The sequence below is a fragment of the Phyllobates terribilis genome, unplaced genomic scaffold, assembly GCF_046119375.1.
Source record: "Phyllobates terribilis strain yellow unplaced genomic scaffold, ASM4611937v1 Scaffold_9__5_contigs__length_417890890, whole genome shotgun sequence".
NCBI classification, from domain to species: Eukaryota; Metazoa; Chordata; class Amphibia; order Anura; family Dendrobatidae; genus Phyllobates; species Phyllobates terribilis.
The window spans coordinates 382,547,750-382,619,838 of NW_027362769.1; the positions used below are offsets into that span (position 1 = coordinate 382,547,750).

General features: G+C 47.0%; 1 protein-coding gene across 2 annotated transcripts; it reads left to right on the forward strand.

Annotated features, from left to right (window-relative positions):
• The first annotated feature begins 13,533 nt into the window (after nt 1-13,533).
• On the forward strand, nt 13,534-47,370 carry LOC141162423 (NXPE family member 4-like). 2 transcript variants are annotated; one of them, XM_073648532.1, is made up of 6 exons: nt 13,534-13,691; nt 15,777-15,909; nt 16,029-16,759; nt 39,798-39,856; nt 41,835-42,053; nt 43,892-47,370. In XM_073648532.1, the coding sequence occupies exons 2-6, from the start codon at nt 15,832-15,834 to the stop codon at nt 44,434-44,436; spliced, it is 1,632 nt and encodes a 543-aa protein (XP_073504633.1). In that variant the 5' UTR covers nt 13,534-13,691; nt 15,777-15,831; the 3' UTR covers nt 44,437-47,370. The 2 variants fall into 2 exon arrangements, with proteins under 2 accessions (XP_073504633.1, XP_073504634.1); XM_073648533.1 differs by having other exon boundaries at nt 13,684-13,712.
• Nucleotides 47,371-72,089: the final 24,719 nt, after the last annotated feature.

Sequence of the window (72,089 nt, forward strand, 5' to 3'; positions counted from 1 at the left end):
AGAGCAAGGGGGAGGTTCTCTGGTTACAGGAACATTAGCATGCAATGCCTCCTGTCTCAGGCCAGTAGGGGGAGCTGGCTGCCCCTATAAAAGCTGGTACTGGGGACAGGGTTAGGGAGAACTGGATTGCCTGTCTCAGCTCTGAGACGTGTCCCAGAGTGGAGCAGGGACAGAAAGTTGATTGCACCTAAGAGGAAGTGTGGCAGAAGGAGAGCCACAGAGAGCCTGTCTTGGCAGAGAAAAGACTTAACTTTACCAGACTTTGGTGTCTGAGGCTGGAAGGATTCTACATCCCCCAGCAGAGAACCAGTCCGCAAGGGACTATACATTCCTTGGCTTAAGAAGCCTGGAGGCCCTGCCACAACCGAAGGGACCAGTAAAGCCGTATAAGGCTGGGAGCAAAAAGGAACCCACGTCGCAGGCCATACAGGCGAGAAAGCACGGAAAGCTCGGAAACGTGGGCTGTTATCCTATCAGGAGGAGATAGCCAGAAGGAGCGCAGAAAGCACGGTAGGCCTACACCCTCACCCTGACCAGGGCCAATTTCCCCGTTGCTCTCAGACATCCAGGTCCCCTCCTAGCTGGGACTGTTTGTGGGTCAGTTTACCTGTTCAAGTAAAGACCCTGGACTGCAACCTGTTGTCTGTGTGCTCCTTGCTCCTCCAGCACTATCATCACTGGGACTCTCACTACCATCACTCCCACCATCTACTATACTGCCCTGGGGCCGCACTCTTCCCGTGGGGAGTCACACTACCATAGCTGCACACCTCATCAGCCCCAGCGGTCTGCATGCAGCGGCGGTTCCTAATAACCGCAATCCACGGGTGGCGTAGTCGGACATAATCAATATAACGAACTACCATTAGCCTGACCACCCTGAGCCGCGGGACCGGGCCGCCACTACTACCCCCAACGTCTCCCTATCGCCCGGACCCGCGTGCCCCACGGCCCAGGGGGCGAGTCACTATCATGCGCTGCAGACGGTAGTACCTGTACAAGTGTCATACTGTCAGTTCAGCGTGGGTGGCCTGAGGAAAGGGGAGGAGGAGGAGGAGGAGGAGGAGGAGAGCATGGTCAGTCGTCATCTTGGGGAGGACACGGAAATCTTGCCCGTTACCAGTCTGGCACGCATGGCTGACTTTATGTTACGCTGCCTTAACCGTGACCCTCGTGTTGTCAAAATGTTGGGTAACAGTCATTACTGGTTGGTGACACTTTTAGACCCCCACTACAAGGAGAACTTTCACTCTCTTATTCCTGAGGTGGAGAGGTCTACAAAAATGGGGCAGTACCAGAAGGCCCTTGCTGCAGAACTCTGAAAAAAATTCCCATCTGAACACGCTAGCGGCAGAGGTCACAGTTCGTTGCCCAACCAAGGCGTACAGGCGAGAGAGATGCAACTCCAATCCAGCAGAGGCAGGGGAACACTGTCAACGTTCTGGGACAGATTTCTGACACCCGCCCAGCTTACAGGCCCTGAGGCGCGGGGTACTCTCACAAGGAGTGGAAAGTTTCAAAAGATGGTGAGGGAGTACCTTGCCGACCGTACCAGCGTCCTCCGTGATTCCTCTGTGCCTTTTAATTATTGGGTATCCAAGCTGGACACTTGGAATGAACTCGCTCTGTACGCCTTGGAGGTCCTGGCCTGCCCCGCCGCTAGCGTGTTATCGGAGCGTGTTTTTAGTGCCGCTGGGGGAATTATAACTGATAAGCGCACTCGCCTGTCAACTGACAATGCTGACAAGCTGACCCTTATCAAAATGAACAAGGGCTGGATTGGGCCAGACTTCTCATCACTACCAAATGACAGCAGAGTAACATAAAGTCAAATCCACTGTGTTATTTCGGGAGGTGTATTCCCATGCACCGCTTCACACCCACACATGGGTATACACTTCCTCATTTCGGCTGTTTTATGTTCTTCTCCTTATCCTCAGCCTCCACCACCACTATACCACCAGGGTGCCAGCATTGCAAGTTCCTCCGTCCTTATTTTTGTCAGCTTTTGCTTGGAAGGCATAAGCAAATCCTATGGCAGACCCACTCCGCAATAATGGGACTTATGTTTGTAATATGCTGTACTGCATGGCTCTTGTAAGGGGCATTGCAAGTTGCTCCGTCCTAATTTTTGGAAGCTTTTGCTTGGAAGGCATAAGCAAATCCTATGGGAGACCCACTCCGCAATAATGGGACTTATGTTTGTAATATGCTGTACTGCATGGCTCTTGTAAGGGATATTGCAGTTCCTCATAATTTTTGGAAAGCCTTCCATTCACTGCTTAGGCCAACAGTGCACAGGAGACCCAGTTGCTATAAATGGAAAAAAAGGTTTAGTTAAGGCCCTCTGACCTCCATGTCATTTCCAAGGGGCATTGAAGTGCCTCGAAATTTTTGGTAGGCATTGCACTCACTGTATGCCCTATAACTGTGTAGCCGAACCGCTCCTTTTGTTACAGAAACATATCCTACAAGACATATCTGGTTGACTGGCCTGATATTGATGTGAATGGTCCCTGTTCCTCCTGCTCTTTCTCCTTTGCCACTACCTCATCCATCATTTATCACCTGAAGCTTTGTTTTAACGGGAGTCATAGAACTTGGATAGTAGCAGGAAAACATCCAGCAATCCTCGGAGGAGGTAGAATATGCGCCAAAATGCTGACCACCTCAGGCCTAGCCGCTACTACATACATGTGCTTGCATTCCAACAAAACAAAGCAGATGCTAACTTCTATCATCCTCATCATGCTCCTCACCTTGGCACTCTCAACTCCCCTGATGGAGAAGCCAGGGCCCACCGGAGGAGTCTGGTTGTCTGGTGGGCTCGGCCAATGCTGCCCTAAAGCAGGCCAGGCTAAGAAAAGTGTGGGAAAGGTTACCGGGACAAATAGGGGTGGCTGGGGACCGAGTATGGACACCCGGCCGCCCCCTGGAGCCTGGGAAGCAAGCGGGGACATCCGGCCACCGGGCGGCTGGGGACCGAGTATGGATACCAGGCCGCCGACGCAGCCATGGCGTGGTGGCCAGATTCCACCTCCACATGCCTAAAAGGCCCAATTTAAAGTGCAAGCAAGCAAGCAGTATGGTTTTGCAGCCTGGGGGTGGGTGGGTGGCAGGCTGCATACTTGCGCTTGCATTGCAAGAATGGGAGAGGTACAATTGAACACTGCCCTGGGACAAGGACTTGCACGGGGATAGTTGCAAGTCTGCGTCTTCTGATGTGGCAAGGATCACTTATGATGGGCACACTTTTAGACAGTGACCTGGGTGTCAGAGATGCTTCCAGGGGTCTTCCCCATGCTGTTCCCATGTCTTTTCAGCACTTTATGCATGTGTCACACAGCACATGGCCAGATAAGGTTGTAAAATGTTAAAATGACATTTCCCGGTGAATGCATTTGTCACAGTTGAAAGCAATACAAAAGTGCAAAAACACATAAAAAATGCTACATGTGAACATAGCCCAAGGTGTGAAGGAGTATTTTTGTTTTTGGTTATTTATTTTACCTTATACACAAGTCTTTACCCTGGAAAAGAAATTCTTTAACATATTTCACAGGAAAAAAGTTTCAGTTTTGTTTTTGAACGTTTTATTGTGAGCCCGTAAAAGTGGCTTAATACCTCTGACCACGTTGTTGACAGCAGTGACCTGGGGGTCAGAAATGCTTCCTGGGGCGATCCCCATGCTGTCCCCATGTCATTTGAGCACTGTCACTATCGTTTTGGGCACTTGTTAGGCTTTTAAAAGACTGCCGTGGGTGCCACCGCAAAAATGCTCCGGTCTCCCATAGACTAACATTGGGCTCATTGCTCGGGTCGAGCACCCGAGTATCAATGCGAGCTCGGCCCGAGCTTCGAGCACCCGAGCATTTTAGTGCTCGATCAACACTAGTCAGGACCCTTCCTTTACATCCAACACCACACTTCTCCCACCAGAGGTTGCTAGTATGCACTAGGTGCTGCCCTCCTGGTTACAGGAAGACTGGGGAACCAAGAGTTAGGGGAACCGTTTAGTGGGTGAGGGTGGAGGACTCACATTTTAGTGACACTGTAAAATTCATATTTAATAAAAAGCCATCTTAGTTCATGGTCTTTTGGCGATCCTTGTGGTTTTAGTTCTTTGACGGTCCTGGTTAGTCAACTTGCCTGGCTGACATGTACTGTGATCTCCTACCCTGAAAGTGGATCCTGTGTGGACCTGTAGCGGATGGGGACACAGCCCTCATACCCCGGCCTTGGGACGAGGGGCAGGTTGCAGACAAGGAATGTCTCAACCTGGCCAAGGACCACGACCAAGAAGGCCCGGAGCTTAGGAGTGTAGCTCCACAGCAAATGGATCCCAGGGAGGATGCAGACTGAGCGGTGTACGCCACCTGTCCTCGCCAACCTGATATATTCAGAGGGAGTCCGGCTGCAAGAGGGGTACCGGCCCCTGACACCCGACCTTGCTACTCCATGTCCTGGTCGGGAAAGCCCGGTAGGCCCTGAGGATCCCACCGGGTATCGGAAGGAGCGGAGCTGCCACCCGTGTCCTTTTTCTGAGAGGAGTTCAGAGGGAGACCCGGCCTATCTACACACACAGACAGGAAAGGATACGGTCTGTAGTTCAGGAACACTCTGGTGCGGGGTCCTGATTGAATGCTGGACTTGCTCGGAGGTAGTCAGACCCCCGTCCCTGGTGACCACAGGACTCCGCGGGGAGCAGGGTGTCGCCTTCCTTCTGCCATCTCTAATGTGAGTAAAGCCTTGGAAGTTCACCCCTATGGCCTCCGGACTGTTTATTCTGCGCTACACCGCATGATGCGGCACCCGTACTCCTCTACCACTACCCCTGTCATCCTGTCTCTCTGCCCTGAGGCCTTGCTCCGCCTGCGGGGAGTAGTAACAACGATGGCCGCTATACCACCATGCCTCAGCGGACTCCAGCGGCACTGGTGGCCTTCACCAGGTGCTTCAGGTGGCGTAGTCGGAATCAGCCACTCAACCCGGATAAGCCCACACCATCCCTGAGCACGGGTTGGGTCCGGGCCACGGCTGCACCCCATCTCTCCATCATAGGACCCGACTCCGAGTCCCCCATCTCCCAGGGTAAAGAAAAGGGCTTTCGAGTAGAGGCGTCACAGCTGCAGCATTACAGAGGCTGAAGGGCATCACACGGTATTCATAGTGGCCATCCCTTGTATTGAATGCCGTCTTCCACTCGTCTCCTTGGCGGATCCGGACCAAGTTATACGCCCCACGAAGATCGAGCTTGGTGAAGATCTTTGCGCCTTTAAGGCGGTCGAACAGCTCTGAGATGAGTGGCAGGAGGTAATTATTTTTGATAGTAATCTGGTTAAGTCCCCTATAATTGTACGAAGAACAATCCAGCTTCAGCCGTGGAGGTAGATTTCTGGATGAATCCCCTAGCCAGATTTTCTTCGATGTACTCCGACATGACCCGGGGTTCGGCCAGCGACAAGGGGTAGATACGCCCACGGGGTGGAGTGGCACTGGGTACCAGGTCGATACGGAAATCATATGGCCTATGAGGTGGCAGTGTCTCTGTCTCCTTCTTGTCGAAGACATCTGCATAGGACCAGTAAAGTGCCGGTAGACAAGGTAAATTAGCCGGAGTAGACGGAGGTTGAACCGGGCAAACCGGAACCAGGTAGGTCTCATTGCAATCCTGCCCCCATTGGAGCACCTCACCGGATCGCCAATTCAGAACGGGTTCATGTCTCTGTAGCCAGGGTAGACCTAGTAAAAGGGAGTGAGTGAGTCCGGATAGCACATGGAAGAAGATCCTCTCCGAGTGCAATATTTCCATCTGAAGGGTTACAGGCTCTGTGACGAGCAAGATGGTCACCGGAAGGAGTCTTCCATCCACGGAAGCGACTGACAATGGTTCAGCCAGAGGTTTGGTGGGAATCTGATACTTCTCTACAAGGGACTGAGAAATGAGATTCCCAGCGGTTCCGGAATCCAGGTGGACGGTGTCAAAGAAGTGGTTCTCTCCACAGGAAATAGAAACGGATAGAGTCAAGAACGGAGAGGATTTACTCTTGCCTAGGACGACCTCTCCGAGTGGTCCTAGACACTGGAGTTTCCCGGCTTCTCCGGGCAGGAACGGATCAGATGCTCCTTACTACCACATTAGAAACAGCTCCCCTCGGCACTGCGTGTTTCTTGGCGAGACTTGACCATCTTGGTCTGGTCGATCTGCATGGGTTCGGGCGAGCGTGCCTGGGGAGTTGCAGGTTGGGAGGCAGGTTTCTGGAATACAGGAGCAAGACGAGGAAATCTTCTTCCCGGGAAGTCTCCTTAGCACGTTCTAGGAAACGGATGTCAATCCGGCTGGCTAGTGACACCAGGTCAACCAGGGTGGTAGGAATGTCCTGGCCGGCTAGCTCGTCCTTGATCCGTACAGAAAGACCCTCCCAGAAGGTGAACACCAGGGCCTCGTTGTTCCAGGCAAGCTCAGAAGCGAGGGTACGGAACTGTATGGCATACTGGCCCACGGTGAGACTCCCTTGGCGGAGTCGGAGCAATGAGGAGGTTGTAGAAGTCTTACGTCCGGGCTCATTGAAGACCTTCCGGAAGGCAGTGAGGAAAGCCGGAAGATTGGACACCAGGGTATCCCCTCTCTCCCGTAGAGGATTTAGCCATGCCAATGCTTCCCCGGTGAGGTGAGACATGATGAACGCCACCTTGGCCCGGTCGGAGGGAAACTGATGTGCCAGTAGTTCAAAGTGCAGCGTGCACTGGTTCAGAAAACCCCGACATAAGACGGGGTCACCCCCAAAATGAGGAGGTAGGCACTGGTAGGCAGAGGCGTCGCCGAGTGGGTGTCGCTCGGCTCGAGGCAGACACTGGTGGGACGGACAGCGTGTCCAGGCGAGAGTTCACAGACCGCTGGTAGGTCAGGGTGGTTTCCTGTTGGGATCTCTGATAAGAAACCTCCTGGTACAGGTCAGCAAGCAAAGGAGCCTGGGGGCCACCGGGTCCCATGGCCCGTGCAAACTGTTACGTATCTGGGTGATGCAACCTCTGTGCTGCGGTGCAAGGAGGGACCAGAGTGGCGTAACTAGGTATCAACTCGGACTGACCAAGGTCGCACGGCGGCTCAATCGACTCCGTGAACCAGGGAAGGACCGAGCAGAGGGACCAGGTGCTACTCTGGACCAGTCCTTGTATGAGAGCAAGTGACTCCCACGGGTCAGAAGGCAGGTACTGACCGATACAGCAGATGAGGGTGATCCGGGAAGACGGACTGGGAGACACCACGGGTAACTGGCAGGAGCCTCCAGCTAGGCTTGCTGGTAGGCACGGCAGGTAACTGGTACGTTCTCTGGGTAGGCAGGCAAGCCTGGCCCATAGACAGACTGGTGGGTTAGGACTGTAGGCAGACCGTCGGGCTGGAGAGTGTACTTGGCTGGCGGACACAGGTAGACAGGCAGGCGGACTGGACTGGTAGTCAGGCTGGTGGATTGGACTGGTAGTCAGGCTGGCGGACCGGACTGGTAGTCAGGCTGGCGGACTGGACTGGTAGTCAGGCTGGCGGACTGGACTGGGTAGTCAGGCTGGTGAACTGGACTAGTAGTCAGGCTGACGGACTGGACTGGTAGTCAGACTAGCACCGGGACCTGAGGGCTGAAGCAGAGTTTAGAACACAGAGCTACAACCTTGCACGGGCACCTCCATTTTGGAGGAGGTGCCTTTTATATGAGAGGTCCTCCGGCCATTGACCGGGGACTCCTTAGGACGGCGCATGGCCCCTTTAAGAGGGAGGGAGCACGCGCCCTAAGCACAGTGTTCGGGAAGCTGCGTGCGCCGGCAGCAGCAGCAGGAGGACCGGAAGACGCCGGGCCAGAAGCGCGGCGGTAAGGGGGACGGCGTCTCTGCCTGTCAGGGGGCAGAGACACCGATGCTACACAATGTATGTTGCATTTCAAATTCTATGGTCACTATTTTCCCACTGATCGGGTTAAAGTAGCATTTATGATGTCCTACTTAGTGGGTGATGCCTTGAATTGGATCACCCCCCTATGGGAAGCATGGGATCCTATCGTCTCTGACCTGCCGGCCTTCCTGGTGGCCTTTCTAATGGTCTTCGATGACCCTAACCCTGAGGCTTCTGCTAAAGCTTCCCTTCCCAATATCCTGGAGCAGTCCAGATGGTGATGCATGTAGGTAGCCCACCAGCTCTCCAGCCTGAAGAGACTGCTGCCCACACAGAATCCACACAGGATGACAATGCTCCACAGAATACTTCTCTTCCCAACCTCAAGAGGCAGTCCAGACGTGCAAGGCATAGAGGTAAACCGTGACGCCAGGTTCTGTCCTCCGAAAGACCTCCTGTTCCCCAGCCTGTAGCGGAAGCTACCCGCACAGAATCCATGAAGGATGACCATGTTCGTCAGGCAAAGCAGAGGCCAGAACTCAGTCACAAAATCGGATTGCGGTCTCGCTGCGGTTGTTTAGGTCACCCTGACGGTCTCTGTCCAGCGAAGGTTGGAGAATCCCAAGACATTAGGCCTGTAGGAGATGCTGTCCTTGGCGTTAGTGTTTCCTCTCCACAGATGACCGTGACTGTCTCCGTGGCAAGTGAAGGCCTCGGATTAACTGGAAGTTTCGGGCGTATAGACTTGAAGAGTCAGTGTCTGATTCCCGTCCGACAACTCCAGATACCGGTTTGGGCATTGTCAGCGAAAGGACGAGCCCTACTTAGAAACAGTCAAAATATGTCTGTACAAATTAAGCTCCAGATTGGAGCATTACACATAAAGAAGTTCACATTCCAGGTGCTGTCTGGTTTACCCACATGTCGTCCAGAGCCGAGAGATCTAGTGCCCGCTCAGGTCTGGAGATCCTGCATGGTGTTTCCTGGGGGACTGCTGAGGTTCAAGGGGTGTCCAGTCCCCATATCTTCAGGACAGTCAGCAGTGTCTTCTTCTTCTTCTTCACCAGATCTGCTAGTCGCTGACTCGTTGTGTGCTGAAGTCTCCGAAAGAAGGGAAGCGGAGGCAATGTCCCCACACAGTCTCGACGATTGTACCAATGATCTGGCTTCAGGTACCTCCCCGCCTCGCAGACGTGTCATCTCAGAAACCAGACTGAAGTTGGTCCCTAAGCAAGGATCCTCCATCTCTAACAAATCTGGTAATAAGTCCTTTAAGGCGGTGGCTACCTCCAAGTCTCTGCACCCCTCCAACCAGGCGGAGGACCTCCAGTTGCCTCCTGAATCCTCCGGGGTGCTACCTGATAACAAATGGAGAGAGACTTTTCTGCACCCTGTACCTGGTATTTCGCCCACTTCATCCAGTAAGCTTGGCATAGTGTGCGTCAAGGCGGTGGTTACCCCCAAGTCTCTGCACCCCTCCAACCCGGTGGAGGATCTCCAGTTGTCCCGTGAATCCTTTGGGGTGCTACCCGATATTAACAAATGGAGAGAGACTTTCTTGTGTCTTGTTCCCGGTACATCACTCACTTCATCTGTTGCTGAGGATGGCTCGATGGGAGGAAGCATCCTAGTCACCAAGATGGTGAGACCAATTTCGTTCCCTCTAGTGGACAGAAGAGGTAATCTTCTTGATGAGAAGGATCGGCCTCCAAATTCTCTGCAGAAAATCCTTGCAGGCTTGAAGAAGAGGGCGTGTAAAGGGGGGGTACTGTAACATCCCTGGCGGCGTGCTGGCATGGCTTACCACCTCCCACCATGCAAGACCGCCATCTTACCTATCAGTCCAGGCTGCACACTTTGCTCAAGTACCTGCTGTGTGCATGTCTCTTGTCTGATTGCTTAGGGTGGTGGCGCGGTTACTGCCTGTTTCTTACTGTGCGCCCAGTCTTAATGCGTCCCCAGCCTATTGCTGTGAGTCACTGGATACTTAAACCCCCTCAACCCCGTAGGAGGTGCCTGAGCAACACTTTCTTTCAGTGTGTTCTGTGCAACTGAGTTGCCAGGTTCTGTCCTGTACCTTGTCTGTTTCCGCCACCCTGGGGGCTGTATACCCAGGCCTGTTACCTGTATCTGTGACTTCTAGTCTGTTCCACCACCCTGGGCGCTGTATACCTAGGCCCGTCACCTGTATCTGTGACTTCTAGTCTGTTTCCGCCACCCTGGGGGCTGAGTTCCCAGGCTCGTTCCTGTATCTTGTTTCTGGTTCAGTTCCTGTCTGAACAGTGTCCTAGCCCATTACATGTTTGTCTCTATGTCCGTATCTTCCCTTTTCCTGCAGTGTCTGAATCTGCACCTAACTCCAACTCGTTGTCTCTGTACTTCTGTTTGTGAGTTTAGTGTCCACTCGTACTTCATTGTAAGTACCTTCTGTATATTTGCTCTGCTCTGCTTGTCTACCGCACCTGCGGGTTTTGCTCTGCTCTGCTTGTTTACCACACTTGCGGGTTTTTCTCTGCTCTGCTTGTCTACCGCACCTGCGGATTTTGCTCTGCTCTGCTTGTCTACAGCACCTGTGGGTTTTGCTCTGCTCTGCTTGTCTACCGCACCTGCGGGTTTGGCTCTGCTCTGCTTCTCTACTGCACCTGCGGGTTTTGCTCTGCTCTGCTTGTCTACCGCACCTGCGGATTTTGTTCTGCTCTGCTTGTCTACCGCACCTGCAGGTTTTGCTCTGCTCTGCTTGTCTACCGCACCTGTGGCTCTGTTCCTGTATCCCAGTCTGTACTGGTCCCTATCCTGCCTGCGTGCCTACCTGCCAGTACCCACCTGTCTGCACACCAGCCGTGCCTGCCAGTACCCACCTGTCTGCATACCAGCCGTGCCTGCCAATACCCACCTGTCTGCATACCAGCCGTGCCTGCCAGTACCCACCTGTCTGTATGCCAGCCTAACCTGCCTGTTCCTGCATTCCCCGGTGTGGGTCAACAGCTGAGACCGGGGTCTGATCTGGAGTGGCACCTGGTCCCTCTGCTTGGTACCTCCCTGGTTCACGGAGTCGACTGAGCCGCCGTGCGACCTTGGTCGGACTGAGTTGATACTTAGTCACACCCCTCCAGGCACTCCTCGGTTCATGGTCCAGTGGGATCACTAACCACACTCCCGCCAGTCAGTCCGGGAGTGTGTGTAACACATAGCACCTCAATATGTTCTTGGAGTTTGTCCTGAACAATTTGGTCAGTTAACTCACATCACCCATTATGGCAGCTTCATTTCTTCCTATCATCTGCTCTCAGTCACCACTTACCGCATCTCGCCATCGGAACGTCTCTGAAATCATAATTTGTAAGTATCTTGTCGGGAACTCCATCCTTTTTATAGCCAGAGGAGAGGCAGATCACAACACCCTTGATCTCATCTTTTATGGTGGAGCCACATTTTAGAGATTAACAGGAGTTAGTCCTGCTGATCAACTCAACTGATGCCCTGACGGAAACCCGCTCATGACCAAGGAAGGTGGGCTTACCAATATTTCATCCTACTGCAGACAGGGCAGAGGGGAGAGGCTCCTGCTGCAGATAGTTGTCTTATAGCTTCCACAGCACAGCTAGGAGGCAGAAGGTGGGAGGTCACAGGACTGATCCCCTGAATAGATTCAGGATTTTATAAATGAATAGCTTTATCAATAGATACAAGGGAATGAACAAATAAATAAATGAATGAGACAACTGGCTGCAGCAGGAGCCTCCCCCCTCTGCCTTATCTGTAGCATTATCAAAGATTGATAAACTCTTTATATATTTTTTAAGTTTATTCAAAATAAGAAAAAATTTGATTAATGGAGAAACTACAGGGATATACAGTACAGACCAAAAGTTTGGACACACCTTCTCATTTAAAGATTTTTCTGTATTTTCATGACTATGAAAATTGTACATTCACACTGAAGACATCAAAACTATGAATTAACACATGTGGAATTATATACTTAACAAAAAAGTGTGAAACAACTGAAAATATGTCTTATATTCTAGGTTCTTCAAAGTAGCCACCTTTTGCTTTGATGACTGCTTTGCACACTCTTGGCATTCTCTTGATGAGCGTCAAGAGGTAGTAACCAGAAATGGTTTTCACTTCACAGGTGTGCCCTGTCAGGTTTAATAAGTGGGATTTCTTGCCTTATAAATGGGGTTGGGACCATCAGTTGTGTTGTGCAGAAGTCAGGTGGATACACAGCTGATAGTCCTACTGAATAGACTGTTAGAATTTGTATTATAGCAAGAAAAAAGCAGCTAAGTACAGAAAAACGAGTGGCCATCATTACTTTAAGAAATGAAGGTCAGTCAGTCCGAAAAATTGGGAAAACTTTGAATGTGTCCCCAAGAGCAGTTGCAAAAACCATCAAGCGCTACAAAGAAACTGGCTCACATGAGGACCGCCCCAGGAAAGGAAGACCAAGAGTCTCCTCTGCTTCTGAGGATAAGTTTATCCGAGTCACCAGCCTCAGAAATTGCAGGTTAACAGCAGCTCAGATTAGAGACCAGGTCAATGCCACACAGAGTCCTAGCAGCAGACACATCTCTTCAACAACTGTTAAGAGGAGACTTTGTGCAGCAGGCCTTCATGGTAAAATAGCTGCTAGGAAACCACTGCTAAGGACAGGCGACAAGCAGAAGAGACTTGTTTGGGCTAAAGAACACAAGGAATGGACATTAGACAAGTGGAAATCTGTGCTTTGGTCTGATGAGTCCAAATTTGAGATCTTTGGTTCCAACCACCGTGTCTTTGTGTGACGCAGAAAAGGTGAACGGATGGACTCTACATACCTGGTTCACACCGTGAAGCATGGAGGAGGAGGTGTGATGGTGTGGGGGTGCTTTGCTGGTGACACTGTTGGGGATTTATTAAAAATTGAAGGTATACTGAACCAGCATGGCTACCACAGCATCTTGCAGCGGCATGCTATTCCATCCGGTTTGCGTTTAGTTGGACCATCATTTATTTTTCAACAGGACAATGACCCCAAACACACCTCCAGGCTGTGTAAGGGCTATTTGACCAAGAAGGAGAGTGATGGGGTGCTACGCCAGATGACCTGGCCTCCACAGTCACCAGACTGGTTTGGGGTGAGCTGGACCGCAGAGTGAAGGCTAAAGGGCCAACAAGTGCTAAGCATCTCTGGGAACTCCTTCAAGATTGTTGGAAGACCATTTCCGGTGACTACCTCTTGAAGCTCATCAAGAGAATGCCAAGAGTGTGCAAAGCAGTCATCAAAGCAAAAGGTGGCTACTTTGAAGAACCTAGAATATAAGACATATTTTCAGTTGTTTCACACTTTTTTGTTAAGTATATAATTCCCCATGTGTTAATTCATAGTTTTGATGCCTTCAGTGTGAATCTACAATTTTCAAAGTCATGAAAATACCGAAAAATCTTTAAATGAGAAGGTGTGTCCAAACTTTTGGTCTGTACTGTATATATATATATATATATATATATATATATATATATATAAAAATATAGATATATAATTATTATTATTTTTCTCATTGTTCAGCGTCCCTTTACACAAAAATAGCACCAGGTGGATCCCTTCACTCCTTAAAATACTCCTTAAAAGTAGCTGTCATCCAAACCCACATAGAAGATGAAGTAGATGGACTTTGGAGACTTCACACTAAAGAATGACGCATTTCAGTCCAAGGACAGAAAATATCTTGGGTTCAAAGTTAAAACTTCACACATGAATTTATTCACCGCTCCACCCTGTGAATCAGACGTCTTGTTAATCACGGCTATAGTGACAGTCCAGGTAAGAAAAGGGTTAAAGAAGGTGACTATAAGGTGGGGAAGGAGGGACAGATAATGGACTATGATTGAACAGATAATGTCATCTTATCCTGACCAAGAAAGGGTTAACAGATTAATTTCCGCAGGAGCGTACTGAAATCTATCCAATATGGAGCTTTACTTAAAGGGGAAATTCACTCTTACAAAATGTGACTTTTAGGACTGAGCACGTTAATATTGTAAGGTCTTATAATTTGGAGCTTCTCTATACAGAATACTCAGATGTTGTTCGTTACTGATTGTTGGGTATTTATGGTTTTGTAGCTGCAGTTCCTGCGGAATATTCAGATTGGATCCATTGTAACCCTGACATCACATGCCTGTAATTTACAATTTCTGGTAGACTCTTGAACTCTGACAGCCGCCAACAAGTTTTTCTTACAAGACACATTTGTAATAAGCAAAAGTCTAATTTTTGGGGTCCCCGACTCTCCTAAAAATTGGGGTTCCCGGGTGCCTCTCCCAGCAGAACTAAAAAATACATGAAAAGCGAGTCCTTCATCTGTTATAATCGATGGAACAAATGTCCAGTGATAGAAATCAATCGTGATCGTCAGATAGAGTCCTGTCGATTATTCTGTGATGATTGTTTTTTCTGGACTTGTTGTTTATTTTATGCTCCAAAAATTGGTCATTATCGTTCACATTGCCTCCATGTCCTGGAATCTCACATCTAAAATAATAAAATCATGTTTTTTTTTTACATTCAATCATTCATTTTAGTTTTTTAATTAATTTATTCATTCATTTATTTATTTATGCATTCGTATATTGCTTTATATGTTCATTCATTCATTCATTCATTGCTTCATCTATTTATTCATAAATTTGCACATGCATTCACTCTCATCAATCCATATGTTTCTGGTTATGTTATTTATGTATTTCTATATTATTTAATGCATTTATGTTCCTTTTATCCCAATTGATTCATACATTCATTCATTCATTTATTCAGTCATCAAGAAATTTCTTCCATCATGAATTATTCAACTTTTAAGCATTTCTTCTTTTGTTCTTTCTCATTTATTCAATCACTGATACATTGTTTTTTTTTTCTTTCATTTTTCCATGTTTATTAATTTATTTTTTATTTTTAAATCATTCAGTTTTTCATTGATTCTCTTTAATTCACACATTCTCTTGCTCATTCATTTATGGTTTCACCCATTCACTCATTCATTTTCAGCTTGCTATTTGTATTTTTTGTTTTATCTTTAAGTCACCATTCAGTCCATTCATTCATTTTCATTTTTCTATCCATATATCTATTTCTTTAATTATTCATTCGTTTGTTTATTCACTCATTTTTATCTTTATATACTCATTGATATATTTTTTTAATTCATTCTTATTTGTTCGATCAATCAATATTTTTTTCATTAATTTATTCAAGAATTTGTATATGTATTCATTTCCACTCATCTACATTTATTAATTCATTTCTTTTTTATTTAATTTGCTCATTTTAATTAATTTCTGTGTTATTATTTTCTCAACTCATTCATTCATTCACTCATTTCTTACAACAAATCAGATCAGATTCCAGATGTCCTTACAGTGTACAATACTATAGAAAAATGTAATTAATTATTTAATTCATTCATTCATTAAATTAGTGTTTAATTCATAAATTTATATTCATTCACACTGGACAGTCTGGTATGGAAACTCAAAGGTGGTGACTGGGATCCACAGTTAACGCAAGGGTGGAGAAAGATAAGTTCTTGATTATGTACTCACATTAATCCATTAATTATTAAACAATTCATTCATTCATTCAGTTTCCAACTCTAACAAGAATTTATTTTCAACAAAAGATTTTATGTACGAAAAAAAAGGCCAAGGCAAAAATTGAAAAATTGAACATTGTCAAGTGATCAGGTTCAAAATGTTCCTTGGGCAAACAAGACACTTATTCATTCATTCATGGAAACTATTGTAGATTGGAGATGCTCAAATTTGTTTTTAATTTCAGAAAGTCTCATTTCATTAAGATCCTACAACATTTTTTAAGTTTTACCATGTATATTTGGATCTCCAACAGGACTCGATCAGGATCAGGACCAGCAGCAGTATGAGCTCAAAGTGAACTTACCACCATGCGTAAACCATTGATCCCAGTACTTCTCCTTGCCATATTCCTTCTAATCTTTGGTTGGTACCAGAGCAATTTCCAGGTGAGACATGTCTACACACCTACAACCTTTTGACTCCTTTGTCTTTGAATAGTGACTTCTTCACAAGCTACAAAATCCAATTTTATTCCTTAGTGTGATGCAAATTTTCTGAATTTCAGAATTCTTTGAGACGTTTGCTTCACAACTGCCTTGCACCCAACACCAACCAAAGACGACCTTTGCCAAAAGAGTTGACTCTTCCACCGAAAACTGAGCTCCAAGTAGAAGTAGATGCCATATTTGACAAAATAGAGAAACTTATCCCCAATGTGTCATTTACCTTCTTTAACCAGACCACAAATGGTAAGAAGAGTAAGATTTCTATTGTCAACCCCCAGAAGAAGTACTGTGTGGGAGACAACTTAGTGGTCCAGGTCGATATGTTCGATCACTTGGGCAACAGGAAGACGTATGGAGGAGACTTCTTAAGACCAAGACTCTTTTCTTCAGAATTTGGAGCTTCTGTCTCAGGAATCGTGAAGGACTTCAAAAATGGGTCCTACCACGTTCACTTTCCATTGTACTGGGCTGGCAAAGCCAAGGTCAACATTCTGTTGTTCTACCCAAGTGAAGGAGTGGCTGCTCTCTGGAGGTCAAGACATTCCAGTCAAGGAATTGTTGGCTTTGAGGGGAAATATGAAAAGTTTGGTAAAGTAGCCATGACTAAATGTGCATTTAGGCTCTCTGAGGAAGATGGGAAGGAGATCTGCGAATACAAGGACCCCGTGTATGAGGAGGTCTTCCACTGCTACAAAGTTTCCAATTTTACTTGTGAAAGTCTGAATGAAATGAGGGGCTATGATCTTCAGGTCTCATATCTTACCCCGGTGGAACAGCAAATATTTCAGAGGTACAATTTTTATCATGGTTTTAACATTCTGAAGTGGAAGTGCGCCTATTGTTATTTCCTAAAAGAGTAACCGTCATTTTAATTCTTACTCCATAAATCAATAGTATGTATGAAAATGAGCTACTTTCTAATGTATCTTATCAGAGAAATCTGCCTCTTTCTCCTCCTGGATTGATCTGTCACTCTCGAATCAAGGGTAAAATATGTAAAATGTGAAGACAGACTTTCATATTACTGAGGTTCGAGATAACAGTCGGTGCTTATAAGAGTCAATGGAGAGAGGGAGGAGCTAGAGGCAGAGACAGACATTCTGCTGCAAGTTCTCCTGAAATGACAGTTATATTTTAAATCTATAGTAAAAAATATAAATATAAAGTTAAAATGTAACTGTCATTTCAAGAGAACTTGCAGTAGAATGTCTGTCTTTGCCTCTTTCTCCATCTTTCCCTCTCCAAAGAATCTTATAAGCACAAACCATAATCTCCTTTCTCAGTAATATGAAAGCCTGTGTTCACCCTATACAGATTTCACCCTTGAAAGTGAATGATCAATCCAGGAGGAGAAAGAAGCAGATTCACAAGTTACAAAGTTGCTTATTTTCATGCTCCCTATTGATTTATTAAATAAAAATTAAAATGACTTAAAGTTACTCTTTAAAGGTGAACAATCATCAGGAAATATCCTATTATTTAAATCAAGTCTTGTGTTAGATATACTAAAAAATGGCAATGTTTTTTTTTTCAAATCCCAATATTTATTAAAAAAAACAAAATTAATAATTTTACCATTTTCTCACTGGCCTCTGTAGCTATTTTAGACTCATACTTCCTGCCATTTCAGCAGGCCCCTTATCGTCAGAGGCAGGTTTATAATGACAGATAACACAGCTGATAACACAGGATCCACCAAACACAATAGGTGAAGTCGCAGCTGAACCTGATTTACCCTCCCATCACAATGCATTTGCACATGCTCATTAGATGCTTCAATACAAAAGATAGGGGCGGGGACTGTTTATTGTGGCTAATGTACAAGTGAATTTTATGAGTAAAACAAATAACAGTGGTCACAAAGTTCCCCAGATGTACTCGAAACGTCTTTAAATAAAAATGCACATATCCACAGTGGTGGGTTAGTAAATGTGAAAAGAAACGCTCTCACCAATTCAGGACTCGATCATCAGTGGACTGGCTTCGGGGATACAGCAAGTCATCCTGTGTAGATGTACAGGGTAAGGGATCAGATGCTGCCCCTTTTAAGCCCTATATTGGCTGCAATATCCTGACGCCCCTTTAGCTCCCACGCTAATAAGGTCAGTCCAATGCTAGCCCTATTACATGGGCCCTGCACTCTCCCCAGATGCCATGTGTCCCGATGTGTTTCTTCAGGGGGACCATTACACATGGATCCAGTCTGGGCCCCTCCTCTTTTGCTTCTGCTCACAGGGCCCCAGGATATAATAATGTATTGTGTGCTGGCATGTCGCCATCGGCATGTGCTTGCGCCAGGATACCAGAAGTGGAGCTGCAGGGGATCGTATGAGAGGTAAGAATGTGCTTTTCTATGTAAGTATGAAAACTTTTTTTTTTAAATAAAATTAATTAAATGGCTGTCGGGGGGAACAAAGGATGAAGAATTGAGGGTGGGAGACGGAGGGGGGCAGCAAATGATGCTGTGAGGTGAGGGAACGCAAATAATGAATTGAGGGTGGGGGACGGGGGATAGCAAATGATGAATTGAAGGTGTGGGGTAGGGAGAGCAAATGATGAATTGAAGGTGTGGGGTAGGGAGAGCAAATGATGAATTGAGTGTGGGCGACAGCAAATGATAATGAATTGTGGGTGGGGGTTGGGGTGAGCAAATAATGATGAATTGAGGGTGTGGGGAGTAAATGATAATGTATTGACACTGGGGGATGAGGGACAGTAAATGATGATGAATTGAGGGTGGGGAAGAGTAAATGGTTAACTATTGAAGGTGGGGGAGAGCAAATGATGATAAATTGAGGGTGAAGTACAGCAAATGATGATGAATTGGGGGTAGGGGCAGCAAATAATGATAAATTGAGGGTGGGGGAGAGTAAATGATGTATCGAGTGTAGAGGAGAGCAAATGATGATGCATAAAGGGTAGGGGAGACCAAATGATGATGAATTGAGGGTGGGGGAGAGCAGTTGATAATAAATAGAGGGAAGGGGTGGGAGAGAGCGAGGATATGACATAATTAATTGGGGAGGAGGGGGGCATGTAAACAGGGTCGGACTGGGGCACCGGGACTCCGGAGAATTCTCCGGTGGGCCCAGGTCCTCAGTGGGCCCCTGAGCAGGACGCACGGGGCCCCAGTTTAACATTGCCACCGGTGCTCTTCACTTCAAGGGCCCAGAGGGTCAGGAGGGCCCTTGCAGTGCAGCTTATGAGGGCAATCTGGCCTGCTTCTCTGACCCCCAGGATCTGGGGGGCCTATGGCCAGATTGCCCTCATCCTGTGCGCGCGGGCAGGGAGCGATCCCTCCGGCTCTGCTGCTGACAGGAGGAAAATGGCAGCGGAGCTAGAGGGATCCGTCCTCACCTCTGCTTCCTGCCAGGCAATTCCTTCCTAACACAGGCTCACGCTGCTTGATGACATCATCATGCAGCATGAGTCTGTGTCAGGGAGAAAGATGCCGGGCATGAAGCAGAGGACGATGCTGCGGGGGAACGTGCTGAGAGGTAAGTAAAAAAGTGTTTTTTTTTTAACTAATCTTTTTAACTAATACACTGGACTGGAGATGGGGGAAAATGGGGACAACAATGGTGATGGAGAAGGTGGGGGGAGATGAGGGAGAAAAATGGTGATGGTGGGGGAAGATGAGGGAGAGCAATGGTGATGGTGGGAGGAGATGAGATAGAGAAATGGTGATGGTGGAGGGAGTTGAGGCAGAGCAATGGTGATGGAGGAGGCAGGGGTAGAAGAGGGAGAGCAATGTTGATTGTGGGGGGAGATGAGGGAGAGCAATGGTGATGGAGGAGGCGGAGTGTAGAAGAGGGAGAGCAATGGTGATGGAGGAGGTGGGGGGAGATGAGGGAGAGCAATGGCGATGGAGGAGGTGGGGTGAGATGAGGGAGAGCAATGGTGATGGTGGGGGGAGATAAGGAAGAGCAATGGTGATGGTGGGGGAGATGAGGGAGAGCAATGGTGATGGAGGAGGCGGGGGGAGAAGAGGGAGAGCAATGGTGATGGAGGAGGTGGGGGGAGATGAGGGAGAGCAATAGTGATGGAGGAGGTGTGGGGAGATGAGGAACAGCAATAGTGATGGAGGAGGTGGGGGGAGATGAGGGACAGCAATGGTGATGGAGGAGGTGAGGGGAGATGAGGGAGAGCAATGGTGATGGAGGAGGTGGGGGAAGATGAGGGTTTGCAATGGTGATGGAGGAGGTGGGGAGAACAGGGAGAGCAATGGTGATGGAGGAGATGGGGGTAGATGATGGAGAGCAATGAAGACAGAGGAGGTGAGGGGAGATGAGGGAGAGCAATGGTGATGGAGGAGGTGGGGGGGAGAAGAGGGAGAGCAATGGTGAAGGAGGAGGTGGTGGGAGATGAGGGAGAGCAATGGTGATGGTGGAGGGTGATGAGGGAAAGTAATGGTGATGGAGGAGGTGGGGGCAGATGAGGGAGAGCCATGGTGATGGAGGAGGTGGGGGGAGATGAGGGAGATCAATGATGGTGGAGAAGTGGGAGAAGAAGAGGGAGAGCAATGGTGCTGGAGGAGGGGGGGAGAAGAGGGAGAGCAATGGTGATGGAGGAGGTGGGGGGAGAAGAGGGAGACCAATGGTAATGGAGGAGGTGGGGGGAGAAGAGGGAAAGCAATGGTGAAGGAGGAGGTGGGGGGAGATGAGGGAGAGAAATGGTGCGGGAGAAGGTGGGGAGAGCAATGGTGATGGTGGAGGGAGATGAGGGAAAGCAATGGTGATGGAGGAGGTGGGGGGAGATGAGGGAGAGCAATGGTGATGGAGGAGGTGGGGGAGATATGGCATGGCAATGGGGGAGGTGGGGGAGATATGGCATGGCAAATGGCAATGGTGATGGAGGAGGTGGGGGGATATGGCATGGTGATGGAGGAGGTGGGGGGAGATATGGCATGGCAATGATGATGGAGGAGGTGGGGGAAGATATGGCATGGTGATGGAGGAGGTGGGTGGAGATATGCATGGCATGGTGATGGAAGAGGTAGGGGGAGATATGCATGGCATGGTGATGGAGGAGGTGGGGGAGATATGCATGGCATGGTGATGGAGGAGGTGGGGGAAGATATGCATGGCATGGTGATGGAGGAGGTAGGGGGAGATATGCATGGCATGGTGATGGAGGAAGTGGAGGGAGATATGCATGGTATGGTGATGGAGGAGGTGGGGGAGATATGCATGGCATGGTGATGGAGTATGTAGGGGGAGATATCCATGGCATGGTGATGGAGGAGGTGGGGGGAAATATGACATGGCACTGGTGATGGAGGAGATGGGGGAGATATGGCAATGATGATGGAGCAGGTGGGGGAGATATGGCAATGATGATGGAGCAGGTGGGGGAGATATGGCAATGATGACGGAGGAGGTAGGGGGAGATATGGCAATGATCATGGAGGAGGTGGTGGGGGGAGATATGGCAATGATGATGGAGGAGGTGGTGGGGGAGATATGCCAATGATGGAGGAGGTGGTGGGGGAGAGATATGGCAATGATGGAGGTGATGGGGGGAGATATGGCAATGATGATGTAGGAGGTGAGGGAGATATGGCAATGATGGCGAAGATATGACAATGATGGAGGAGGTGGGGGAAATATGACAATGATGGAGGAGGTGGGCGGAGATATGGCAATGATAATGGAGCAGGTGGGGGAGATATGGCAATGATGATGAAGCAGGTGGGGGAGATATAGCAATGATGACAGAGGAGGTAGGGGGAGATATGGCAATGATCATGGAGGAGGTGGTGGGGGAGATATGGCAATGATGATGGAGGAGGTGGTGTGGAAGATATGGCAATGATGGAGGAGGTGGTGGGGGGAGATATGGCAATGATGGAGAGGGTGGGGGGAGATATGGCAATGATGATGGAGGAGGTCGGGAGATATGGCAATGATGATGTAGGAAGTGGTGGAGATATGGCAATGATGGAGGAGGTGGGGGAGATATGACAATGTTGGAGAAGGTGGGGGAGATATGAAAATGTTGGAGAAGTTGAGGGAGAGCAATAATGGAGAAGGTGGGGGACAGCAATGATGGGGATGGGAGAGAGCAATGATGGAGTAGGTGGGGGGAGAACAATGATGGGGATGGGGGAGAGCAGTGGGGGCACAGTGGTGGATTACAATTTATATTTAGAAAGGTAAGTTGCATAATAACAAATCTATAATATAATTGTAGATGCGTACCTCTGTCAGAAACCTTTATAGACTTTGCAAGCGCGATGCACCTGCGTAATCTGGCTCCAGACAAAAGAACGCATCCAGCTGTTACAGGTAAGAGGAGTGTATGGCACTGGAGATCGCGGTATGCGTAGGCGCTGAACGCAAAAAGCGATCTCCGGCGCCATTCTTACATACTTACCTGACCGGGAGGAACATTGCTGTGGCGCCTCTGTTCTGGCCGGAGGCCGGGCAGGAGTGCGGCGTTGGAATCGGTGCATGCGCATAGCGCGCTATCCGGCGTCATTTTGCATTTGCAGTGTGTCTTCAGCAAAATGGCGCCGGACAGCACAGCATGGGCACGCGAGTTTTCCGGCACCATACTCCTCCCCGGGTCTTCGGCTGAATGGGATGAAGCGCTGGAGCACAGGGAAGAAAGGTGAGTATAAGTGTTTATTTTTTTTTGTGTGTGTGCAGTGTGATAGGGATGAGGGGTACCATGCATACCATGATGAGGGTTTGGGTACCATGCATACCAGGATAGGGATGAGGGGGGACATGCATACCAGGATGAGGGATGGGGTACTATGCATACCAGGATAGGGATGAGGGGGGCCATACATACCAGGATGATGGATGGGGTACCATGCATACCAGGATTGGGATAAGTGATGCCATGCATACCAGGATGAGGGATAGGGTACCATGCATACCAGGATAGGGATGAGGGGTGCCATGCATACCAGGATGAGGGATGGGGTACCATGCATACCAGGATAGGGATGAGGGGGGTGCCATGCATACTAAGATGAGGGAGGGGGGTGCCATGCATACTAGGATGAGGGATGGGGTACCATGCATACCAGGATAGGGATAAGGGGTGCCATGCATACCAGAATGAGGGGCCATGTGTCACGCTGTCTCTGTATACTGGAGGTAGGGGGCCTAAGCTGACCCTAAGCTGGGGCCCTGACTAATCCCTCAACCTGGAGGTACTGTTAAAGGTACAGAGGTCCAGGCCGCCAGCGTAACCCCTACCTCCTGAAGATCCCTGCACCTCAGTAATCTAGTCCTGAGAAGGACCCCGATCACAACCAAAGGGAACAAGAAATAATATGCCCAAACACAGTATTTAGACGAACGAGACAGTACAAGGGAAAAACCAAAACCACCTTGCATACAAACAACTACTCAACTACAACAGAGGGAAAACCAACGGGAAAGGAGATAAATGATAAAGCGAGGAAAGGGAAAAAACACTTCCAAGTACACTTATCTCAGCAACTCCAAACACCACGATCCGCTCTGTCAGTCTGAATGAAATGCTTTCACCGACACCTCCCAGACAGACCAGCAGGTATATGAAGGAGTCTCACTACAGAAGTATTGATTGCAGCTGGGCGAGGCTGGACCTCATCTAGCCCAGAGAGAGAGAGAGAATTAACTCCCTCACTGCCGAGAAACACAAAGCACCAACAAGTCAGCTGCGAGAAGTCAGGCTGTGTACTCGTGATGATCTTCGTGGCAACACACCCGTGACAGTACCCCCCCTTCTACGAGGGGCCTCCGGACCCTCAGGGCCAGGTTTATCCGGGTGAGTCGTGTGGAAGGCCCGAACTAATCGGTCTGCGTTAATATCCAACGCAGGAACCCACATCCTCTCCTCAGGACCATACCCCTTCCAATGAACCAAGTACTGAAGGGACCGGCGATTAAAGCGTGAATCAATGACCCTCGATACCTGGAACTCCAAGTTACCATTGACAACCACTGGAGGGGGAGGTAAAAGTGACGGTACCACCGGCGCCACATACCTCTTAAGCAATGATCTGTGAAACACGTTGTGAATTTTAAACGTAGGAGGGAGGTCAAGACGGAATGCCACCGGATTAATAATAGAACTGATTCTGTACGGCCCGATGAACCTGGGACCCAGTTTCCAGGAGGGAACCTTAAGTTTTATATTCCTGGTAGACAACCATACCCGATCGTTCACACTTAGGTCCGGACCAGACACTCTCCTCCTATCAGCCATACGTTTGTATCGGTTCCCCATAGTATTCAGATTCTTCAGCACCCCTCTCCATACTGAAGCGAGTGATGAGGAAAATCGTTCCTCCTCAGGAACCCCCGAAGAGCCCCCCCCACTGAAAGTACAAAACTGGGGGTGAAAACCATATGCCCCAAAAAACGGGGACTTACCAGTGGACTCGCTCCGCCTATTATTAAGAGCAAACTCTGCCAGAGGTAAGAAAGAAGCCCAGTCCTCCTGGTTCTCTGACACAAAACACCGGAGATATGTCTCCAAGCTCTGGTTCATACGTTCCGTCTGACCATTGGTCTGAGGATGAAAAGCCGATGAGAATGACAACTGCATCCCCCGCCGTGCACAAAACGCCTTCCAGAACTTAGACACAAACTGAGACCCCCGATCAGACACCACCTCGGAGGGTACCCCGTGAAGCCTCACAATCTCCCCAATGAACACCTGCGCAAGAGTTTTAGCATTAGGGAGAGCCGAAAGAGCGATAAAATGTGCCATCTTGCTGAACCTGTCCACTACAACGAGTATGACCGTTTTACCCGAAGACGGAGGGAGGTCCGTAATAAAGTCCATAGACAGATGAGTCCAAGGACGCTCCGGGATCTTCAAAGGTAAAAGGGCCCCAGACGGACGGGTATGTGAGGTCTTAGAGCGCGCACAAACCCCACAGGACGCGACAAAAGTTACCACCTCCTTATGTAAATTAGGCCACCAAAACCGACGCGAGAGGAGATCCACAGTTGCTTTACTCCCCGGGTGTCCTGCAAAAACTGAGTTATGGTGAGCCTCGATCACCTTTTGTCGCAACTGATCTGGAACAAACAATCTCCCTGGAGGTCCAACAGGGGCGTCCCCCTGAGCCTCCAATACCTCCTCCTCCAGCTCAGAGCATACTGCCGAAACCACCACCCCCTCCTGAAGGATAGGAATCGGGTCGTCCGTATTCCCGGCCCCCGGGAAACTACGAGATAAGGCATCCGCCTTTACATTTTTTGACCCAGGACGATATGTAACGACAAAATTAAACCTGGTAAAAAACAATGACCACCTAGCTTGTCTGGGATTCAGACGTTTCGCGGACTCCAGATATAGCAGGTTCTTGTGATCGGTGATGACGGTGACCGGATGAACTGCCCCCTCCAGAAAATGGCGCCACTCCTCAAAAGCTAACTTAATGGCCAAGAGTTCCCTATTGCCGACATCGTAATTCCTCTCAGCGGACGACAATTTTTTAGAGAAAAAGGCGCACGGATGCCACTTACCAGGGGACGAACCTTGTGACAATACTGCTCCCACCCCTACCTCGGAAGCGTCTACCTCTACAATGAATGGCTGAGACGCATCAGGTTGAATGAGTATGGGCGCCGAGGCAAAGCATTTTTTCAAAGAGGAGAATGCTTGACAAGCCTTGTCAGACCACCTAGAAAAATCCGTCCCCTTTTTAGTCATGTCCGTGAGAGGCTTAACCATGGACGAGAAATTACGAATGAACTTTCGGTAATAATTAGCAAACCCCAGGAAACGTTGTAGTGCCTTAAGATTCTCTGGCCGATCCCACTCAAGAACTGCCCGCACTTTCCCAGGGTCCATACGAAAACCGGACGCTGAAACCAGGAAGCCTAAAAACTGGAGTTCCTGTACGGCGAACACACACTTTTCCCACTTGGCATACAGTTTATTATCCCGCAAGATCTGTAACACCTGCCTAACGTGCTCCTGATGAGATACCAGATCCGGCGAGTAAATTAGGATATCATCCAGATATATGACAACAAACTGTCCCACCAAGCGGCGAAAAATGTCATTAACAAAGTGTTGGAACACCGCCGGGGCATTAGTCAGACCGAATGGCATGACAAGGTTCTCATAATGCCCCTCCGGAGTGTTAAACGCCGTCTTCCACTCATCCCCCTCCTTCATCCTAATCAGATTGTACGCCCCCCTGAGATCCAACTTAGAAAACCATTTGGCGCCCACGATCTGATTAAAGAGATCGGGAATAAGTGGGAGCGGATACGGATCTCGGACCGTAATCCGATTAAGTTCACGGAAATCCAGGCAAGGGCGTAGGCCTCCATCTTTCTTCTTAACAAAGAAGAACCCCGCAGCCACCGGTGAAGATGAAGGTCTAATATGCCCCTTAGCCAGACTTTCTGAGATATAATCCTTCATGGCCTGCCTCTCAGGACCAGAAAGGTTATACAACCTAGCTTTAGGTAACTTGGCCTCTGGGAGCAGTTTTACAGAACAGTCATACACGCGATGAGGAGGTAGTTCCTGACACCCTTTCTCCGAGAATACATCCTCAAAGTCTGCCAGAAATGGAGGTAAGACCCAAGGAGTAACCGCACCAATGACCGTGTTCATGCAGTTTTTATTACAGAATTTACTCCATTGGCTTATCTCCCTGGTTTGCCAATTAATAACCGGGTTATGCTTAGCTAACCAAGGAAGGCCCAACACAATAGGAGTGGGAAGACCCTCCAACACGTAGCAAGACAACAGTTCTTTATGTATTGCCCCCACTTGAAGTTTTACGTCATGCACAACTTGCAAAAAACTTCCCTGCCCGAGAGGCCTGGCATCGATCGAGAATATGGGGATGGGTTTAGCCAACTCACTCAACCGCATACCTTGAACCCGGGCAAACCGAGCATCAACCAGATTAGCCCCGGCCCCACTATCCAGAAGAACAGATATCCTCTCAGTTCTCGTACCCACCACCACCTCCTCCGGTACGAGAAACTGAGACGAACCTAGGGACGAAATACCTACTCTCAGATTGCCGTCCACCACACAACCTGGGATCAACAGTTTTCCGACGACTCTTCACTCTGCAAGGGACGGGATGGACACCCCCCAATAAAATGTCCCTTTCTCCCGCAGAAGAAACACCTTCCTGCCTTATGGCGCACCACCGGTCCCCTCCCCCGAAATGATGTCCCTCCTAATTGCATAGGCTCCTCTGGACTGACCAGGGGAACCACCATATGAGGGGACCTTGTAGGAGGTGGAGTCATCACAGGGGGTAGAGTTATCCCGCACCTCTCCCGAAGCCGTCTGTCCACGCGAATAGCGAGGGCCATAGCGGCTTCCAGAGACACGGGAGAGTCATACTGTGCCAACACATCCTGTAATTTGTCGGATAAACCATGACAAAACTGGCTCCTAAGAGCCGGGCCATTCCACTGGGTGTCCGTGGCCCACCTACGGAACTCCGAACAGAATTCCTCCGCCGGACGATCTCCCTGCTGGATCCTACGTAACTTAGACTCAGCAAGGGAGATCCGATCTGGGTCATCATATACGAGTCCCAGGGCAGCGAAAAACCTATCCACTGTCTGGAGAGCCGGGGAACCCGGGGGAAGAGAGAACGCCCAAGATTGTGGGTCCCCTTGTAGGAGCGAGATGACAATTCCCACCCTTTGTTCTTCACTCCCCGATGACCGAGGCCGCAGCCGAAAGTACAATTTACATGCCTCCCGGAAAACAAAAAACTTGTCCCGCCCCCCAGTGAACCTATCAGGGAGAGCTACTTTAAGTTCTGGTCCGGCTTGCTCCTGAGGATGCCAAACCTTGGGCCTAACGTCCGCCAGCTCCATGGACAAACTCTGCAATTGCCGAGCTAGACCGGCTACTGGATCCATAGTAGCTGGAGAAAAACTAAGTGGGTCGGTGAAAATGTCACGCTGTCTCTGTATACTGGAGGTAGGGGGCCTAAGCTGACCCTAAGCTGGGGCCCTGACTAATCCCTCAACCTGGAGGTACTGTTAAAGGTACAGAGGTCCAGGCCGCCAGCGTAACCCCTACCTCCTGAAGATCCCTGCACCTCAGTAATCTAGTCCTGAGAAGGACCCCGATCACAACCAAAGGGAACAAGAAATAATATGCCCAAACACAGTATTTAGACGAACGAGACAGTACAAGGGAAAAACCAAAACCACCTTGCATACAAACAACTACTCAACTACAACAGAGGGAAAACCAACGGGAAAGGAGATAAATGATAAAGCGAGGAAAGGGAAAAAACACTTCCAAGTACACTTATCTCAGCAACTCCAAACACCACGATCCGCTCTGTCAGTCTGAATGAAATGCTTTCACCGACACCTCCCAGACAGACCAGCAGGTATATGAAGGAGTCTCACTACAGAAGTATTGATTGCAGCTGGGCGAGGCTGGACCTCATCTAGCCCAGAGAGAGAGAGAGAATTAACTCCCTCACTGCCGAGAAACACAAAGCACCAACAAGTCAGCTGCGAGAAGTCAGGCTGTGTACTCGTGATGATCTTCGTGGCAACACACCCGTGACACCATGCATATGAGGATGAGGGATGGGGTACCATACATACCAGGATAGGGATAAGGGGTGTCATGCATACTACGGTGAGGGATGGGGTACCATGCATACCAGGATAGGGATAAGGGGTGCCATGCATACCAGGATAGGGATGAGGGGGTGCCATGCATACAAGGATACGGATGAGGGGCCATGCATACCAGGATACGGATGAGGGGCCATGCATACCAGGATTGGGGGATGAGGGGTGCCATGCAGGGGTGGATTAAGAGTAGCAAAGGCCCCGGGCAGTTTAGAGGGCGCGGGCCCCCCCACCCCCACACACACACACCTGATGTATAACATGTCACATGATCCCCTGTGATAGATCATGTGAAATTAATTTGGCACAATATTAATATATTAATTCTAATAATTTTTTTTAGGCTGTGTGCCCACTATGCGTCTTTTAAGTGTTTCCGCAGCGGCAATTCCGCTGCAGAAATGCTTAAAAAACGCATGGTAGAAGGCCTGCCATGTTCCCCAATGATAATCCACATGTGCTGTGCACATGCTGCGGAAATTTCCGCCGTGGATTATCATTGCGGAAAAATCCGCAGCACTACCAATTATTTTGCGGAAGCGCGGCGTTTTCGCCGCATTGACTTGCATCGGACCGCATGATATCCGCATCACTGCATCTGTACATGCAGAATCCATGCGTTTCAATGTGCGGATGGTACCCGGGTTTGGAGAAGAGGTGACTCTCCTCCGGACCCGAGTACCATAGAACCTGTAAAAAGAATAAAATAAAAAATAAATCTATACTTACCTTCTGATGGCCCCCGGTGTCTTTATCCGATGCGTCCAGGCTTGCCGGCAGCTCGCGGTAGACTAAAGGACCTGTGGTGACGTCATTTAGTCATGTGACGGGTCACGCCACCGCTGACGTCGGCAGGCCATCAGAAGGTAAGTATATATTTATCTTTTACCATTCTTTTACGGTCACACTATATAAATCCATGCCGGCTGCATAGATTTATATAGTGTGACCAAGTTGTCAAGCACTTTCCAAGTGATGCTAAAATCGCTTGGAAAGCGCTTGACAACCCGCAGGCGGAAATGCATGTGAAGAACGCTTCACATCCGCTTATCCCTGGAAGGAAAAACGCATGTAAAATCCGCATGCATTTTTTCTGCCAGGGAGATGCAGAAACACTCAAAAAAAATCCGGAGCATTTCTGCATCGTGGGCACATAGCCTTACATTAATTGTATGGCTTAATATTGAGCACACGTAGCCATCTATACACAACGGGAGGCCGCACGTAGCCATCTATACACAGCAGGAGGCCGCACGTAGCCATCTATGCACAGCGGGAGGCCGCACGTAGCCATCTATACACAGCGGGAGGCTGCACATAGCCATCTATACACAGCGGGAGGCCGCATGTAGCCATCTATACACAGCGGGAGGCCACACATAGTCTTCTATACACAGGGGGAGGCCGCACGTAGCCATCTATACACAGCGGGAGGCCGCACGTAGCCATCTATACACAGCAGGAGACCGCATGTAGCCATCTATACACAGCGGGAGGCCGCACGTAACCATCTATACACAGCGGGAGGCCACACATAGTCTTCTATACACAGAGGGAGGCCACACGTAGCCATCTATACACAGCGGGAGGCCGCACGTAGCCAGCTATACACAGCAGGAGGCCGTACGTAGCTATCTATACACAGCAGGAGGTGCACGTAGCCATCTATGCACAGCAGGAGGCTGCACGTAGCCATCTATACACAGCAGGAGGCCGCACGTAGCCATCTATACACAGCAGGAGGCCGCACGTAGCCATCTATACACAGCAGGAGGCCGCACGTAGCCATCTATACACAAAAGGAGGCCACACGGCGCTATCTATACACAGCAGGAGGCCGCACGGTGCCATCTATACACAGCGGAAGGCCGCACGCAGTCACGCACACACACAAACATATACAGACATATACATACACGCATAAACACATTTGAAACACAAAAATACATATAAACATGATATCTGCCTGCACACACACACACTCACTCAATCACTCACACACACGCACACTCTCACACACACTCACACACACTCTCACACACACACACACACTCACACACACACACACTCATCATCCCCCGGTTCGGCTCCAGTCCTCCAGCTCCTCTCCGGTGCAGCGGTGCAGCGCGCACTGCGTGACGTCACACTAGCAGACACGGCCGCGCACAGGGCCGTGTCTCCTAGCAGTGACACGGCCAGGCCAGCATACAGGGAAGTTAACAGGCCAAAGATGAAGTAGCGGCCGTGCGTTGCTGCTGGGGGAGCGGTCCGGGGGCCCCCCTGCCTCTGACTGCCGGTATGTGCCGCGGCACCGCACATATTATAATGAGGGCAATCTGGCCATGGAGCCCCAGGCCCCCTGGGGCCCCGGGCGGTAGCCCAGATTGCCCTCATGCATACCAGGATTGGGGATGAGGGGGCCATGCATACCAGGATGAGGGATGGGGTGCCATGCATACCAGTATTGGGATGAGGGGTGCCATGCATACCAGGATTGGGGAAGAGGGGTGCCAAGCATATCAGGATTGGGGATGAGGGGTGCCATGCATACCAGGATTGGAGATGAGGGGTCATGCATATCTGGATTGGGGATGAGGGGGTACCATGCATACCAGGATAGGGATGAAGTGGTACCATGCATTCCAGGATAGGGATGAGGGGGTACCATGCATACCAGGATAGGGATGCAGGGATACCATGATAGGGATAAGGGGCCATGCATACCAGGATATGGATGAGGGGCCATGCATACCAGGATAGGGATGAGGGGGTAGCATACATACCAAGATAGAAGTGAGGGTACCATACATACCAGGATGAGGGGTACCATACATACCAAGATAGGAATGGGGTACCATGCATACCAGGATAGGGATGAGGGGTACCATGCATACCTGGATGAGGGATGGGGTGCCATGCATACCAGGATTGGGGGATGAGGAGTGCCATGCATACCAGGATAAGGCTGAGGGGGCCATACATACCAGGATTGGGGATGAGAGGGCCATGCATACCAGGATGAGGGATGGGGTGCCATGCATACCAGGATTGAGATGAGGGGTGCCATGCATACCAGGATTGGGGATGAGGGGGCCATGCATACCAAGATGAGGGATGGGGTGCCATGCATACCAGGATTGGGATAAGAGGTGCCATGCATGCCAGGATTGGGGATGAGGGGTACCATGCATACCAGGATAGAGATGAGGGGTACCATGCATACCAGGATAGGGATGAGGGGTGCCATGCACACCAGGATAGGATGGGGGCAGCACACAACAGGATGAGGGAACAGGATTGGGTAGCACAAATACCAGGATGAGGGCAGCACAAATACCAGGATGGCGGCAGCACAAATACCAGGATGGTGACAGCACATAACAGGATGGGGGCGCAGGATGGGGACAGCACATAACAGGATGGGGACAGCACATAACAGGATGGGGGACCATATACCAATAAAAATGCTTGCCACCCGGGCGTAGAATGGGTTCAATAGCTAGTTATATATTAATGGTGGGTGCACGTCTGTATTCAGCTGTGTAGTGTAGAAGTTGGGGAAAAAGTGGACAATGTGCTCTGGAAGCAGTGCTCTAGATAACTGTGTGTTATTTTAGGCATTGACGAGTCCTGGTTGGAAGAAGTGATGGTGGTCTTCGCTTGATGAAGAAGAAAAGTGAAGGTGAAAGACTTCAACTAGAGACATCACCGGTGAGTCAGTGTGTTACCTGTACACTGACACAATACACTACATACTATATACAGAGCTCCTGTGTATAATGTCACCAATGATCCCTGTATTACCTGTACACTGACACTATATACAGAGCTCCTGTGTATAATGTAACTGGTGATCACTGTATTACCTGTACACTGACACTATATACAGAGCTCCTGTGTATAATGTCACTGGTGATCCCTGTATTACCTGTACACTGACACTATATACAGAGCTCCTGTGTATAATGTCACTGGTGATCCCTGTATTACCTGTACACTGACACTATATACAGAGCTCCTGTGTATAATGTCACTGGTGATCCCTGTATTACCTGTACACTGACACTATATACAGAGCTCCTGTGTATAATATCACTGGTGATCCCTGTATTACCTGTACACTGACACTATATACAGAGCTCCTGTGTATAATGTCACTGGTGATCCCTGTATTACCTATACACTGACACTATATACAGAGCTCCTGTGTATAATGTCACTGGTGATCCCTGTATTACCTGTACACTGACACTATATACAGAGCTCCTGTATAATGTCACTGGTGATCCCTGTATTACCTGTACACTGACACTATATACAGAGCTCCTGTGTATAATATCACTGGTGATCCTTGTATTACCTGTACACTATACACTATATACAGAGCTCCTGTGTATAATATCACTGTTGATCCCTGTATTACCTGTACACTGACACTATATACAGAGCTCCTGTGTATAATGTCACTGGTGATCACTGTATTACCTGTACACTATACAATATATACAGAGCTCCTGTGTATAATGTCTCCGGTGATCACTGTATTACCTGTACACTATATACAGAGCTCCTGTGTATAATGTCACTGGTGATCACTGTATTACCTGTACACTATATACAGAGCTCCTGTGTATAATGTCACTGGTGATCACTGTGTTACCTGTACACTGACACTATATACAGAGCTCCTGTGTATAATGTCACTGGTGATCCCTGTATTACCAGTACACTATACACTATATAAAGAGCTCCTGTGTATAATGTCACCATTGATCAGTGTATTCCCTGTACACTATATACTATATACAGAGCTCCTTTGTATAATATCACTGGTGATCACTGTATTACCTGTACACTATACACTATATAAAGAGCTCCTGTGTATAATGTCACCATTGATCAGTGTATTCCCTGTACACTATATACTATATACAGAGCTCCTGTGTATAATGGCACTGGTGATCACTGTATTGCCTGTACACTGACAGTATATACAGAGCTCTTGTGTATAATGTCACCAGTAATCACTGTATTACCTGTACACTATACACTATATACAGAGTTCCTGTGCATAATGTCACTGGTGATCACTGTATTACCAGTACACTATACACTATATATCGAGTTTCTGTGTATAATGTCACCAGTGATCACTGTATTACCTCTACACTGAAACTGTGAAGGTTACACCAATTTAAGATACACTAGGTAACTGCTCTCCTCCAAATTAAAGATGTCTGAGTGCATGCAGAGAAGCTAATTAACCAAATCTGCTAATCTGGTTGAAAAACTTCACTCAGAAACTGAACCACGCAAAATGGCATACTTTATTACATAGACATGGGGTTAATTAGCATTCTCCGTCTAGGTGGGATTAGTAAAATTTATTGCTCTTTTCTGATAACTCGGTACGCTGTAATTTGTCCATCTATGTATCTCTTGGTTTGAGTAACGCCTTAGGAATTCCGATGGAGGGGGTGAGTTCGCCCCTCAGCGCCATCTTTGCCAACTCAACATGAATCTCTCTGTTATCAGCCGTGCACATGCATACGTCATTCCCAGGAAATCATTTAGTTGTTTGTGTCTACAAATTAGAATAGAAGCTGTTAGTTATATATTCATTAACTATTAACATAATCCATGTGCATATACACATTTGCATACATACATACATATAGATTATTCCATCATCGCTATCTTCATTCACACTGATTAGGTAATCTATTAAAAGACACTAATTGATTTTCTATAATATATATTTTACCTTGACAAAACTATATGCAGAGCTCCTGTGTTTAATGTCACCAATGATCACGGTATTACCTGTACACTATACACTATATACAGAGCTCCTGTGTATAATGTCACTGGTGATCCTGTATTACCTGTACACTATATACAGAGCTCCTGTGTATAATGTCACTGGTGAACCCTATATTACCTGTACACTACACACTATATACGGAGCTCCCGTGTGTACTGTCACCAGTGTTCATAGTATTACCTGTACACTATACACTATATACAGAGCTCCTGTGTATAATGTCACTGGGGATCCCTGTATTATCTGTACACTATATACAGAGCTCCTGTGTATAATGTCACTGGTGATCACAGTATTACCTGTACACTATATACTATATACAGAGCTCCTGTGTATAATGTCACTGGGGATCCCTGTATTACCTGTACAATACAGAGCTCCTGTGTATACTGTCACCGATGATCACTGGATTACCTGTACACTATACACAGAGCTCCTGTGCATAATGTCACCGGTGATCCTTGTATTACCTGTACAATATACAGTTATATGAAAAAGTTTGGGCACCCCTATTAATCTTCAGCTTAATGTTTTCTTAAAATTGGTGTTTTTGCAACATCTATTTCAGTTTGATATATGTAATAACTGTTGGACACAGTAATGTTTCTGCCTTGAAATGAGGTTTATTGTACTAACAGAAAATGTGCAATCTGCATTCAAACAAAATTTGACAGGTGCATAAGTATGGGCCCTTATCATTTTCTTGTTTTAAATACTCCTACCTACTTTTTACTGACTTACTAAAGCACTTTTTTTGGTTTTGTAACCTCATTGAGCTTTGAACTTCATAGCCAGGTGTATGCAATCATGAGAAAAGCTACTTAAAGTGGCCACTTGCAAGTTGTTCTTCTGTTTGAATCTCCTCTGAAGAGTGGCATCATGGGCTCCTCAAAACAACTGTCAAATGATCTGAAAACAAAGATTATTCAACATAGTTGTTCAGGGGAAGGATGCAAAAAGCTGTCTCAGAGATTTAACCTGTCAGTTTCCACTGTGAGGAACATAGTAAGGAAATGGAAGAACACAGGGACAGTTCTTGTTAAGGCCAGAAGTGGCAGGCCAAGAAAAACATCAGAAAGGCAGAGAAGAAGAATGGTGAGATCAGTCAAGGACAATCCTCAGACCACCTACATAGAGATGCAGCGTCAACTTGCTGCAGATGGTGTCACTGTGCATCGGTCAACTATACAACGCACTTTGCACAAGGAGAAGCTGTATGGGAGAGTGATGCGAAAGAAGTCGTTTCTGCAAGCACGCCACAAACAGAGTCGGCTGAGGTATGCAAAAGCACATTTGGAGAAGCCAATTTCTTTTTGGAAGAAGGTCCTGTGGACTGATGAAACCAAGATTGAGTTGTTTGGTCATACTAAAAGGCGTTATGCATGGCGGCAAAAAAACACAGCATTCCAAGAAAAACACTTGCTAACCACAGTAAAATTTGGTGGAGGTTCCATCATGCTTTGGGGCTGTGTGGCCAATGCCGGCACCGGGAATCTTGTTAAAGTTGAGGGACGCATGGATTCCACTCAGTATCAACAGATTCTTGACAATAATGTTCAAGAATCAGTGATAAAGTTGAAGTTACGCAGGGGATGGATCTTTCAGCAAGACAATGATCCAAAACACCGCTCCAAATCTACTCAGGCATTCATGCAGAGGAACAATTACAATGTTCTAGAATGGCCATCCCAGTCCCCAGACCTGAATATCATTGAACATCTGTGGGATCATTTGAAGAGGGCTGTCCATGCTCAGCGACCATCAAACTTAACTGAACTGGAAATGTTTTGTAAAGAGGAATGGTCAAAAATACCTTCATCCAGGATCCAGGAAATCATTAAAAGCTACAGGAAGCGACTAGAGGCTGTTATTTTTGCAAAAGGAGGATCTACTAAATATTAATGTCACTTTTCTGGTGAGGTGCCCATACTTATGCACCTGTCAAATTTTGTTTGAATGCAGATTGCACATTTTCTGTTAGTACAATAAACCTCATTTCAAGGCAGAAACATTACTGTGTCCAACAGCTATTACATATATCAAACTGAAATAGCTGCTGCAAAAACACCAATTTTAAGAAAACATTAAGCTTAAGATTAATAGGGGTGCCCAAACTTTTTCATATAACTGTATACTATATACAGAGCTCCTGTGTATAATGTCACTGGTGATCCCTGTATTACCTGTACACTATTATTCAGTCACTATGTAGTGGTACTATGTGGTCTGGTCATGGTGTGGTGTCATTTGTCCCTTGTATGTGGTAATGTTGGACATTTTAAAAAATGTATGTGAAACGTTCACTTAAAGAAAAATAAATAAAAGTATACCTAAAAAGAGAATTGGATATTTTAAGAATTTTTTTAATAGATTACAGTAGAGTAGGACCCGGCAAAAGACTCTACCGTGTCGCGGTGATTGGTGAGGACGTTGCGCAGAAGTGGAGTTTTTCCAAGAGTGGTGGTGGGACTGTGGAAGGTTCGAGGGGTGGAAGCGGACCTGGGATGGAGCCTGGGTGGAATCTCAAGGGGGCCTGAAAATTTTGCCAGTATGGGGCCCAGAAATTCCTGGTGATAGCCTTGTACAGTCATGGCCAAAAGTTTTGAGAATGACACCAAAATTATATTTTCCCATGATCTGCTGGCCTCTGGTTTTTATTAGTGTTTGTCTGATGTTTATATCACATACAGAAATATAATTGCAATCATATTATGAGGACCAATAGGTTATATTGACAGTTAGAATGAGTTAATGCAGCAAGTCAATATTTGCAGTGTTGCCCCTTCTTCTTCAAGACCTCTGTAATTCTCCCTGGCATGCTCTCAATCAACTTTTGGACCAAATCCTGACTGATAGCAGTCCATTCTTACATAATCAATGCTTGCATTTTGCCAGAATTTGTTGGTTTTTGTTTGTCCACCGTCTATTGATGATTGACCACAAGTTCTCAATGGGATTAAGATCTGGGGAGTTTCCAGGCCATGGACCCAAAATCTCTATGTTTTGTTCCATGAGCCATTTAGTTATCACCTTTGCTTTATGGCAAGGTGCTCCATCATGCTGGAAAAGGCATTGTTGGGGGCCAAACTGCTCTTGGACGGTTGGGAGAAGTTGCTCTTGGAGGACATTCTGGTACCATTCTTTATTCATGGCTGTGTTTTTAGGCAAGACTGTGAGTGAGCCGATTCTCTTGGCTGAGAACCAACCCCACACATGAATGGTTTCAGGATGCTTTACAGTTGGCATGAGACAAGACTGGTGGTAGCGCTCACCTCTTCTTCTCCGAATAAGCTGTTTTCCAGATGTCCCAAACAATCGAAAAGGGGATTCATCAGAGAAAATGACTTTGCCCCAGTCCTCAGCAGTCCACTCCCTGTACCTTTTGCAGAATATCAGTCGGTCCCTGATGTTTTTTCTGGAGAGAAGTGGCTTCTTTGCTGCCCTCCTTGAAACCAGCCCTTGCTCAAAGAGTCTCCGCCTCACAGTGCGTGCAGAAGCACTCACACCAGCCTGCTGCCATTCCTGAGCAAGCTCGGCACTGCTGGTAGTCCGATCCCGCAGCTGAAACAGTTTTAAGATACGGTCCTGGCGCTTGCTGGTCTTTCTTGGGCGCCCTGGAGCCTTTTTGACAACAATGGAAGCTCTCTCCTTGAAGTTCTTGATGATGCGATAGATTGTTGACTGAGGTGCAATCTTTGTAGCTGCGATACTCTTCCCTGTTAGGCCATTTTTGTGCAGTGCAATGATGGCTGCACGTGTTTCTTTAGAGATAACCATGGTTAACTGAAGAGAAACAATGATACCAAGAACCAGCCTCCTTTTAAAGTGTCCAGTGATGTCATTCTTACTTAATCATGACTGATTGATCGCCAGCCCTGTCCTCATCAACACCCACACCTGTGTTAATGGATCAATCACTAAAACGATGTTAGCTGCTCCTTTTAAGGCAGGACTGCAATGATGTTGAAATGTGTTTTGGGGGTTAAAGTTCATTTTCTGGGCAAATATTGACTTTGCAAGTACAGTAATTGCTGTTAAGCTGATCACTCTTTGACATTCAGGAGTATATGCAAATTGCCATCACAAAAAATGAAGCAGTAAACTTTGGAAAAATTACTATTTGTCTCATTCTCAATACTTTTGGCCATGACTGTACACAATAGTCATTGGGGTTGATTCAAGATTCCCATTACGTGTCCAGTTTATTAGACCGACTCACTGGGAAGTGCAAGGGGTGACTAGCACTAACCGGGTTTTTAAACCCTATAATAGAGGACTTACACTCCTCAGTTTGGTAATCCCAGAAATAATTATTTCATCATATTTATTCTACATAGCTGGTCTCTAGAGAGAAGCTTGTTCTTTTCCACAATGGGAGTTAAGCCCTCTTCTTCATGGGAAATTTTTAAAGTTTTCTTTTATCTGCGTTGAACTGTTAGTATTGAATGTTACATATTATTTAAAATTACCTATGAAAAGTTAAATTTTGCCATTTTTATACCCTCGGCTGCTACTTCTTAATTGTTTTGGGTATTATCCCCTTAGTGGTTGGATCCCACTTTTTGCTGCAAACAATTCTGTAGCTTGGACAAGGTACTGTAGTTTGGAAATACCCTTTAATCACTTTTTTAGGGGACAAAGTTGAAAAATTAATCAGATTTTTAACTTGAAAAATTCCTATTGTTTTGTTTCTAGATTTCTTATGCAAACTTATATGTCTCCATGGTAACAGACTACAAACAAATCTGTGTTGTCAGATCCTGTAGTCGCGCTTTCTTCCATCCGTACCCTGCTTCTTATTATCCTACTAAGTCTACGTTAGAAAAAAGTAGGGAGCAGATATAGGAGTATGACTGCAGGATGAACCTATGTAGCATTTATTTGTAGCCCTTTACGTTGGAGTCACATAGGTCTGCATGGGAGCTGTATACACAAAACGTAATGAAGTGGAATCAGCTGGGTTAGAAAACTTACTTTCAAATACTCTGAATAATCAGGGCATTATTCAAAGTTAATGTAGAATAAGAGGGTCCCCCTGCAGCACTCTAGCTTTTAGATAGAGTGCTGCGTGAGAGTAGAGTGGAGTAGAGTACAGAGCGGCTACAACGGGCGTCTCTCACTATGGAGGACCCAGCACATCCAAAGTAGAGGACAATTAACTTGCTCTGGAGGACCCATCCAGTCCTGCATTACACAGACAGGTCATTGATTTTAATGTACAGAGTGTAATACCTCATTTCACCTGTAGGGGCACTGCAGGGAAACTAAACACTTGGTGCCAGTTGTTCTATGGATCACTGTGATCATTGCATACAAAAAAAACCTGTTGTTTCAATATTCCATATTTTTATAGACTTATTATAAAAATCATCATTATTATTATTTTTATCATTCCTGTTTTAAAGGTCAAATATCGGAGTACAACTCCCACAAATTTCAGCTATCATGGTGACTCAATGTAACAGTAAGTTTTAAACGAATGTTATTATTCTTTATTTTTTCAATAACATCCAATTTAGTCAATGTTCTCAGAAAGCTGCTGGGCTGCAATACCAGACACAGTCCATGGGCAAGAGGGGCGCTATTATTATTATTATTATTTTTTTAAGTAAACCCCTTTTTTTTAAAATCCTTTACACCGATATAAGCAACTGTATTTTTTTGGTGTTACCTATCTCATACTGAACTTACAGTACAGACCAAAAATTTGGACACACCTTCTCATTTAAAGATTTTTCTGTATTTTCATGACTATGGAAATTGTACATTCACACTGAAGGCATCAAAACTATGAATTACCACATGTGGAATTATATACTTAACAAAAAAGTGTGAAACAACTGAAAATATGTCTTATATTCTAGGTTCTTCACAGTAGCCACCTTTTGCTTTGATGACTGCTTTGCACACTCTTGGCATTCTCTTGATGAGCTTCAAGAGGTAGTCACCGGAAATGGTCTTCCAACAATCTTGAAGGAGTTCCCAGAGATGCTTAGCACTTGTTGGCCCTTTTGCCTTCACTCTGCGGTCCAGCTCACCCCAAACCATCTCGATTGGGTTCAGGTCTGGTGACTGTGGAGGCCAGGTCATCTGGCGTAGCCCCCCATCACTCTCCTTCTTGGTCAAATAGCCCTTACACAGCCTGGAGGTGTGTTTGGGGTCATTGTCCTGTTGAAAAATAAATGATGGTCCAACTAAACGCAAACCGGATGGAATAGCATGCCGCTGCAAGATGCTGTGGTAGCCATGCTGGTTCAGTATGCCTTCAATTTTGAATAAATCCCCAACAGTGTCACCAGCAAAGCCCCCCCACACCATCACACCTCCTCCTCCATGCTTCACTTTGGGAACCAGGCATGTAGAGTCCATCCGTTCACCTTTTCTGCGTCGCACAAAGACACGGTGGTTGGAACCAAAGATCTCAAATTTGGACTCATCAGACCAAAGCACAGATTTCCACTGGTCTAATGTCCATTCCTTGTGTTCTTTAGCCCAAACAAGTCTCTTCTGCTTGTTGCCTGTCCTTAGCAGTGGTTCCTAGCAGCTATTTTACCATGAAGGCCGGCTGCACAAAGTCTCCTCTTAACAGTTGTTGTAGAGATGTGTCTGCTGCTAGAACTCTGTGTGGCATTGACCTGGTCTCTAATCTGAGCTGCTGTTAACCTGCAATTTCTGAGGCTGGTGACTCGGATAAGCTTATCCTCAGAAGCAGAGGTGACTCTTGGTCTTCCTTTCCTGGGGCGGTCCTCATGTGAGCCAGTTTCTTTGTAGCGCTTGATGGTTTTTGCAACTGCACTTGGGGACACTTTCAAGGTTTGCCCAATTTTTCGGACTGACTGACCTTCATTTCTTAAAGTAATGATGGCCACTCGTTTTTCTTTACTTAGCTGCTTTTTTGTTGCCATAATACAAATTCTAACAGTCTATTCAGTAGGACTATCAGCTGTGTATCCACCTGACTTCTGAACAACACAACTGACGGTCCCAACCCCATTTATAAGGCAAGAAATGCCACTTATTAAACCTGACAGGGCACACCTGTGAAGTGAAGACCATTTCCGGTGACTACCTCTTGAAGCTCATCAAGAGAATGCCAAGAGTGTGCAAAGCAGTCATCAAAGCAGAAGGTGGCTACTGTGAAGACCCTAGAATATAAGACATATTTTCAGTTGTTTCACACTTTTTTGTTAAGTATATAATTCCACATGTGTTAATTCATAGTTTTGATGCCTTCAGTGTGAATGTACAATTTTCATAGTCATGAAAATGCAGAAAAATCTTTAAATGAGAAGGTGTGTCCAAACTTTTGGTCTGTACTGTACGTTATGAATTTTGAGTGCAGCTTTGGGTGTGACTGGAGTAGAAGACATAATGTGACAGTGGAGGGGCGAAATAATTGATTTAAATAAAATAAAATATATATTTTCTTTGATTTTTTCCAGCCACAACAAAGGCCCCAAAGCCAAAATGTCAACCAGGAATGGGCTCCCCGGTCCCGAGTGGTTATTACTACCATCAGATCTGGAATCCGCTTTACTGTAACATGACGGTTTACACGACGGCGGATGACTTTACTAATTGTCTGCGGAGGAAGAAGCTCTTTCTCATCGGAGACTCCACGTTACGTCAGTTCATCATGCACTTCACCGAGGGAATCCAGAGTAAGAATTACACCTCTCTGACTGAATCGTTGTAGCAGAAAATATACTTTATTGTTCATTTATTCACCTTTTATCAAGATCTCTACTTGCTGTCAGAGAATGTCCCTATTCTTATTTACCTCCAAGGGTTGAAAAACTGCTAAGGGTCCAGGCTGGGTACAAATGGAGCAAAACCTCAGCTGTGAGAAATATTAGTTTTTGTTTTTTTTATCCATCGACATCAAGAAATGAAATTAGATCGCAAAGGGCAGATTTATTACTCCTCTCCAATTTTTGTTTATCTAACTTTACATCAACAGTTGACCTACTTTGCATTTTTGGAGGGGTTGTCTCAATATATATATGCATCAGGAGTCCACTGCTCCCCTGCCTCCTGGGTTCGTGCTGGCCGTGGGCGGGGTTGCTCTTGATGATTGACAGTTTGCACCTGCGGCATAACTGTGCTCCTGGTGTGAACGTCAATGCTGTTAACAGAAGCAGCTTTGCCTTTGCAGCATGGGAGGAGCACAGGAGCACTAAGGATCCAGCGATATGGGGACCTTTAGAAAAGTGCCTGCAAGCTCCAACAAGAGCCTGTAAGTGCTGCCTGCGCTTCTTGCCTAGAAGACTGGCCATCACTTATAGACTCCAGAGGTGACTGCTAACTTTGCTATGGAACAGTAAATAATAGAATTAAAAATATCCTCTGTTCTTGAGAATGGAGAGTAATTTTAATAGTAGGTAAATTGCAAAGTTGCCTATTTTCCCCAGCACTTTACAAATGAAGCAAAGTGCCTCTAATATTGTCATTGTCACAGTGTGGGACACAACTATTTCCACAAATCGCTCCCGTTTCCTGTAAGTGACTTCTCCTCTAGGAATAAACAGCAAAAAAGTGTCTAAAAGACATAATAAATAAGTCTAAAACTATTGTGATGCTGAGTCACTTCTCATGGACAAGCCGTGAGTCGGGATATTCAAGGAGTCTGAGGTCGAACGCCAGGGGGGTACGTCATAAACAGAAGGAAGAAACAAAGGCATAGTCATCAGGTATCGGTCCAAGGTCAAAATACCAGGAGGATAGTGGATCAGAACAAAAGGGTTAAACAGATGGAGGGTCAGAACGAGGTCCAAGAAAACCAACCACACTTAGCTGAAGCTACGTCTGGCAGAGGTCTGGGAGTAACAGCCCAGCTAAGTAGCCGGGCAATCATCTGGGACAATGAACACCTGAAGACAGCTCAGCACTTCCCAGTCTCAGATTGGATGGCCGAGCTGTCAATCAAAACATTGACAGCTCAGCGCACCCCTGCAGCAGATCGAACACTGAGCTGTCAATCAAATTACTGTACCAGATTGGACAGCTGAGCAGTCAGTAACTGCATCCCACACACACTGAGGGGCAGAATCGAGACAGATATGAGCCAAAATGCACAAACATTTGCCTAATTTTTCACATAGACCTAGGCTCAAACATAAAGTAAATCAAAAATCTCCTTCAAATTAGTTTTCTCATGATGATAGCACATCTTTAAGAGCAATGGGTCCAGGTCTTAGAATCCCTCAAGGATGTTCCATTCAGCCGCACATTTCCCATCCAATGGTCCAAAATGCAGAGGAAATGTAGAATTACATGGTAGCTTTAAAATGACTGACCAAGCACGTAGTACATGGATGGACTGGGACCACCACTTAGAGGTCCTAACTTGCTCATTGAGGGGGTTCTGTGGTGGAGCCCTCCTTCTATGATGGCCATATGTCCTAATAGGATTTGTAGAGAGTGGTCGTCTTCATATCCTTCATAAATATTACACTTTTGTATGATCATCTTCCCTTACTGATATGTTTTTTTCCTTTAGTTGTGAAATATTTCCGATATCACTATAAAGGATGGACTGGTTGGTCTTTGACACTGGAAGCCATGAATATGGAAAAAGATATATATGTTTCCTACAAGAGGCACGGCTTCCCACTGGAACACTCTGCCTTCTACTACATGAAGGAGGACCTCTACACCAGTCGCCAAATCGACCTTCGGGGCGGCGGGAAAGACACCATTTTTATGATCACGATAGGACAACATTTTAGACAGTTCCCTCTTAAAATTTTCATTCGGCGAGCTCTCAACATCCGCAGAGCTCTAGAGCGACTGTTCCTCAGGAGTCCCGACACTAAAGTAATCATAAAAACTGAAAATACAAGAGAGACCTTTGCGCCGGTGGAAAGGCAAGGTGACTTCCATGGCTACACTCAGTATCTGGTTCTCAAGGAGGTTTTTCAGGGGCTCAATGTTGGTTTTGTGGATGCGTGGGACATGACGGTGGCATCGGCTACCTCATCTGTGCATCCTCCTGGGTATACATTTGCAAATATATTGAGCCTGTCATTTACCTTTGCTTGTTAATAAAACAAAATAGGAAAGGACTATGTTTTTCAGCAAGTTATGTGGACCAGAAGTGTGTTTTAGATCATGGGAAGAGTAATTCTCGTCTGTCAGTCAAAGTCTTGGAACAGTGTCAATGTTCCATTCTACAGAAGGCTTCTTGGACCAGATTGTCTTTTTTGGATTACTATTATTTTTTTGCCAAGTTATATGAACTAAAAGGGTATTTTAGATTGGGGGAAGGTCCTATGGACCAGGGCTTTTCTCTTCTATGAGGTTACGTCTGTTGGAGCAGCGTCTACAGATTCACGGATCAGTGAAATCCACTTAGACTAGAAGAAGACTGGGCAATGTCTCTGGGCCATAGGATGTCTTCTAGACTCGGTAAGACGTTTTTGACTAGGGAATGACTCCTAGAATAATATTATGATAATTCTCTTTAACAAGATGGTAGGCTGTTGTGAGCCTGAGATGATGATCTCTTGAACCATGGAAAGAAAGGTGTCTTTGAGATATGTCTCTTGAACCAGTCTTGAAGACCTCCTAGATTACAGCATAGAACACTAGGGAGGGTTAATTTGTAGAATATTATAATTTGTGCACTTAGGAAACTTAGAAAACAATAATTTATTTATATATTATTATGAATTTTGTATTAATAAACCAGTGATGTTATATAATTTTTATCCAATAAAGTTGAGTGGAATATGATACTATTCTCCAGACTTTCTACAGATTATCAGTTAGATTCCAGTAGTCAGTCAACGTATTACCAGTGACCCTTTATATTCTGCTCCAAAGCTTCATAAATCACCCCTTAAATTCTTTCTACATAGGGTAGTGGACATTAGGATGATACCTATTACGGATCCATCCACTGCTATGTCGCACCAAAAAAATTAATCTTTTATTGGTATGAAAATTTGGTCCAAAAATGCATTGGTTAGTCCTATCAGTGCACTTGCAGTCTACGGCTCTACCTCAATTCTCCCCATCATAGCTGCCCCTACTTTTTGATTGACAATGAAAAGAGAGATAGCATTGTGCAGCAGAGACTATATCTCTGTTTTCAATCAAAAGAGGGTGGTGGTGCCAGTGGGGAGAAAAAAGAGGAGCCATAGACTGCAAGTTCACTGTTAAACCAACCAGTGCACTTGCAGTCCTAATTTGCATATCATTAAAAGCCGAATTTTGACACAATGACACAACAGATGGCATTTTTCATAATGTAATGTACACTACCCTATCAAGCACTTTCTCTTTTTGGGTGATGGTAGTGTAACTGACAGGTTCTCTTTAAAGGGGTTGTCCGCTACTGGACAAACTTTGCTTAATCAGGAGGAGCTGTTCCCGCAATGTTTGCGCCGCAATACCTGGCAGGTTACGTGGCATTGTTTAGAGATGGTACTACTACAGCTAGTCCCCAGATCGGCTGAAGCCTTTATAATTTTGCCAGAGCGAATGTCTGCTTAGACAGAATATTGCTGAGCTTCAGCCGAACAGCGACCGCTGGATGGCTGCAGCGGTTATGTCATACAACAATAGCATGTGACCCACCAGTGGCATCAACTATGTTGCTGGAATGACACTCCTGCAGAAGGTGAATATCAATTGTTTTTATTTTAAAGGGAACCTGTCACTATTTTTTCCCATATAAAGTACGGCCACCATCATTAGGACCTTTTTTACAGCATATTGGAAGGTTGTTGAAAAGTCCCCAATCCCCTCTCTAGATCCAGACGGCACAGTCCAGTCTAATGGGCGTCCCTGGTCTTTTCTTAGGATTACCTTCCTCCTTCCTTGCTTAGTGTGGGTGATGCATCCTACGTCATCCACACTGTCCCCATCGTGCTCTTGCCGAGGGCAGGACAAAGTGCTATAGTGCGCATGCGCAGGGAAAGGCTCAAGAGCGCCGATGACCTGGAAGTAAAGCCAGCGCATGCGCACTACAGTATTTTCCTCTGACCTCGGCAGGGCAGAGAGAAGTGCGCCTGTGCAGGAGTTCATTGGGGACATTGTGTGGTTGACATAGGACACGTCATCCACACGAAGCAGGGAAGGAGGACGGCGATCACAAGAAAACAGGAGGCGCCGGATCAAAACCAGAGACACCCATTGGACCAGACTGCCTCATTTGTGAGTATAATGAAAGTTATTTTTTGGGATCTGCAGAGGGAGTTGGGGACCTTTTTTTTTTTACAGCATTCCAGTATGCTGTAAAAAAATCCCTAATGGTGGTAACTGTACTTTATATGGCGAAAACCTGGTGACAGGTTCCCTTTAAGTGAGGCCCTCCAGTATTTTTTTTTTTAGAAAGGGTAATCTCGTAGTGGACAACCCCTTTAAGTGAAATATAAGAGTATTTATATGTTTCTTCAGCACGCCTTTAATCTTCTAATAGAGTAGTTGACTTTAAAAGGGCTGCCCGTTGAGTAATCTCCCTAATGGCTTAGAATTGATAAAAAAAAAAATTAAAACAATGTAGTACTCACCTCTCCCATCTCCCTACTGCTCCTGTTCTGATTATATCTTCTTCTTAGTCCCTTATTGACACACATGCATTGCTAGAAAATGTAAATTGCAGGATTATATGAGTCTCCAGTGAGTTGCCATTTCCAAGGATATACAATGTTGAAATGAAACCTGGAAGTTGACAATGTGGAAAATCTGTGCAACATCGGAACAGGAGTAGCAGCGAATTGAGGAGGTGTGCAATCCATTTTAATTTATTTTTTCACCCACTCCGAGCACTGGTAAAACATTTTTACCCTGCAGAAAACACTAACCTTTAATTGTTGCTGGTGTGTGAGATTGTAAGCTTTACTGGGGCATGAACTAATGTGAATGCCTCAACCCTATGTACATTAACACAAAGTATACTGGTGCTATAATATAAGTAAAGAATTAATGAATAAAATGATAGATGCTTTGTATACAAGGCATCACGGTATCAATATACAGTGGTGGCCAAAAGTATTGGCACCCCGGCAATTCTGTCAGATAATACTCAGTTTCTTCCTGAAAATGATTGCAATCACAAATTCTTTGGTATTATTAGCTTCATTTAATTTGTCTTCAATGAAAAAAACACAAAAAGAATTGTCCTAATGCCAAATTGGATATAATTCCACACCAAACCTAAAAAAGAGGGTGGACAAAAGTATTGGCACTGTTTGAAAAATCATGTGATGCTTCTCTAATTCGTGTAATTAACAGCACCTGTAACTTACCTGTGGCACCTAACAGGTGTTAGCAATAACTAAATCACACTTGCAGCCAGTTAACATGGATTAAAGTTGACTCAACATCTGTCCTGTGTCCTTGTGTGTACCACATTGAGCATGGAGAAAAGAAAGAAGACCAAAGAACTGTCTGAGGACTTGAGAAACCAAATTGTGAGGAAGCATGAGCAATCTCAAGGCTACAAGTCCATCTCCAAAGACTTGAATGTTCCTGTGTCTTCCGTGCGCAGTGTCATCAAGAAGTGTAAAGCCCATGGCACTGTGGCTAACCTCCCTAGATGTGGACGGAAAAGAAAAATTGACGAGAGATTTCAATGCAAGATTGTGCGGATGGTGGATAAAGAACCTCGACTAACATCCAAACAAGTTCAAGCTGCCCTGCAGTCCGAGGGTACAACAGTGTCAACCCGTACTATCCGTCGACGTCTGAATGAAAAGGGACTGTATGGTAGGATACCCAGGAAGACTCCACTTCTTACTCCGAGACATAAAAAAGCCAGGCTGGAGTTTGCCAAAACTTACCTGAGAAAGCCTAAAACATTTTGGAAGAATGTTCTCTGGTCAGATGAGACAAAAGTAGAGCTTTTTGGCAAAAAAGCATCAACATAGAGTGTAAAGGAAAAAAAAGAGGCATTCAAAGAAAAGAACACGGTCCCTACAGTCAAACATGGCGGAGGTTCCCTGATGTTTTGGGGTTGCTTTGCTGCCTCTGGCACTGGACTGCTTGACTGTGTGCATGGCATTATGAAGTCTGAAGACTACCAACAAATTTTGCAGCATAATGTAGGGCCCAGTGTGAGAAAGCTGGGTCTCCCTCAGAGGTCATGGGTCTTCCAGCAGGACAATGACCCAAAACACACTTCCAAAAGCACTATAAAATGGTTTTAGAGAAAGCACTGGAGACTTCTAAGGTGGCCAGCAATGAATCCAGACCTAAATCCCATAGAACACCTGTGGAGAGATCTCAAAATGATAGTTTGGAGAAGACACCCTTCAACTATCAGGGACCTGGAGCAGTTTGCCAAAGAAGAATGGTCTACAATTCCAGCAGAGCATTGTAAGAAACTCATTGATGGTTACCGGAAGCGGTTGTTCGCAGTTATTTTGGCTAAAGGTTGTGCAACCAAGTATTAGGCTGAGGGTGCCAATACTTTTGTCCGGCCCTTTTTTGGAGTTTTGTGTGAAATGATCAATGATTTGATTTTTGCTTCATTCTCTTTTGTGTTTTTTTCTTGCAAGCAAATTAAATGAAGATAATAATACCAATTGCAATCATTTTCAGGAAAAAAACTGAGTATTATCTGACAGAATTGCAGGGGTGCCAATACTTTTGGCCAGCACTGTATATTTGCATTGCATATGGACAGCAATCTGCATGGTACAATTTCTCTACTTGCAAGTTGGAATATGAAAGGGACAGTAATGGGGTTAAAGTCCACCCCTTGGTAGTTAAGCTGTACAATATCGTTCTACCCATAATAAAAATTTATGCTCACAAAACAGTGATTATGGCCTGAACTATTTTCGTGCCAAAGACGTGGCTGCAGCACAACCAATAAAGCTTTTTCTGACATTCATTATCACTTATGTCAAATGTATTTTTAGTTTAAAATGTTTTCTCATAATTAGATACTATGGTAATCAGTGAAGTTTCCAGCTTCTGTTCCACACTGAAAATTCTTACTATGTTGTGTTATTATGAAAGTTCGTTCAGACTTGTCATAAGGACTTTGCATAGATGCTAATCAATATTTATATCAATGTCCATGCAAAATACCCATGACAAAGGTGAACTGAAAGCGTAGTAACTCTTTATGTTGTAAAATTCAAGGGTCGTTTCAACAAACTTTGCATACATCAATATTCCAATTGAATATAAGAAATTTTGTAATATATCTTTATCAGAGAAATAAGTTTTTTTATTCACTTCTCTTCCCTCTTACTCCTCATATATGGAAGAAATAGTGTGATTCCTCATTTATACTCTCTCAACAGCTCTGAAAAGTCAAATCAAACTACAGGCATGCTTAAATTATCTGTAACTTGGCAGAGGACTAAAGTACAGAGGCTATATAAAGTCTACACACCCCTGTTAAAGTGCCAGGTTTTGACATGCAAAAAAAATCCTACCAAGAAGAATCATTTCAGAACTTTTTACCCCATCAATGTCATCCATAATCTGTACAAATCCATTGAAAAACAAACTGAAATCATTTTGAGTGGTAAATTAACAAAACTAAAATACTGTGCTTGCACAAGTGTGAACACCTTCTTATAATTGAGAATGTGGTTGTGTTCATAAATTGTGTTCACATTACTCTCATGTTACATAGTAGTCAGTGCACAGCAGCCATAAATTTCCATATATTTTCTTAGATTAATTTTACAATAAAAGCCTTGGTCCATAAACAGCTGACAACACAACAAAGGGATTACATTGATAAAAATTATCGGTCAGGAGAAGGGAACATTTTTTTTCCCAAGGCAATAGATATAGCATGAAGCACTGTGAAGACGTAATCAAGAAGTAACTTAACTTTGCCACAACAGTGACATTACCTAGATCTGGTCTGGTCCAAAGAAAATTGGTTCGAAAGGCCAATAGCAACTGCCAAAAGGCCTATAGCAACTTTAAAGGAGCTGCAGGAATTTCTGGCAAGTACTAGTTGTGTCCAGGCATTCTTCACACGTCTGGCCTAAGGGGTAGGGTGGCAAGACGGAAGCTATTTTTTACAAGGAAAAATATTCAATCATGGCTATGTTTTGCCAAAACCTACATCAAGGCTGCCAAAAGCATGTGGAAAACCGTGTTATGTCTGATGAGACCAAGGGAGATTTGTTTGTCCATAATTCCAAAAGGTATGTTTGGCACAAAATCAACACTGCACATCACCAGAAGAACACCATACTTACAGTGAGGCCTGGTGGAGGCAGCTTTGGGGCTTTTTTTTTGCAGCAGCTGGAACTGGGACTTTAGTCAAGATAGAGGGAATTCTGAAGCGTTGCAAATATTAGTCAGTTCTGCAACAAAACCTTCAGGCCTCTGTTAAAAAGCTGAAAAATAATTTCACATTTCAGCACGACAATAACCCTAAGTGACCTCCGAATCAGCAAAAGAATGGCTGTGCCAGAAGAATGAGAAGGTTTTGGAAAGACCCAGCCAGAGCTAAGAATCCAAGTGCCAATCTGTGGGTGACCTGAAGAGGGCGCTGTACACAGGAGATGCCCTCACAATCTAACAGATGTGGAGCTACTACAATGAAGAGATTGGTAATTCTACACATGCCGCGTTGATACCCTCCGACCCAAAAAGACTGAATGCTGTCAGAAATTTAAACCAAACTTCAACAAAGTATTAGTGTAAGGATATGAATATTTATGCAACCATATTATTTTGGTTTTTATTTTTTTCCTGCTGAAGAGATTTCAGTTTATTTTTTAATTGAATTGTACAGTTTCTGGGCGACATTAAAGGGGAAAAAAGTTCCCAGATAATTTTTCTTTGTACGATTTTTTTTTTCCATAACAAGAACCTCCTGACATATTAACGGGGATGTGTAGACTTTTCCTATCCACTGTAGTTATTTGTAGGTCATGCATTTATTCTATGTTTTGGGAGTTTCTGGAGGTGAGGAGCAGATCAGAGCCCTGATGGATCGTAGTGATGAAATCCATTGCGGTCACATTGCTGCACGATATTCCAGTCATGGAGCTGTCATTCTTTCTCACTGGTTAGTTTATTTTCTCATTTCTCACTGTTTGATAACTCAGAAACTCAGCATATCCTGGCTGTGCTCAATTCATACCTGTTCTAGGTTCCAGAATGCTGGGTGTGACGTGGGGGGTAACCCCGCCGACAACCCAGCAGCCACCGCTGGGACCCCAGCGCTGAGCCACACCTCACTTGTCGTGACGTCAGCGCGTGGTCACGTGATGCCTGTGAGCAGCCAAGGATAGCGCCGCTCACAGGCAGTATCTGCAACATAAGGTATTTACAAAAAGTCTTAGGGACCTCGGGGGCATACATTGGGGGTGGGGGTATTATAAAGTAGTGTACAACTTCTTTAAAGAAAAAACTAACTGGTTATGCACATGAGATAATTGTTGGATAGAACATGACTAAGTCCATTCACAAGACCCTGGTCCATTGGTCACGTCAGTAGTCCATGACCACCGGATGGGAGCCCTACAAATCGCCTCCTACCGGCTGGAATCCCCGGTGCCTTTTCTGATTAGTAGGCTTGGCGATATTTCATGTGTGTGTCATGCCACAACAATGACATTCTGCCAAACCTACAAATCAGACAAGGGCCAGGGAATCCAGCAGGTCTTAGTCAGAGTCTTGTGAATCGATTTGCCCATCTCTATTGGTGTCCGAGCGTTCATTCACCAGACAGCTGTCCCAAGTGCTCGGCTTGGCCAAGGGGTCATGTGTTTTCAAGGGAGAAAGAAAAAGGAGAAAGTCACTGCCAAACTTCTTAATCTAAAAACAAAAGGTTAGCTGGAATTTCAAAGTCTGATCCTTCTCTTCCCTGACATCATCTGTTGGGAAAGAGTTGGGAGCTGGTGATGCACTTCAGATGGTTGGCCAGTCCCCAAAAAATAGGCAGCTTTGCATCTTTGGGCTACTTTCATCTTAAGAGTATGGGGTCCTTTAGGTCTGTCTTTATTCAGCCAATCAGAGCAACTGATAACGAACTATGCTTGTGACGCGCCCCCTGGGCCTGTGCTGTGCAGGGGAACCCGGAACCGGGCCTGTTGTAGGATGCTGGGGGTTGTAGTCTCCGTGTGGCGGTGACCCGGCCCGTGCCCAGGGTGGTCAAACCAGTGGCAGTCTATTTGTATTGTAAAAAGTGTCCGACTACGCCACCCGTGGATTGCGGTCAGTGGGGACCGCCGCTGCGCTGCAGACCGCTGAGGCTGATGTTGTTTGCGCAGCTGAGTATGGGATGACTCCCCACGGGAGAAGTATTGCCTCAGGGCAGCTAATGTGGATGATGGTGGTGATGGTGTGAGTGTCCCAGTACTGATGGTGCTGGTGCGGCGAGGAACCACAGAGACGTGCAGTTGCAGTTTTCAATGCTTTACTCACAGTTCTTTATCAGGTCACTTGTGCGCAGTTAGGACCGCCCGAGTCATGCTGCGTCCACCAGGTGAGGGACTCGGTCAACTCCCAGGCAATTCCGGAGTGTGGTTCAGAGCTCCCTTCTCTTTCCTTTCTCTGGCCGTCCCCACCAGTGACCCACCTTTGTACAGCTTCCTCGGGCCTTCTGTTGGCGAAACCTCTCTCCGGTTTCCCTGACCCTATACGGTATGCCTTTCTGGTGGATGTAGTGGGGGGTCGCACCAAGATGTGGTCACAACCTCCGGTCTTTGGCTGAGGAATCTGTTGCCTCCACCAATTTGGGTTCTGGTACCCTGTTCTGCCAACCCTTCACCCTGTATCTCCTCTGGGCATATGGGGTTCCTTCTGTCCTCGTGTCTCTGGGCCTTTCTCTGTGTTCCTTGCTTCCTTTCTCCTCTGTTCCAGTTCCTTTCCTACTTTCCTTTCTGTTCCTTCTTCTCTCTCTCTCTCTCAGGCTCCAGCCTCCTGACAAGTCCTGCCTGCAGAGCAGAGCCCATGCAGGGGCTCTGCTTCCTGTCTTCTCCTCAGACTGTCTCCACTGAACTGAACCCTGATCTAAGATGGTGCCCACCTTATATACCTCCCTCTATGTGTGAGCCCAGGTGACTAGCAACCAATGGGCTCCTACCTATGCCCAAAGACCCACCCCTATCTGCTCCTACACCACTGGGTTTTCCTTTCCCCGCCCCACTCCAGCCAAGGACAGCAGCTGTCGTGCCTGCACTTCTGTGGGAGCACCGTTGAGCTGTCCCTCGGAAATTGGGTGTGTGTGGTGCATGCAGCTAAACGAGTCCTGGTCCACCCTCCATCCTTACCCGGGAGTGGAATACCACACCTCTGGTCTGAGGTGCAATACCCCTGTAGCAGCCGAGCCCTCGGGGTGCTACACTTGTCTGGCCAATCAGAGTCCAGAAAACTCTATTTAACCCTTTCTCAGCCTGTGAGAAAAATATACATCAAGGTTTGGTGTAGGTTCCATCAGGTTGATCTCGCAGGCTGTTGTCAGTACACCTACGAGATCAGCGACAGTATCGAGGCTAGATCTCATTGTCCTGCTGCAACTGCTGGGATCAGAGCAGGGTTTTATTCTGGTAGTGTAACCTCCTAAATGCCAATGTCATTAATGACAGCGGCATTTAAGTAGTTAAATAAGAGTAGGTTCCCTCAATCGAGGCATCACGGGCACCCACGCTGTAGTACATAATTAGATTCTATCACTGCCACTGTCACTCAAGGTGTGGGAAAAACTAAGTGCAACACGAAGGGAAGAGAGGGAGGAAGCCAAAACACTAGGGAAAGGGGGAGTGGTGACCCCTAGTCAGATCTAATATCACCCTGCCTACCCTACCGTCCCTATATAGGTTCCACACCTATCGCCGAGCAGGACCTTAAACACTGTATATCCATAGAGCTTGGCCTTAGATTGGGAGCGGGAGGGGTGAGCACTGGCCTGGCCCCACTACAAACTAAAGACAACAAGGTAGACAAACAATGGGGATTAACTTAGCTTGATCAGACACCAGAGGAGTAACGCCAACTGTCCTCCAAGGGCACCAGAGAAGAAGCCAGCCAATAGCTAGTGCTCCAAGCATGAACAAAAGAACACAGAAGTATCACCGGTGATAACCTGAAGAAAACTGAGGGTTTTTAACTCCCATGCAAGGGTGTGTCAATCAGTAGTAGAAGGGAGGTCGCCGCTGGGTCTTAAAGGTAGAAGGATTGAGAAGGTGTCTGCAATGCCAAGCGCAGTGACCTGCTACAGTCAGATCCAGAGCGACTGTCTATTACACCTGATACACCCGTGACAGCCACTGACAGGTGCAATACACTGAAATTCTGAAATATTGCAGCATATAAGGTGAGTGATCATACAAGTGGGATTACAAAAAAAAAATATAAAAGTTGAAAAGAAAACCCTCAAAAAATGATATTGCTATAAAAAAAACATTTTCCACTATATATATTGCAATAAAAAGCGATTAAAACACTAAATATACCCCAAAGTGGTACCAATAAAAACTGCATTTACAAATCTTTGTAAATATCTGAATGTCCCTTGGACTTAGGTAACACCAATCTGACTTCAATTTTTGTCGCCTTGCTGGTGAGCATAGCCGGTTACCTGAAGAACATGACTGTGTGAGTGTGACACATTCCTGGCCTGTACCTACACGTCTCCTGGACTATTGAGGATTTAATACTTAGGAACATCTAAGTACATCTAATAGACAGAGAAACTCTGACGGGGGATCACAGAAACACATTTCCCGGCGAGTAAATCTCACTATAAGTTATACAGACTTATTAACTATTTGGAGACAATACATGGAGGCAGATCCTGAAGTTTTCATCAGTTGGGTCTGGAGAACTTCCTTTTTTTTTCATGGCTGGTGTGAATGACGCGCCCCTGGGCCGTGGGGCACTCGGTAGCCGGGCCAGTCGTTGCTAAGGGAAATGTCACAGTGGCGGTGATCCGATCCGTGACCCAGGGCGGTCAATAAAAGGAGAATTTTTAGTTTTAGTGTTTAATGTTCGTGATGCCACCTGTGGTATGCGGCTATGTGGAGCCGCCGCTGCGGAGCAGATCCTCTGGAGCTGGTGTTAATGCAGCCGAGGTGGTGTGGCTCTCCACAGGTAGAGCTTAGCTCCAGGGCAGTGTAGATGTTATAGGTTGTGCTGGGCGTTGTAGTGCAGGGGTGATGGCGCAGATAATAATCACAGAGACAGTGGGGTGCAGTCTTCTGGTTTTACTCACAGTTCTCGCTTTGTTCCTGGTTACATCTACAGATCATAACTTCCCACGTCATGCTGCATTCATCGGGCAGGGGTTCAGCAATCCCTCAGGTGTTTCAAGAGACAGGACCCCGTTTTATATGACCCTTCTCCGCCGTCTTCCTGCGCAGGCTCTCACCCTCCTGCCCTGCGCCTCGCAAACAGTGTCCCAATCCGGTATCCTCGGATCTTTCTGGGTAACCTGGAGTTCCCTGGATCCTATATGGCTACCTTTTTGGAGAATGAGTGTGGATGTGGCAATGTGGCGCCCCTGCTGTGCATTAGTGCCACAGATCCTAGAAGGGTGCATGGATGGATTCCTCCACAAGAGGCCCTCATAGCACACACACACCTCCACCTTCCACCTCAGACCACCAGAGGGAGCCCGTTAGGGATAGAAAAAGGGAAGGTGGAGCTACGCAGTTCAGTCTAGTCTAGAGAACACAGCTAATAGTTCAGCAGTGGAGCACGAGGCTCCTGCAAGCTAGACTCAGGCAGCTCAGTCTGTTGAGAGAGTCCTGCAGCAAATGTGCCTGAGAGAGGTCAGCCTGCAGTGGCGCACAGTCCAGACTCAGTTGTAGCTCAGAATAGTGAGCTTAAGGCGTGCCGATGCCATAAGAGTGGTGAAGCGCGGCAAGCTGACGCTAGTGTGTATAGCCTAGTGAGGGCCCCGAGAGAGGCCGAAGGCTAGAGGAGTGAGTAGCATTGGGGGGCAGAGGAGCTGTACAAGCTCACCCCAGAAGACATACACCGGACAATGGGTCAGCGTCTACAGGGCCGTATATCCCCCTGTAGAGACAACCGGAGACCCCTGGAAGACTTCAGGTCCCAGGATCACCTAAGAGCTGATACGTACCAGAGCCAGGAGTCACAGAGGCCCCGCAAGCTGGGAGCGTGTACTCCAAGAGAAGGCCCTACCACAAAGTCAGCCGGTGCAGGACAGTGACAAAGTTAGGCCTAGCTCCAGGCAGGTCAGAAACTTACTACACAAAGGCAAGAAACAGGAGGCCCTATACCCACTCACTGGGGAGGATCCTGATATGCACCCTTCACCCTACAGTGCTCCGGAATGTGCCTGGACTTCCATCAGTAAAAGGTACTGAAGTGAACTGTGTGTTTGCCTGTCCTTCTTCAGACTCGACTGGGTCTCCTCTGTCCTGCATCCCTTCTCCTACACTGCCCTGAGGCCTAGCTCCACCTGTGGGGAGCTATACCACCCAAGCTGCCTTAACACCGGCCTCAGTGGGCTTCCGCAGCGCTGGTGATCCTCACCAGACACCACAGGTGGTGTCACAAACTTTCACATAATTATCCACCCTTTTAAAAGAGAGGCCCAGGGTACGGGCCCGGGAGCTGACATCCCCCAAAACTAACAACAAGGCCCGGGCGCTGAGTCCTCCCCATCCCCTGGGCGCGACAGCAACTGCACCCTGAAAGTACAGAAGCCTCCGGTTTCTAGTTGAACTTTGTAATTCTCACTAGTCAGGGGCCGGTCCCCTCTGTGGCTCGATCCCTCCACCGCCTGGTAGACTCGGGCGTACGGGAGGCCTCCAGCACTGCCCGTGCCCCTGGGATCCCTTCTTCACTCCTGGAGCCTTTCTTCCTGCTCCCTCTCCTTCTTCCTCTCCTTCTCCTGGGCCTCTCTGGCTAGGCCCTCCTCCTGAGCAGAGCTCCTGCAGAGCTTCTGCTCCTTTCACTCTCTCCTCAGACTGTCTCCTCACTCCCAAAATGGCTTCCCCTTTTTATACCTTCCTTCACAAGTGCTCACCTAAGCTACTTCCTCCACCCACACCCACTACATGGTTCCCCCTCACTTGGTTCCCCCCACTCCAGCCAGGGACAGGGCTCAGCAGAGAAGCGACGCATCTTGTCCCTCCTGCTAGTCTGGAATGGTGTAGTGTTGGATGCAGGTGTTAGGGTCCCGGGCAGCACTCCCTCCTTACCTGACAGTGAGATACTACACCTCTGGGTGAGATGCAGTACCTCTGTGGCGATTGAACCTGCAGGGGCGCCACATGAACCTGTACAGGGTTCCCCTTCTCCAAACACACTGCGAGCTAGGAGTTTGATCAAACATCAGGTCCTCCTTAGAGTTTAGTGGTGCAAGGAGGGCAGCCCCAACCATTATTTAATTTTTTTTGAAATTTTCGAGGTGTCATCTTGTGTTTTCAGGATCCATTTTTTTCTAGGTACATTCCATCAATGATGACGTCTTATTGTCTATTGTCCCTCTTGTTTGATAAACCTAAGGTTCTGCCTCGCCCACTTAACCCTACCCAAGTTTTGACATGACAGCTTCTTGTGATTCAGATCACTGCAAAAGGACAGAAAATGTTACTAAATTCTTCTGCTCCTTGTAGACGACAACTGATCTAAATCAAGGAAGGAAAGCACAGAGGATAACGAAAGAGACGAAAAATCCAAAACGGGACCCCAGGTAAGAGCGGGCGAAGTGGGTGATGGGGGAGGGAGAAGAGGGGACATCTTTAACTGTAGCTAAAAGTTTGAAACGTTCTTGAATTTTTCAAATATATTTTCAGTGAAGTTGTTTCATAATGTTACGTGAGGGATAATAATGACAAAGGGCAGAACCAAAGCAAGTCCTGTAATTCATGCCATTGTGCATTATGGAGCTTTGTAGAGCTGGTATGTGGAGAAGTAAAGTAGAAATCTGATATGAAAAGTCTTGATAAAGGGAACTTGACGTTCAGGACCATTGCTGTCTTATAACACTTGCCCTATCATCTTCACCTTGTACTTGCTGTAGTTGTGAGAGTCTATGTGTGTGCTTGGAAAAAGACCTGCAATAATAAGAAAGTGAAGACCTATGGGATAGGAAAATCCAAGCCCCCTATAGCATATTTTTCACTCAGCACCGGCCCATCCTGGCACTGTGCAGAAAAATGGCATCTCAGCTCTATTCCAGTGTATAAGTAGATTGCAGTACCTGCACCGGTACGAGAGAGGCGCCGTGCAGGGAAGTATAAAGGAGGAGTAGCATTGCTACACAGACCACCACAGGTGGAAATCATATGGGTCCCAGTAGTTATACTCCCACCAATTACTGTGATTAAATATGATCTCTAAGAACTGTAAAATGCATCTGTGGCGCCCTGCTGCGCATTGGTGTCACAGATCCCAGAGGGGTGCATGGATGGAATTCTCCCCAGTGGCCTCAATACATACAGACACCTCCACCCAAGTCTACTAGATGGAGCCCTGTCAGGTATATAAATACTGGGGGGTGGAGTTCAGGAAGTCAGTCAGTGGGAAGCAGACAGTGTGACACCATGCTGCAGCTCCAGGCAAGCTGAAGTCTGTGTGGCTGAAGGCCAGGCTAGGTCCAAGCTGCGGGCTAGTCTGGCCAGTGAGAGCCTGGAGCAGGCTAGAAGGCAAGTGAGAGTTCCTGTCAGGCACAGACAGGGACAGAACTCAGAGAGTCTGCTCAGGGAGTCTGCATGAGAGAGTCTGCAGACTGAGGAGAAGAAGGAGAAACGCATAGGGGGCAGAGGAGCATAACAGGCTCACCCCGAACCATATACCGGACACCGGGTCCGCGCCTACAGGGATCTTTATGACCAGTAGGAACAACCGGAATCCCTGGAGAACTACAAGTCCCCCAGGTTAACCAATCGCTGACCACAGCAACAGGGTTAGGTACCACTAAGGCTCCAGCGACCAGGAATAGTGGGAACCAGGAGAAAACTCTACCGCCAGGTCAGTAGGTACAAAAAGGAAGCGGTAAGCAAGCCAGGCCTAGCTCCAGGCAGGCTCGAAGCTTAGAGAGTAAAAGACACAGATCAGGAGGCCTTACACCCGCTCACTGGGGAGAGTCCAGAAATGTACCCTTCGCCCTGAGTGCCCTGGACCGTACCTGCATCACCACCAGTAAAGGTATTGAAGTTTACCCTTGTGTGTGTGCCTGTACTTCCTCTGGGACCGTCCTGCTGTCTCCCTCCTGCTTCCACCATCTTTCTACACCTCTACACTGCCCTGAGGCCTGCTCCACCTGTGGGGAGCCGTCCCATCATAGCTGCCCCTACCATCAGCCTCAGTGGACTGCCGCAGCGCTGGTAACCTCTTACCAGAATCCACAGGTGGCATCACGACAATTTCCCCTATAAACATTCCCCCCTTTTAAGTGACCGCCTTGGGCCACGGACTGGGCCAGCCACCGTGATATCCCCCGGCAACCAGAGACCCGGCTGCCGAGTACCCCACGGCCCTGGGGGCGAGTCACATCCACCGTCACCACCGCCAGGTAAGAATTCAGCTCAAACCACCTCAGCTCATTTTCAGTAATCAAATTTGTTCAACTTTGGTCAAATTTCAGAGCCATTTACAGCAAAAATGACATTTCATTTTCATTGTAATTATAGATAAATGTATGTAGAATCCATATAATTCATTCCTCCATTCATCATATCTTCCTTTATCATGGCTCCATTCACCATACCGCCATTCTTTACATCTCTATTCATATTTCTATTCCTCATACCTTCCTTCATCATACATTCCTTTCATTATCCTTCCATCCATCTAACCACCATTCATCATACTTCTCTTCATGATGGCTCCATTTATCATACCACCATTTTGATATCTCCATTCTTCATATTTCAATTCATCATACCTTTATTATACCTCCCTTCATCATGCCACCATTTTTCATAACTATATTCATCATACCTCCATTCACAATACATTTATCCATCATACCTCCCTTCATAATACCTCCTTCATCATACCTAAATTCATCATGTCTCCATCTTCAGACTTCCATTCATCATACCTCTATTCACTATACTGTATAGCCACCTATCATACCTCCTTCAACATAACTCCCTTCATCAAACCTCCATCTATAATACCTTCCTTCTTCATTCCTTCCTTTATTATACTTTAACTAGATGGTGGCCCGATTCTAACGCATCGGGTATTCTAGAATATGTATGCGGCCAACCGGGCGCAATCAGCAGAGCGGTATTTAAATTTGGCGGCAAAATCGCTGATTGGTCGAGGCCGGCCACCGCGACCAATGAGCAGAGCGGCATTTAAATTTCCCGGCCATCTCGCTGATTGGTCGCGGTGGCCGACCGTGACCAATCAGCAGAGCGGCGTTTAAATTTCCCGGCCATCTCGCTGATTGGTCACAGCCGGCCACTGCGACCAATCAGCAGAGCGGCGTTTCAATTTGCCGCCCATCTCGCTGATTGGTCGCGGTGGCCGGCCGCGATTAATCAGCAGAGCGGCGTTTAAATTTCCCGGCCATCTCGCTGATTGGTCACAGCCGGCCACTGCGACCAATCAGCAGAGCGGCGTTTAAATTTGCCGCCCATCTCGCTAATTGGTCGCGGTCGGCCGGCCACCGCGACCAATCAGCAGAGCGGCGTTTAAATTTGCCGCCCATCTCGCTGATTGGTCGCAGTGGCCGGCCGCGACCAATCAGCGTCGTATTAGTGTGGGCCCGGGAGCGGCGCTGCTTGTGTGGCTCCGTATTAGCGAGGACTGGGGAGCGGCGCTGCCTGTGCGGCTCCTTCTGCTGCGAGAACCTGGGAGATGAGCGGCTGCTCGCAGCAGAAGCATCCCGACCGGCGGCGCCGCTCCCCGGTCCTCCGTTCGCACTTGCTGTCGGGAGATCAGCGGGCCAAGCCGCTGATCTTCCGACGTTAGCCACATGGAGGTCAGCGGCGCCGGTCGGGGTAGTTGTGCTGCTAGCGCCGCTCATCTCCCCGCTGCATCGCCGCTGACCTTCGTCCGCCAGATGAGCCGCTAACAGCCGCCATCTTTTTTCAGAAATCCCGCGGCGCTGATTGGCCGCTGCTGGACCGATGAGCGACGCTGGATTTCCAGGACAGACAGACAGACAGACAGAAAGACAGACAGACAGACAGAAAGACAGACAGACAGACAGACAGACGGGATAAGACAATTATATAGTAGATTCATTACACCTCTATCCATAATACCTCCTTTCATTACATAGTAGTTCCCTTCGTCCTGCCTCCATCTATCATGCCTCCCCTCATCATACCTTCATCTATCATACTTCCCTTATCTTACCTTCCTTCATCCTACCACTAACATACTTCCCTTCATCACACTTCCATTCTTTAAACCTCTGTCCAACATACCTCCTTTCATCATACTTACCTCCATCATTCCTCCATCATCACTTCCATTCTTCATACCTCCATCATCATATCGCTTTCATCTTGCCTCCATCTATCATATGTGACATGCAGAAGTAATGCTGTTACTTTAAAAGCATTCAGCAACTATTAGAAGTAACACAAGCACAGGAGACAGAAAGTGTTGTGCTCCAGAAGCATCCAGCAACTAGAGGGGTTAACACAGTCACAGGGAAAGGGAGTGTTTTAGCAGAGCCCCAGGGGGATTGTGGGGAAGTTGTTTACTGTCTGGCTGGAGCCGAACAGAGAAAGGTGGTGTGTGTGTTCTGTATCTTACAGGCGCCCCTGCAAGTGAAAAGGATTCAAGTCAGGAGTGAAGCTAAGCACAGGTCAGGTAGAGTTCCTGAACTAGCAGTGCAGAGTATTGTCAGGCAGAAAGATAAGGACTGGAAGAAATGGTGTCACAGGGATCATCTCCCTCATCAAACCCTCCCCCCTCCTCCATCTCACTGTGCTGTGTTCATTACTGTGCCTTTGCATTAGAACTGTGCTGTCCTGTACTACTGGGAAGACTGTGAACTGCTGTGCTGCTAAGGAAACAGCACTGTTTGTCACTGGAGCCTGTTGCTCATAAGACTTAACTTGCACTGGCTGTGCGGCTTCTTATTAAATGCTACTGTTCTACCGTTTATGAGGACTCTTATCAAGTGTATCTGGTCAGCAAGTGAAACAACCTACGTGTCTGTGCCTGAGGGTCAATACCCCTGTGTGCCTGAGAGAAGCTGCAGAACATGGTCTATGGTCACCTGAGTAACAGTTCCCCCAGGATTCCAAATAATTCATGTAACCCCTATCTGAACCTAGCGGTGTGCTTGTAACACATACCTCCATCTATTATACTTTCCTTCTCCATTCCTTCCTTAGCATGCCTCCATCATCACCGTCATTCTTCATACCTCCATTCTTTATTATCCCATCAGAACCTCCATGCTTCATACCTCCTTCATCATACCTTCCTTTATCTTACCTCCATCTATCATACCTATGTTTATTATACCTCCCTTTCCCATACCTCCATTCATCATACCTCCATCATCACCTCCATTCTTCATACCTCCTTCATCATACCTCTCATCATCTTACTTACATCTACTATACTAACCTTTATATATCTCCATCCACTACACCTCTACTCATCCATTCATATCCAGTATACCAGTATTTGCTCACATGTGGCGGATACCTAAAATTCAGACACACTCATGTTTGGACATCCATCATACGCCAACAGTAACATGAACTGTAAATAACACGAGATGACACCATCAAAGAAATCCAAAATGTGTTCCCACCATCCAGGGGTGCTGTGTGTGCATGGCAGCACTGAGAAGAAAGGTCTTATCCTTCCTGCCATCATCCACACACCAAAAGGACTTTTAACATGTCATAAATTATGATAATGAAAACCTGATCAAATGTGCTCCAGTATTAGAGTAATGAAACGTACTGTCTGTGCACGAAGTATTATATGTATGTACAATTATGGCCAAAAGTGTTGGCAGTAGTGATGGGCGAGCATGCTCGCCACTGCTCGATATTCGATTGAGCATCGGGGTGCTCGGCCACGCTCAGTACTCGATCAAGTATCGCGGGTGCTCGAGTCCCTGTCCCGCATGTTTCGCATTTTTCTTCCAGCCACTAAACATGCGGGGATTGCCTGCCAATCACTATAATGCCGTAGCCATGTTGGGTACTGGTATCACTGTGATTGACCTGCGACATCGCATCATGGGGTCTTATGTAAGACTCGGTAATGCTATGCTCGGCACACTGTCATCAGGAAGCAGTTCAGAGAGAGTTGTTATAGGAGGGAGAGCATAGGTTAGAGCAGGCAATCTAGGCAGGGCTTAATATTGCTTTTCCAGTACTTGTATACCAATGCTGCACCGTTAACACAAGAGTCCTTGTTAGGGATAAATATTTTCCTTTCTTCAGTAAAACCACTGTTACCTGCATTCAATGGAGGGAAGGTTTAGGATTAGAGGCATCTAGGCAGAGTTTAATATTGCTATTGCAGTACTTGTCTACCGCTGCTGCTGCACCATTAAAACAACAGTCGTTGTCAGACCTAAACCCACCTACCTAATTAAAATGTGCAAGGTGTGTAGTAAGGGACAGGGAAGTGATCATGCTGCTGATGGTGCACACAGAGGCCAAGGTCGTTTGCTAGGTGAATCTGTGCCTGCTGCTGGAGCACAACAAACATGCTAATCCACGATACCTCGCTTTCTACCCCACTTTGTAGGGGGGCACACGACACCACTTTTGAAGGCAGAACAGTGCGAAAATGTTGGATGGCAGATGATGCTTCCAGTATGTTTCCCAGCACCACCCTGTCTTCCACATGATCCAGTCTCACTAGCCAAAACTTTGGACCACATAATCCTTACCCTCATCCTCCTTCCTCTCACCATGGCGAGTCACAGGAGATTCCACACTCGGACACTCTGAGGAGCTCTTTACATTTCCATTTATTGATTCTGGCCTCTCGTCCTGCATGTTTCAAGAGGGAAATGAGGAGAGTGTGTTTAGTGATGCCCAAATATTTGAGCAGCCATAGTCAGAAGAAGACAACAGTGGGGAACAACAATTAGTGACTCAAGAGGTAGATGATGATGAGACACAGTTGCCAACAAGTGATGTTGTTAAGTCAGGAAGACCAGGGTGCGGGAGTGGAAGACGAGGTAGTGGACGATGAAGTCGCTGACAGAACCTGGGTAGGTGCCATGCAGAGCGAGGACAGCAGCGCAGAGGGGGAGGGATCTGCATCATCGCAATTGGCAGAAAGAGGCACTTGGGTAGCCAGAGGGAGAAGGGAGGCAACTGTTCCCCAGAGCGCCCACAGGCGGCAAGTTCCCAAGCCAAGGGTTAGGTGTTCCACAGTCTGGCAATTATTTAAAGAAAGTTCGGACGATATAAGAACGGTCATTTGCAACCTGTGCCATACCAAAATTAGCGGGGGCCTTACCACCACCAGCATGCTCAGGCACATGTTATCAAAGCACCCGACTAGGTGGACTGAACTTCTTGGTCCACAATCATTGTCTGCGGGTAACACCACTGCCTCTTCCCTTGTGCTACATGCTTGCTAATCCTCTGTTTAGGATGCAGTCGCGGATGCCTCCCGCCCTGCACTTGTTGTGCACACTCACAAGCACCATCAGCAACGACGTCCAATTCCTTGTCACAACACAGTGATCAGCTGTCTCTACCCCAGGCCTTTGGAACAGAAAAGCAAATACCCAGCCATCCACCCACAGGCCCAAACACTAAACGGCCCCATTTTCTACACTGCTTGCCTTGGAAATATTGCCTTTTAGGCTTGTGGACACTAAGGCTTTCCGCAACCTCATGGTGCACATGTCCCTCAGTACTCGGTCCCCAGCCGCCACTATTTTTCCTGGTTGGCTGCCCCTGCCTTTCACCAGCACGTGTCCCATAACATCACCCGTGCCCTGACCAACGCAGTTACTGGGAAGGTCCACTTAGCAACCGACACATGGACAAGTGCTTGTGGCCAGGGACGCTATATTTCCCTAATGGCACACTAGGTAAACCTTGTGGAGACCGGGACTGAGTCGGACCCTGGACTGGCACATATGCTACTGATGCTGAGGATTGTGGGCCCTAGTTCCATCAGGTTTTCCTTCACCTCCTACACTAGTTTCGGCACCCCCTCCTCCTCCATCTCCGAATTGTCATCTTGGAGCATATCTTCAATATCGTCGTCAACAGTTGGAAGCTGGAAGAACTGCAGCACTGCATCTGTGACAACATGCTCTGCTGAAACTAATTTGTTTAGGTGATAAACAGCATACAGCTGCAGAGTTGTGGAAAGGTATAACAGAACAGACAGATATGTAGCTCTTGCCGTTGAACCTACAACCAGGCATGGTCATGTGATAATGTCCGTAACTTAGTGATGGTTCCGAAGCTTTGCAAGCTCGCCCATGTGCTCAACTTAGTTGTTCAGCAGTTTCTGAATACCTCAGATTTGCCAGAGCTACTTGTGAAGATACGCCGTGTGTGCATCCATTTTCGCAAGTCAGCTACAGCTGCCGCCGGTCTGGCAGTGCTGCCGCAGCGTTTGCAAGTGCCAGCTCATTGACTGGTGTCTATACGCTGGAACTCCACATTGTACATGTTGGCAAGGCTTTGTGATCAGCAGATGGCAGTAGTTGAATACCAGCTACAACACGCCCGTCGATATTCCGGTCAGCCTCCGCATATAACAACTGAAGAGTGGGTATGGATGTCTGACATCTGTGATGTTCTACAGAACTTTGAGGAATTAACCAAGATGGTGATCGGCTATGATTCCACAATCAGCGTAACCATCTTGCTTCTCTGTCAACTCAAATGTTCGCAATTAAAGAGGAAGCTTTGCATGTGGAACAGGTGGAGATGAAGGAAGAAAGTACTCAGGGTGATACTACCCAGCCCAGCCTCATCTTATCTTTTCAGCATGGATTGGGTGATAATGAGGAGGAGGAGGTTGAGGTGGAGGTGGAACAGGAGCTTGTTGCCTGCGCTACAAATGGTACCACCCGCACCAGGTTCATCCTGTCTGTTCAGAGTGGATGGGCTGAAGAGGAGGAGAAGAGGCAGGAGATGAAGAGTTGTCCTCCTGGTGGGGACAGAGAAGTCTTGCCTGTTGGCAGTCTGGCACACATGGCTGACTTTATGTCTTGCTGCCTTTGCTGTGACCCTCACATTATATGCATTTTGGTGAACGAAGATTACTGGCTGTTCATCCTTCTTGACCCATGCTGCAAGGAGAACTTTCCATTTCTCCTTCCTGCAGAGAGAGGGCTGTTTAAAAGGTGCAATAATAGAAGGCCCTAGTCGAACAATTAGTACAAAAATTTCCATCAGACAACACTGGCGACAGAGGTCATAGATCCTTGGGCAGCCAAGGAAGAGAGACGAGGGAGACACACACCAGATCCAACAGGGGCAGGGGTCACTATTAAATGTCTGGGACAGTTCATTCCACCCCCCCCCAGCGCCTAGGCCCTGATGCACGGGGTACTCTGACAAGGAGGGAAACATTTTGGAAGATGATGAAGGAGCAACATCCTCTATGATTCCTCTGTGCCTTAAAATTATTGGGTATCCAAGCTGGACACGTGGCATGAACTGTTCCTCAACGACTTGGGGGTGCTGGCCTGCCCTGCCCCTAGCGTTTTGTCAGAATGGGTTTTTAGTGCCGCCGGGGGCAAAATAACTGATAGGCGCATCTGCCTGTCAACTGAAAATGCTTACAAGCTGACTCTTATCAAAATGAACAAGACCTAAATTGGCCCAGACTTCTCAACACCAACGGATGACAGCAGCAGAACTGTCACGGGTGTGTCAGAAGGGACAGACAGTCGCCCTGCAGTTGGTTTCAGGAGATTTCTACCTTTGGCATTACAGACACCTTCTTAAAGACTGTCTCTCTAGGACCCAGCGGCTACCTTCCTCTGGCGAATTAACACCCTAGCCTGGGTGTATAAATAACTGCTGTCTGCTAGAGGGAGGTTCCGGCGATACTCACATTACCCTTTGTGAAGGCTCAGAGCAAGTGCGTTACTTCATCCTCTCTGGAGCTATAAGGACGGGTTTTCATTTCTCTGAAGTCGACTAAAAGCTAAGCTATCTTTCCTTGTTTGTTCCCCCTTGTTGTCCTTAGTGGTCAGTAGGGATCGACTAGCGTTCATCCCCCTCCCTTCCCTAGCCAGGGCCAAACGCCAGGGAAAGACAGGGCGAGGTTCGCGTGCAGCGATTGGTGAAGAGCCACTATAGGGACGTTAGTGGAGACAGGGTGATACTAGATCAGCCTAGGAGGTCTCCACTTCCCCCTTTTCCTAGAGTCTGGACCCCCTTTTCCCCCTTCCCTTTGTGTTTTACTTTCCTACACCTTGCATGACAGGAACATAGTGCTAATTCAAATGATCCTTTTTTTCTGGTTCATTCCCATGCACCCCTTCACACCTAAGAAAGGGTATACGCAGGGCCGGCTCCAGGTTTTTGTGGGCCCTGGACGAAAGAGTCTCAGTGGGCCCCTTTAACACATACCACGATTCATGATGCACAGATACCGCAGAGAAATATATATATAGTACAATGCCGAAGATGTCACTTCTTACATTACATGACCGATATCTATTGTAAATTCCACAATAGCTCAGAAACTGGCGAATCACTCCATACAGAATACTGGTCCCCATAAAATGCTCTATACAGGATACTGGCCCCCATAAAATGCTGCATACAGGATACTGACCCCCATATAACGCTCCATACAGGATACTGGCCCCCGTATAACGCTCCATACTGGGTACTGGCCCCCATATAACGCTCCATGCAGGCTGTGCCCCCCCACATAATGCCTCATGCAGGCTGTTCCACCCACATAATGCCTTACACAGGTTGTTCCCCCCACATAATGCCCCATGCAGGCTATTCCCCCCATATAATGTCCCATGCAGGATGTCACCCCCCTTATAATGCCCCATGCATTATGTCACCCCCCCTTATAATGCCCTATGCAGGATGTCACTCCCCCCCTGTTAATGCCCATGCAGGATGTCACCCCCCCCCTTATAATGCCCCATGCAGGATGTCACACCCCCCTCCTTATAATGCCCCATGCAGGATGTCACTCCCCCTCCTTATAATGACCCATGCAGGATGTCACTCCCCCCCATATAATGCCCCATGCATGATGTCACTATCCCCCTTTTAATGCCCCATGCAGAATGTCACTTCCCCCTCTTTTAATGCCCCATTCAGAATGTCACACCCCCTCTCCCTTTTAATGCCCCATGCAGGATGTCACTTCCTCCCCTTTTAATGCCCCATGCAGGATATCACTTCCCCCCTTATAATGCCCCATGTAGGATGCCACTTCCTCCCCTTTTAATGCCCCATGCAGGATGTCACTTCCCCCCTTTAATGCCCCATGCAGGATGTCACTCCCCCCCCCTTTTAATGCCCCATGCAGGATGTCACCCCCCTCCTATATAATGCCACATGCAGGATGTTACACCCCCCTTCCCTTATAATGCCCCATGCAGGATGTCACTCCCCCCCTTTTAATGCCCCATGCAGGATGTCACTTCCCCCCCTTTTAATGCCCCATGCAGGATGCTACACCCCCCTTCCATTATAATGCCCCATGCAGGATGTCACTTCCCCCCCTTTTAATGCCCCATGCAGGATGTCACCCCCCTCCCTTATAATGTCCCATGCAGGATGTTACACCCCCCTTCCCTTATAATGCCCCATGCAGGATGTCACTCCCCCCTCTTATAATGCCCCATGCAGGATGTTACACCCCCTTCCCTTATAATGCCCCATTCAGAATGTCACTTCCCCCTCTTTTAATGCCCCATTCAGGATGTCACACCCCCTCTCCCTTATAATGCCCCATGCAGGATGTCACCCCCCCCTTTTAATGCCCCATGCAGGATGTCACTTCCCCCCTTTTAATTCCCCATGCAGGATGTCTGACACCCCCCTCCCTTATAATGTCCCATGCAGGATGTCACCCCCCCCATATAATGCCTCATGCAGTATGTCACTCCCCCCCTTTTAATGCCCCATGCAGAATGTCACTTCCTCCTCTTTTAATGCCCCATTCAGGATGTCACACCCCCTCTCCCTTATAATGCCCCATGCAGGATGTCACTCCCCCCCTTTTAATGCCCCATGCAGGATGTCACACACCCCCCTCCCTTATAATGCCCCATGCAGGATGTCACCCCCCCATATAATGCCCCATGCTGGATGTCACTTCCCGCCCTTTTAATGCCCCATGCAGGATGTCAATCCCCTCCCTTTTAATGCCCCATGCTGGATGTCACATACCCCCCTCCCTTATAATGCCCCATGCAGGATGTCACTTCTCCCCCTTATAATGCCCCATGCAGGATGTCACCCCCCCATATAATGCCCTATGCAGTATGTCATTCCCCCCTCCCTTATAATGCCCCATGCAAGATGTCACTTGTTTCTTTCCCCCCATATAATGCCCCATGCAGGATGTCACCCCCCCTCCCTTATTATGCCCCATGCCTTCATACATTAAAAAAAAATCAAATGCTCACCTCACTTCTCACCTGCTGCCGCTGCTCCGGACTCCTCTGCATCGCCGGCGTCTTCCCGCTCTGCACTGTGACGGCTCAGGAGAGAGTGCGGTGGAAAGACGTTACCGCACCCTTTGACCTGAGACGTCACAGTCAGAGGACGCGGAACAGACTGGAGCTGCTGCGGAGGCACGGGGAGAGTTAAGTATTGTGCCAGCTGCCGGGGCCCTGAGCAAGTGGGGGGGAGCGGGCACTGACACCGCTCTCCTCCGCTCATGGGTCTCATAGCGCGGCGGGGTGCCAGACGGTGAGTGGGCCCCTCCGCCTGCTCAGGGCCCCGGCACTTGCCCGGGTGCGCCGGGTGCTGACGCCGGCCCTGGGTATACAGTTCATGGTTTCTTCTTTTTCTTGTCCTCCTCCTCCTCCAGCACCATATCAACAGGGTTGTCTTCCTTCTAATTTTCGGAAGCCCTTGCACTTAGTGCATAAGTTTTATGAGTCTAGGAGTCCCATTGGCTAACAATTCTACCAGAATGTGTATGAGGTCCTCCTTTATGTCTAATACAAGGTGTATCAGATACAAGAAGTATCAGAGTTCCTCTTCCTTCTAATTTTTGCCAGTTCTTGCACTTAAGGCTTTACCAGTCTAAGAGTCCCACTGGGAAAAATATGTTTTCTGAGGCCCTCTTTTACGTGTCTACCAGGGTATATTGCAAACCCTACTTCTAATTTTTTGCAGCCCTTACACTTAGTGCATAGGCTTTACCAGTCTAAGAGTCCCAGTACTTAACAATTTTAACAGAATGTGTATGAGGCCCTCCTTTGTGTCTAATACAGGGTATATCGGAGTCCCTATTCCATCTAATTTTTGGCAGTTCTTGCATGCTCCGCATAGGCTTTGAGAGTTTCAGAGTCCCTCCTTCATAAATTAAACAGGATGTGTCTGACCATGTCACACACACTACATACCCAGATAAGGTAGTAAAATGTTAAAATTACATTTACCGGTGACTACCTGTGGGTGTAGTTAGACGGGGAAATATGGTGACAGATGGCCTGGCAATTAAGGCTATGTTCACACATTGCATTTTTGCTGTGTTGTTTTGCAGCGTTTTTTTGTGCATTTCATGCAAATTAAAAGCTGCTTTTTACAGTACCAGCAAAAGCTATGAGATTTCTGAAACCTCATGCACACGATTGCTTTTTTTTTTCCTGACTGAAATGGAAACCTGATGCATTTTTGAAAGAAGCTGCATGTCAATTCTTTCAGCATTTTTGCAGCGTGTTTTCACCATTGAAAGCAATGAGAAAGTGTAAAAACGCAGCAAAAACTCGACGTGTGAACATAGTCTAAGGAGTGGAGGAGGCATTTTTTTTCTCTCTTTAATTTTGCCTTATATACAAGTCATTATACTGGGAAGAATGTTTCCTAACATTTTTTTCCAATATAATCAACTTTATCTTCCTTTTTGGATGTTTTATTGTCTGTAAAAGTGGAGTAATACTCTGACAACACTGTTCTCAGCAGTGGCCTGGGGGTCAGAGCTGCGTCCAGGGGTCTTCCCCATGCTGTTCCCATTCCATTTCAGCACTGTTTCCATCCATTTTAGCGATTTTTTTTCCTGCCCCCACCCCGCCATCCTGTTAGGGTCTGCCGGAAAAAGGCTTGAGTTTCCCATTGACTTCCATTACACTCGTTACTCGATTCGAGCCCGTCCGAGCGTCCGACCTGTTCGATTCCAGTACTGAGCACTCGAGCATTTTAGTTCTCGATCATCACTGGTTGTCACCCTTGAAATTGTTCCAGAAAATGAAGTATTTCTCCCAGAAAATTATTGCAATTGCACATGTTTTGTTATACACAGGTTTATTTCTTTTGTATGGATTGGAACAACACAAAAAAAAGAGAAAAACATGGCAAATAGGACAGAATTTCACCCAAAAATGAGAGACCTGCAGCAGTTTGCAAAAGAAGAAGAGTCCAAAACTCCAGCTGAGAGGAGTGAGAAGCTGAGGGTTATAGGAAGCGATTGATTGCAGTTATTTATTCCAAAGGGCGCAACCAAATATTAAGTTGAGGGTGCCAACAATTTTGTCCGGCCCATTTTTGGGGTTTTGTGTGAAATTATGTCCAATTTACCTTTTTTTCTCAGTTTTTTTTGCGTTGTTCTAATACTGACAAAGGAAATAAACCTGTGTATAACAAAAAGTGTATACAATATATACTGTATATATTTACACCAGTGAGTAATTAATCCAGTTTCTTAGCGAA

Coding starts and splice junctions, on each gene's coding strand:
- LOC141162423 (XM_073648532.1), top strand. CDS start 15,832: ATGCGTAAACCATTGATCCCAGTACTTCTCCTTGCCATATTCCTTCTA. Junction 15,910..16,028: donor GGTACCAGAGCAATTTCCAG/GTGAGACATGTC, acceptor TCTGAATTTCAG/AATTCTTTGAGACGTTTGCT. Junction 39,857..41,834: donor CATGGTGACTCAATGTAACA/GTAAGTTTTAAA, acceptor GATTTTTTCCAG/CCACAACAAAGGCCCCAAAG.